Raw genomic sequence first — 67,458 nt, forward strand, 5'->3', positions numbered from 1 at the left:
TCGTCTATCTTTTTTGCTAGTTGCTTTACGTCGCATCGACACAGATAGGTCTTATGGCGACGATGGGACAGGAAAGGGCTAGGAGTGGGAAGGAAGCGGCCGTGGCCTTACTTAAGGTACAGCCCCAGCATTTGCCTGGTGTGAAAATGGGAAACCACGGAAAACCATCTTCAGGGCTGCCGACAGTGGGGTTCGACCCTACTATTTCCCGAATACTGGATACTGGCCGCACTTAAGCGACTGCAGCTATCGAGCTCGGTAATATCGTCTATCCATCCTGGCTTACCGCTCTTACAACTGTCAATGGCTGCCATGCAGAAGAGCCGCGTAAGATGACTAGACCCTAACTTCTGACCGTAAAATTTTGAAATCTGATGGTAAGGTTTACCATTTTCCACGACCTGGCGGGAAATCAGTTTAGCTGTTACATTCGCATGACCCTCTCTAACTGTCGGTTCACGACTCAGACGCTTACGAAATCTCCAGGCTTTCTGGCTACTCTTCCTTAGATCAGTCTCCTCCAACGCTCCTCCTATTTGATATAGTTTTTAAGAAATTTTCTCCAGCTTGGACGGTATCTGAGCTTAAATTAGCGTTGTCGAAGAGATCGCGATATTTTCTCAATTTTTCCCAGTTTCTGTATATAGTGTGCAGCCTCAGGGAACTGAGATACGAGAACAATGCTTCACGATATTTACAAAATCATCACATGATTCAGGAAAAGGCTCTATATTCAGCGTGTTCTCGTCCAGTGAAATGGTACATTTCTCCAAATCAGCGTTCTTAAAATGACATCTTTTTCGAAAAAGAACTCAAATTCTAAAGATTTAAAGGTACGACGTATAGAACTGAGACGATGCCACAGAACTAGTTGCAAATAGAGAATTGTGGTGGCGTTTAGTAAATTCAGAGGCGCTTGCAGACTGAACGCTGAAAGGCATAACAGTCTCTAATGAAGATGTACGTATGAAAATGAACTGTCCGCGGTCGGATATATCTAGCATATAACAGGACGGTGAGGGATTTCTTGCCCCACTGGTAACTGAGATATGTCTCACATACTGTAAGTTAATATCTGGATTACATCCATGCTTCCATCTCACAGTGTTGAATGATGCTGGAAGTTTGTTATCATACAGTAGAATTAGATCACACGAATCAGCCCGTTCTACCCCGGCCTCTCCGCTTTTGTTGGCAGCCATGTTATTATGACTGTTGAAATCACCAACCATAGATTTCACATTTTGATGCTGGAAGGCTCCGCAAATCTAAATACTCTACCTGATGGCTTATTAATTGAGCTCTACTAGAGTTTCAATGTCATCACGGGAGAGGATCTGGATGTTGGATAGCACCGAGGATGTTCACCACTAAGCGCATGCCCTTGATTTTTGGACGGCAAAGATTCTAGTCCCGGTGAGTTTCCTGAATGCATATTATTAGCGTTTGAAGAATATTTTCAGGGTATATATATATTTGTGTTCTCCTTCATATTCTTGGAATGAAGTTACTAATAGAAATAAAATATTTAAAATGAAAAAATTATGCAAACTTGCGTAAAATATACCAGTAAATCCATACATACAGGGGACGATGATGAGCAGAACATGGGAGCTGATAACAGTTAAATAATATCTGTGTATTACAGTAACTTCTACAACGAAGTCCTGTGTCTTTTGTTGTGTGTACGGCTGATTTGACCTATTATTTTAGTGGAAGTTTATTACTGTTTCAACTATTAATTTTTGTGCTGAGAAGACACGAGGCTTGCGTGTGTTAGAAGTGTCACTGTGTTATAGCAGAAATTTTATCATATTTTTCTTCATGATGGGACGATAAATTTAGTGCATTTCTTATCAAATTCGTTCAGACGTAATGAGAAACATATTTGCAGTAGTGCAGTGAAATTTAGAGGAATTTAAAGTACGTTAATTTGCGAGATTACATGTCTACAGACGTAGAATCAGTTGTGTATGCAAATTCGAAAGTTTTGGTCAACTTGTAATTTGTAAACGTCAATAATATTAAAATAATAATTATTTATTTGGCGTATGGCTACATCACTAAAAATAATTAATGTTTACAATAATTATCTCGTACTATTAACAATAATAATTGATTACATCGCGCTAGTAAGTTGAAGACAGGGGAGAGTTCGATATCAATCTACCTCAGCAGTATAAATAAGGTATTTAGCATTAGAGGTTGCCGCAAGAAATTTTCTGTAAAGCTAGATAATTATAAAATTCATATCAAATGTTTGGCCTTTGCAAATGGTCTAATTATTCTACCCAAAAATAGCAAGAATGAATTCAGAGCCTGGAAAAACTTCATGCAATTGCATCTTAAACGAATCCAAATATCATTTAAGAAAACCAGATATATGGAAGGATCTACTTGACACTTAAAAAACAAAATTTGGTAACACAGTTTGGCAAAATTCCTCAGGAAAATAATTTCAAATACTTGGGGCAAAGATCTAACAATCTTCACTAAATCACGAAATAAGCAGAGAGAGATTTCTATATTACAAGTAGGCCATAGAATCACATGGAAAAGATACAACAAAACATCAATATCCGGGGACGTTAAATTAAAACATTATAACACAGTAATAAAGCCTGAAGCATTACATGTGTCACACACCTTGATCACTGGAGAAAGATCACTATCTAAAACTATCGAACAACAAGAAAGAGAAGTCCTCAGGGTAATCTTTGGTGCAGTATGCATAAAAGGAGTGTGGATGAATTATACCAACATAGGGCCTACTGAGAAAATATCAAACACAATTGGAAAAAGGCGATTGAAATTTGATGGCCATATTCAAAGAATGGTTCATGAAAGACTCACTGAAAAGGTATTTAATTATGCCTCATCACTAAAAGTCAAGAATAATTGAATAATCGAAGTTGAAAAAGACCTTCCGAAAATCAGCATGCCAGGTGAAATTATATGGGACATGCCTAGCTATAGAACGTTGGTGAACAAGCATCGTTCTGCTAAAACCCAAAACAGAGCAAGGACGGAAGAACGGATGAAAAACACAGCGAGGGAAGAAGACAATCTGCGAGGAGAAGAAAGCACACTCATCTGCAAAGTAAGTATAGTTGTGCTCCTTAGTTGGGCACGATATGTAGAAATAATAAGTAATGGAATAAGTAATAATTACTATCCGTGTGGCATGCTTTGTTTTGTGTAATTTCAGTCTGCGATAAATTAGTCGGGAGGTGATAGCACGGGGTTCGGTCTAATGAGGTTTGGGGTCGATGTTGAAGTCAGTTTTATGCGTCTGGAGTATTTTATTTCCAAGTGAAGTGAGAAACTTAGTAATTGTCCATAACTGTCAGTGGTAGATATGTTCTATTGTCCATGTAGTTATGAAACCATTCAACTCAGTTAGTGAGACATGTTCATAGTAGATATTCCACAGGTAATACTGTAGATAATACCGAGATTTATTTGTAGAAAGGCCCGAGGTGAAATCGTCTGGACAGAATGTTTTGAAGTATGGTTAAGGTCCATGGTTTGAACATTGAATAGGATCCTATATCCAGAAGGATCCTTTGTTCATCTCATAACTCCATTAATACAAGCGAAACGCATTGTATGTTCCAGAGATCCCATTAGAATTGAGTTTATTCGTGATGGCAGTAATGTTAACATAAATTTTCTGATAATACAAGGATTTGGACGTAGTTTTGTGCTGTAGTAATAGGCCGTCCGTGGCGAGATTTGTTTTCTCACTTGTAAGCCAGTCGAGAGAGGCATATATAAACCTGTTTTAGATGAGAGGTGTTCACATTTATGTGAGGAAATAGAAGGGCGTGATACAAATTATTCATGTTAAAATGAATGGGGAGTTATTTGAATTTCAGTTCTATTGCATAGGCAAATGATAGAGTGGATTCTCAGTAACAGTTCCGAACATTTAACTTTGTAGTCCACGTTAAATGTTTCCATACCACAGTCATAGGTCGTATTCGCACCGAGCATTTAAATAATTACTTTAGTGTCAGTTAGAAGGATGTCCTTAGATATTTAGGATTTCCATTTCTTGATATGCTCGTAGTGCAGCTAGGTGTTAAAGATTGTCGATGGCATGTTCTCCAGTGGAAACGTAGCATGCTGGCTGAAGTGCACGGGAGGGATTCTTGGGATTGCTCGTCCATGCAGGGACCATGAAATGATCTAGCCAGCCAACTGCTCCCAGATGGGAGGTGAGTATTCTCGTTTGGCACAAAGTCTGTAGCACATGGTATTCCGTAAGATGTAGTAGCACACAGCCATTAGAATGGGATACCGATGATTTACCGCCATGTTGTTAATAAAGGAGTTGTAATATTTTGCATGTTTATATTTTAGTAGGATGTGGATGTAGTTCAACTCCGCGACGAATAATATTCAAATGTTACCCATGAGTCGAGTTTACTTTGGGGTTTGATTGAACGTTATAAGAAATGATAGCATGGGTAAAATTGCAGTAGCACAGGATTTCTTTCACAGGTTTTCATAGATTTATTCCAATCACCAACTCCAATCTGTTGTCTTGGTTCGTGAAATAACTCCATTCATTTAATATAAATAATATTATTTTCTTTTTTTGTGTGTGTAACATTACGCTATTCATTCACTGCCACTTGAAATCCTCTTCTTTTGGAGGGTCATTTTGGTCATCAGGCACGTTCAATAAACTTCAGAGAAGGGTCACTTTGGTCATCAGCCACGTTCATATAAGTTAACTTCAATGTGGGGTCACTTTGGTTATCAGGCACGTTTCCTTAACCTTAAACATTAATTTTATTCTATGACCATTATAGCTCAGTGCTGTGAATTGGAGGTTACTCAGATTTAATTGAGGGTTGAGGTAACTCATGCTAGGCTGATGGTGAGTTAATGGACAGCCTAAATTAAAAAGGTTTGCAGATCACTTCCTGATATTTAGACGTTCGAGAAATCGGAAGCATAACGCACAGCTGTTTATGGGGCCGAACAGATTGAATCTCCTGTTGTTGTGTTCTAGTTAACCACAATGTTGTTTTCTGTAAATAGCATTTCAGGCTTTCTTTTATGGTGGATATTAATTTCATCCTCAAATCGTCCAGTCGCAGTCTTTGACCGCAGACCACTGTTTATGGCCATATTTGTAAACACACCTGCCATTATTTTTAACTGTTTTTGATCGATTAAATATATTCAGATTATTTAAGCTTTTAATCTAAATACGTAAGCCTTTCTTGATACCCGCTAGTCACGTCTGGAAATGATAAAGAGCCATTGACATCCGCTGAGACACAAGAGTTAACAATTCATGCTGATGACCTTGAACAGGCAAATATCAGTTTGACATGACGAAAAATGTCCAGTACTCAGTAAGTCTCTTCAACACTTGCAACGTTGAGATATAAGAGATTTTTAGTGACTCAGTTGTGGTTTTATTAGAGAAAATCGAGTGGCCAATTCTCTGCCACCAGGTAAACAAAAATGGAGAAAAGTAAGCGCGAGTATACTGCAGCTGTCGACGTACGAATCCTCACTTACACACGCCTCCTGGAGAACTACGTGATCTTCATGAATAGCAACGGCCACAGAATTAGAACTTTAAATTTGCATTCAGAACAGGTTGACAGACACAATGTTATCGTACAAGAGCCGAGGGAGCAGGTACAGTTTCGAGCTACTGGTTTACTCACAATTAAAGGAAAGTGACATGTAGGAAGTACATTTGTGCTCAGTCTTCAGGACAATATCTTGAATTGCATACCTTATTTTGACTTGATTCGGCACGTATTTATTCCCTTGAAGTGTTTGTTCAAACGTTCAAATATATTTTCCTGCGTTTCTAGTCTTTTACCACTTGTCTTTGTCGTATGATTCTTCTGTGTTGATCCGTATTACTTCTTATCCTCGCATCTGCACGGCCCATCAATGAGTGCTACTGAGCACATTTCTACTGAAGCCCGAAAACAAAACGTGTCATCCAAGGTTGCGAACAAGCCGGTGTCATATATCTGTGATTGATGAGGAGATAACTCATGAAATGTCATTTGCTCCTTTCACACAGTGTACATCATGAGGTGGGCCGAGAAGGTGCCGCTCTGGCTGAAGAACTGACTGACCAGTTAACACATTCAACACCACTACTAAGCTAACGGCAGTCCAACCTCGAACCAACTGTTACACAAATGCGCTATTTCATTAACAACAAAACTGCCAGCACACACAGACACCATAATACACCACCCAAACAATCAGACTAAAAAACAAACAAGAACTTACCTGAACTGGTAGAGAGGTGTCATGACAAAACTCACGGATACTAAAATAGACATGTACCTGGTATCAAAATGCTTATACCATCAAAGGAAGCACACATACTTCAGAAAATAGAATTAATATTTATTCAAGAAATTTTCATAAAACACGTGAACAAATTAAGGTATTCGTCCTTCTGGGTTGAACTTCAGAAATAAACTGTTTAAAAGATATTTAATTAAATATGTAACATCAAATGCAGCCAGCTGACTTGCTTAAGAAGAAAATAAATTCAAAATCATAACGACAGATTGATTATACAACACTTTTTGTAGTAACCCTTTTCCAAAGTTAATCAGAGAGAGGTAACATGACTTTTTGTAGCGCCAGTAGTAACCGGACCGCCATCAGTTACTTGTCTTTTTGCGATACTGGAATGAAAGCAAAACCAAATTTTCTTATATAAATAAACAGTAAGCGGGCTTTTAACAATAATGAAACTGAGATATTGTGTAAAGTACTTCATTGTCATGCCAAGAAACAAATACAAAAACAATACCCTACAACACAGTTTGCTATCATTTTAATTTTTTTTACAATTCTGTTTCGTTGTAAGATTCATTCAGATTCACTTGTTATGTGTTATCCAGAATCTATGGAAGTTTTGCAAACATTTTTCATGTGGTTCATGAAAATATATCGTAATCACTTTCAACAGAATGGCCTAGTCATAAGTAAGTTAAAAGTTCCACAAACGGTGGCGTGAGGGTCCGCGGGCACCCCAGTCACATTAACTGGCTGTTTTCTTTCTCCAACGTAAAGAACACTGGGGATACATGTAACAGCTTTTTAAGAGAAAACCTGAATGAAGTTAGACAGGTTATTCACAGTAAAACCAACCAAACAAAGACGCAGTAGTTCCAGATTTCACCATGCGGCTCTGGCAACACCCCGCATTGCCTCTCCCGGGTTAATTAAAGGTATTTTACATATGTTTAAGTTTCTCCATTTTCTTCAGACCAGATTCTCTTCTTTGGGGTGAAGTTTTGCCTCGTTAACTTCCACAGCAACATAAATATGCTAACATGGCAAGAAGCAAGCATAGTTTACATCCACAAACAGGGCACAAAAATATACAAAAACACCAGAGGAAAATAGAATCAAATAAATATAATCAAAGACGAATATATAGAAAATAACAAACCAAATTTTTAAAACATTGAAAAAAGTCACGTGGTTGTTTTAATATCAACTTCACAGATTTCCTTCAGGCTAACAATATTATCATAACGTAACTTTTCCGAAATTAAGAATAACAATCATATTGCGGTAATAAACTGATGGAAAAGTACAAATTTAGAACACGATGACAATTACATAGGTCAAAGATATGTGATTTTTTAAAGTCTAAACCGAAAGAAGTAATTTCTAGTAGGCACCGCACACGAGAGATTAGGCTGAAAACTATGGTTTTCCACAAAGGCCATGTCCTTCATGGTGAGTTAATTCCAAGGTGAAAAGAATGTAGTAAAAGGAGTAAAAAGGAGCAACATTTAAAACACTTCTGTGGATGAAGACATCCTCACGCTAACATGGGTAGCCCGTAAACATTATCTCATCCCAATCCAGGACTGAACGCCGACCAAGAAAGCATCTTTCACTCACAGTAGTCTAACAGGATCTCACCAATGGATGCTACAGGCAAGCAAGAAGAAGGCGTGCCAACAATAAAGCTGAGCTCTCACTGGTCGGAGAGCGCCAGCAAGATCAGAAGCAAATTACACCACTTGCCGCCGAGAGGAGCACATCCCAGCCAGAATTGCTCTCTCTAGTGCCTAGAAGGCAAAATAGAACATTGAAGGTTTTTAAAACGTGCGAATTAGTCGCTCCAGCTGAGTAGGCTGTTGATTTTCAAAAACATGACGTTCAATCGCGTAGAGAAATAACTGGAGGAAGACAAGTTGGGAAATAAACAAACGTGACAGATATCTACGGCAGAGAGGCTACAACGAAAATATAATTGGGGAAGGCTTCCAAACTCGATTCGACTGTATCACTTCTCTGCTGCGTGCGATCGCACGTACCTGGCTACATCTCCAGAATTGGAGAAGGTCCTGTGGAACTCCGAACACTCGTGCAGTGGTTTGTTGGACATAAAGCAATATAACAATAATATTAAATCACGCGCGGCTTCATCCAAGCGTGACGTGACGCCCGTGCGTAACCTGGCCCGTGTGCACCAACAACGTGGTGCTGCGTACGAATGAATTGCCACAAAACAACGGTACCCCACCAGTGTGGTCCAAATGTGCATGGTATGGTTACATGATTCTCGGAACAAATTATAGCATTACTGAGCTTTCACGCGCCTTAACACCTGCGTGCGTTCGGATGTGAACTGCTAGGTTGACTTCCTGGTTGAAGATTTGCCACATACATTACACTAGCGTGGCTTCTAGTCTATATACGTCTGCATGTGTTCGAGAGTGCAGGGTCTTTCATCGACCTCTCAGAAGTGGTAAATAAGCAACACGCCTCGACATTTTTTCGGCTCGGTGGCCCTCACCTGTATTCGCAACTCAGTCAGCCCAATAGACAATAAATAGGCGGACGCCTCGTTGGAAGTCGCCTCTCCTACAACATGTTCTCTTGCATTATCTCAGGTGTGGACACCGCTCTTACTGAAAAGGACATTCTCAACGAACTGCGTATCACCGGCGCCCCAGTCCACGATGTCATCAGGCTCCTAGAACATTCCACCTACTCACCATCCACGCACGTCCTGGCATCTCTACACAGTCAAGAAGACGAGGTCAACATCGTAAACAATGGCGTGACCATCCAGAACAGACGCCACAAACTGGAGCCCACTCCGGAGTACATAGCGCATCAGCTCTTCGATGATCCTAGCACCACTCCCTATGTCAATGAACAACAGCCCCCACCACTTCCCAAATCCATCCTACCCACAACCACCACTACGACCACCATCACCACTTCGGCCTTTATTCCTTCTTATACGACTACCATTAGTACCACGTCTAGTCACCCTTCTCCTCTAATGTCATCCTACATCACTTCCCTCAGTTCCACACCACCCAGTACCCAGCAACCCCCTACCAAACTTCCAGATGCAACCAGCGCAACACAACCAGCCACACAAGGAAACGCAGCCACCACCGCAACTCCGACACCTCAGCAACTACCACCACCGAGCTGTGTTCTTCGAGGCATAGATCCAGCCATCACAACAAACAGAAATAATCCAAAAACTTCAAACAGCAGGAATACCAGCCCGCCGCGCTTATCGCATCCACAACGTCAAAGGACCAACATTCATGGTGCGGCTACAACTCCCCTCAGAAGTAGTGTGTCAGCTGATATCCACCGGCGTCCGAATTCGCAATAAGCACCATCGAGTGGAACACTCTCGCTCCCCACCCCATTACATGCGCCCCCTCCTACTCACTCGCAATGCCGCCCCCGGCCACCCACCCCACCCCCTGCTTCCCCAAACACCCCACCTTCCACCCCATCAGCCGATACTAGAACTATTCCGTCTTCTAGCAACCTCCATCGCTCACATCACAGCTTCCCTTCATTTCATATTTTCGCAACCTTACATTAACCGTCCCTACAATACCTTCCCACCGAACCTGTAAATTGTAACAGCGCCACAGATTTTTGTATATCTCTGCACAATAAAGACTCATCTCTTTTATTAAAAAAACACTTAAATAAGAGGCCCCTATTTGCCCCACTCCTTACTTACACATCTCCTTTCCCCTCTCCTTCGTCTATCAAATCTCCCCAACACCGCCCAAGCTCACGGCCAGAGGGAGGGCGTAACCCTTCAGGAATTAAAACGTTCTCGCACGCACGAGAGTGCAATACTCCAGCAGAAGAGCTTACTACAGATAATGTATTCGTGTAGCTACTCGCACGTGGGAGTCTCCATGTGACGTGCTAAGTGAAGGATTTGTCAGAGACATTGCCCCAGTATGGCCTCACCCCTGTGTGAGGTTATCTGTGAACTCTTGTCGCCTATGTGGGTCTTCATGTGCCGGATTAACCGGTCCCGTTGGCTAAAAGATTTGACACAAACGTTGCAACAGTATGGCTTCTCCCCTGTGCGAGTACGCTTGTGATTTGTTAGGTTGGCTTTCTGGCTGAAAGATTTTCCACAGTAACTACAAGTGAACGGTTTCACGCCTGTGTGAGTACGCAGGTGAACTTTTAAGTGACCTCTTTGGCTGAAGGATTTGCCACAGACATCGCAGCAGGATAGCTTCTGCCCTGTATGAGTTCGCATGTGATCTGCTAGACAACTTTTCAGTTTGAAAGTTTTGCCACAGACATTGCACCGATGTGGCTTCGCAGTTGCGTGGATACGCATATGATCTGCTAGGTAGCCTTTGAGGCTGAAGAATTTGCCGCATACATTGCAACAGTGTGGCTTGCCACCTGTGTGAGCCTGCGTGTGTCTTGATAAGCAACCTCTGTGGCTGAAGGATTTGCTACAGACATCACAGCTATAAGGCTTCTCTCCCGTGTGAGTTCTCATGTGATCCGTTAGATTTCCTCCCTGGCGAAAGGATTTCCCACAATAATCGCATACATATGGTCTCTCGCCTGTGTGAGTCCGCATGTGAACTTCCAAGAAACTACTCTGAGTGAAGAATTTGCCACATACATGGCAACAGAATTGCTTGTCGCTAGTGTGACTTCGCATGTGAGTAGTTAGACTGCCTTTCAGCCTGAAGAGATTGCCACATATATTGCAACAATGCGGCTTCTTGCCCGTGTGAGTTCCCATGTGGTTATTTAGAATGCCTTTCAACCTGAAGGTTTTGCCACAGACATTGCACCAAAATGGCTTCTCCCCTGTGTGAATCTTCAAATGACATGCTAACGGGCCACTCTGGCTGAAAGATTTGGAACATATTCTGCAAATGTATGGCCGCTCTCCTGTGTGAGATCGCATGTGATCTGTTAGATCTCCTTTCTGAGTGAAGAACTTCCCACAGTAATTGCATACGTACGGCTTCTCTCCTGTGTGACTCCGCACGTGAGCTTTGAAGTAGTAGCTTTGGCTAAAGGTTTTGCCACAGACATCGCAGCAGAATGGTTTTCCGTCCGTGTGAGTTCGCATGTGATTTGTTAGACTGCCTTTCAGCCTGAAGAGTTTGCCACATATATTGCAACAATGCGGCTTCTCTCCTGTGTGAATTCCCATGTGATTAGTTAGAATGCGTTTCAGGCTGAAGGTTTTGCCACAGACATTGCAACAGTGTGGCTTCTCGCATCGAGGTTGATGATCTGCAAAGCTTACGGCGGATCTCGATCTAGAGTAACAAATTAAACCCATGTGATCAATGTTTCAACAGTAAACACCACTACAACTCTCACACAAAGGAATTGCTACTGAACATTCTACTCAATGCTATCCTGTTCAGAGAACTCATTACTAATAAAAATCACATTCCTGAGGGTAAAAATCATCTGAGGTCTCAACTGTTACGAGGATGTACTGCGTCTTTTCTCTCGAATCACAATATCACGTGCAAGAAACTTCTGACGATTTAGGAATGTATGAGCTCACAGGCAAACTGATTTAAATAATGCATGAGAAGAAGAGGTTCAGCCTAAAAATATATACAATCTCTTTAAACGGCACATGCTTTTCAGTCTTGATCTTGTTTAACCACTCTACGCTTTGTGGCAGGCGAATCAAATTTTTGTGAAAGCCCTTGTTGTTCAGCTTGTTTTAGAGAATCTTAGTGTTGTAGATATTAATAAATTTGAGAACATTATTTGCCTAGAGTGAGCAAGATCTGCTGAACCACGGCTAATTTTTATGAAGGTTATTTACCGTCATGCAAACATACATATTGTATTTGTACATTGTTATCACAACAGTGTAGTATTTTATTACATCACAGAGTGGTTATATCTAATTACATAGCTTTGATGAGCAATCAAACAGAGCCGACCTACATACAGGATGGTAGGTGTATACATGGAAGGTCATACTAACTACAATCTATTACGTCAGTCTACGTCTTAATTGCTGTCTTTAACAGAGGCCATATGCAACATGGAAACCGGTAATCCTGATGAAATCCTCGAAGAGCTGATATATAACAAGCAGATGGCGGCTCTTTCCCTAACACTGACGCTTTCTTTCCTCGTCCAGATACTGCTGTCATAGACATTATGAAGGCGACAAAGAATATGGCTTTTGTAGCAGTGATTTATTACAATGTTCTGATATCGTCAATTTGAACCCAAATGCAAGCTGGTATGTCCCTGAATATTCTTACAAGTGTTCATTTAACACTATAGCTGGAAGGAACATGAAAATCAAGGCTTGAGCCAAAATTAGTTGACAGGACTTGAATTGCACCGTAGTGGATATTGCTGCTTTATAAAGGGAAGACTGAGATTCCTTTTATTTCAAATGTCATGGAAAAGGTGATTATTGTTAGTGGAATAATAACATCCTTGGATAGCATCCAAGTCTGTGCCTGTCTGCCCACCGCAGAGAGTTTCTACATATTCTAGGAAAGAAAGGTGAGAAATATTAATTTCTTCGTCAAAGGTGAGATCTGCTTACAGCAGGCATATGGGAAAAGTTGATCACGCAGGCCAAAATACAATGAATCATGATGTGGCACTTCCCAATTCATGCTGTATGTCATGCTGTATGCACTTAATTCACATGGCCGAGTCGAATGCATGACTTTCTCACAAGCAAAGTAGTGGGAGGCTTGACAAGGTATTGTTACTGCACTCTTAGAAGAAAATAAGTGGACAAATGAATGGCGGACTTTGATTCCAGATAGGACGAGATAGTCTTCCTGATCATCACACAAGATATTGATGGTGACACCACCAGACAACATGGTGCAGAAAATAAAACACTGGATTGTAAGTCATCCGTTTTGTCGCATATCACGCCCAGCAAAATGTTCAGAAATCTGTCCCCATTCTTCTTTACATGATTACATGATTTTTTGACAAGTGATTTATCAGGTGCACAGGTAGCTTTCAGTAAAATGGTACTTCATTGTGCATTGATAAATATTCACCACGAACCAGCTACATTGCTACATTGGCGATGGATATGGGTTTTACACTGGCCTGCCAGCAGACTTGAGCTAAATATAATAGCTCTCCAGGAACAAACATGCACAAAGTTTTTTAATGGCAATTTTGGCGGAGATGGAGGCGTTCGGTATGGAGCAGTTGACAGAAGAGGTACACTTCCTTCTTGAAATTTAATGCCGAAAGGAGCGTAGCATTCCTTGTCTAGAGGAGTGGCTGCAAAAGGTGTCTATTCCCCATGTCCAGAGCGGAATAACTACCTGCTGTCATCAGCTGTAAAAAGCTTCAAGACAAGCCAGCCGTAAAATTACACCGCCACATCATTATGGAAATATGTCTTATGGAATCGGAACCAAGGTTAGGCCGTCCTCTGGAAGGGTCGCACATTGGCAGGGCCCAGTAAGCATGAATAGTATACGCAACGGTTACCGTCGCATGGGCTGTGACAGCTAAGCAAGCGAGTAACCCCATTCTGTATTGCATCACTGAACTATCTGGATGAAGTAGCAATTTAGCCACAGTGCTTGAGAGAAGGCATATAGGCATCTGTGAGGTGGAGGAGAAAAGATGGAATGGAGAAAAGTTATGTGAAATGGGGTGCGGTTACTAAATGATGTTGAACGGAAACTGAAGAACAACTAAATGTGTTGGCATTGTTATATCAGAAAAATTTGACGGATCGGTCCCCAAGGTGCAAAAGTATGACAATCGCTTGATGTTACTCATCTACATTGGGGAGAGAAAGAAATTCAAAATTTTCAGTGGAACGCTCCATAAACTGGCCTGAGCATGTAAACCAAATATCCCTTGTGGGCACTGCCTGAAAAGAAAACCGCTGACTACTGTATTGTTGCTGGTGATCCGGATGGACATGTCGGACGGAAGAAAGAACACACAGTCCATGGCGGACATGGATATGGCCAGAAAAACGATGATGGCCAACAAATTGCCGATTAAGCAGAAACTGATCGTCGCGAACACACGGTTCAAAAAAGAATGATATTCATCTTGTCACGTGCTACAGTGCCTCCCATCCAACTTGCATTGACTACTGAGCCCTTATTGAAGTGCTAATTAATCATTTATTTGAATTTACGGAGAATATTTCATTTTATTAAGTACTAGTAACTGGCGGGAAACATCTACACTCAGCAGCACATGTCGCAATTTCTGCAGGGAGCTTGGAGATCGAGTTTGTTTGCTCGCCAGCTGAGTTAATAAGGTGGAATTTCGACATGACGTACACAAAGCAGAACAGGAAACAATAGAACTCCAATGGACAACATTTCGGAAGCCCGGCGAGAGGCAGGAGAAGCCTGCTAGAGACGTTTGAAATAAGAATCACGAGCGCGATGTGCTGGACCAGTGATATGATAGCGTCACGGTCATCTTGGCTAGGAACTGGTCTATGTACGTGATGGCCCCGATCAAGGATACAACGGTGTCTTAGAGGACGAGTTAATATAAACGATGACCGTGTCAGTTAGTTACCCAATTATTCGGCGAGATTCTGTGCAGGTAACATCGTGAGAAGAAGTTTACATTTACACGGTTGATCGTGGGTGGACTTGAAATTTTGTTGGAAGACGCTCAGTCTGCATTTAATCTATTCAAGTTTTCTAATAATGGGAGAATGGCATTTAACTTCCGATTTCCATTTAATCATTTCGAATGCATAGTAGCCTGCCTGCGTAAATAGTTTCCCGATGGCATAAACTTTACAATTTCCTGTCCAGCTTTTAAACAGGAAATATTTGACCTAGTTACCGGATTAGATAAGAGAAGTTGTTCAGTGAATGAATGGGAACTGGTTTCACGGTCAATGGAAATTACCGCGGCTATAGTATTCTAATAAGTGGCTGGTTCATATCGTGAAAGAGGGGATGTTTTAGACGACATTCAGAAGCAGAAGCAGCGACGGAAAATACGACATCACTTTTCGATCCCTGAATGGAGACTACAGGATTGATCGAAATCTTTTCTGAAGGCATCATCATCATCGATGTGGCTGGCTAAAACACGATGGGGCCAGCTGCCATGTAAAGGATGGCAGCCATAAGTCAATGAAATAGATCAGTACAGACTTTTCAATGTAACTGTGTGAGTGTGATCATGTGTTAATGTTGCAAAAGGGGATAGGTTAGTGTTAATATTTAATTACACTAAATTATGCTTTGTTTGGGAGGACTGCGTCCTATTGAAAGTAAATGTTACAAAGGTTGATAATGTAAATATAATTGTAACGTAAATGTGGACAATTTGCACAAGGTGGTAGCTTGCTTCCTTACATTTTATTTTGATTTATTTAGCTGAGTGGTTAGAGCCATTTCTTTTACGATTCATTTTCTTATTTTAGCCTCATATACTTTTTTGATTTGTTTTGATTTGATGTTTGAGACGCAGTGTATATCTCGGGGCTTAAATGTGAATTTAAATAAGGATTCAAATTAAAGTCAGGAACAAATAGATTAAAGTATTATTAATGGGAGCTCAAAGTGTACGGAAACATACCGTCACGTTTTCTGGGATTAATTGCAAGATGTGTGAATGAGAGTGTGTGAGACGGTGGAGTTTGGATCCACAAATTTTTATAGCGTCATCTTCACGACTATTTTGTTTAACAAGATTGTAAATTAGTAATGGATTCACGAGTTCCGTGAACGCAGTTTCGTACTTCGAGTTGCGAATATTAGAATAAATTTTCTGTGAAATTTGTTATTATTATTATTATTATTATTATTATTATTATTATTATTATTATTATTCCGGGGTTAACTGTGGAACGCAGAGGTGAAAGAAGAATTTTAAATTTTAAAATAAAGGCTATATTTCTTTTCAGATTTTAAATTTCAACAAATAACAGCTTTCAGATACATAGGTACTTGGTACAAAAATAGAAAAACCAAGAATTGGTAATTTACAATTTTTTTGAGCTTCAAGTTCCTAATTTACAAAATCCCAACATCAAAAATGTTGCGTTTAGACAGACCGATAAGGAGGGATATCTCCCATAACACAATTTCCAAGAGCACTTTGCTCCAACGGTTATAATATATGGCCTTCCAAGGACACCACTCAATAGTACACAAATATCTATTACCTAACCACAAAAGAGCTTACCAATACAACCAAGGAGACAGCGCTCTGGAACTTTTATAGCCTACTCAAGGCAACCATTAACTATTACAAGTCTGAAAAGAGTGTCTCTGCTCAATACAATCACGCCTTCAGGCCCCTCTAGGCCCAACCTACAATTTACAATTTACACAGTGGTATCTAGTACCCATTCTACTGGGCATTCGTGAAAAAACATGTTAAATTACTGGCCCAAACTTAAACGTGTATGGAGGCATAAACTTGCGCTCCTTGAAAACCAAGATTGAAACCCTACTTGGGCTTGGAGCCCGACAATGCAGAGGCTAAACCCACACTACTGAGGTGACTAGAAGGACAAGATAATTTATGATTTGCAAGAGAAAAACCGTTACAAAATCGTAGTCACCTCAAGATTAATTGAATGTGAATTCGAGAGGGTAACCCATTATCTATCCCCAATTCACAGTTTAAGTCCTTACGACTTACATGAAATTTTGCATGAAGAAGAAGATATTTTACATTTTGGAAAATTGACAGTTACATAGTTAAAGATTGGAACCTTCCCCTCGGGTCAGCTTGCGGAGATAACTACTTCGATGGAAAAACTGTTGGCCAATACCTTAGCTGATGTTCTGCCTGCCGAAGAATGAGGCCCCCGCCTATTGTATTAACACACACACTCAATGAGACGGCGATCAGAAAGACAAGTTAACTCGAAAAAGCGACAGCTTTTATACCCGAGGGGAAGCTTCGAGAAGGCTCTGGACTAAATCCGGACACCCCCTCATATTATTGGACAGACCAAAAGTTACAAGAAGCCCCTGATTGGCTGAAAAATAAATACAAAAAAATTCTGTTTGGTCAAAAACCAAAGCTGGCAGGATGAAAAGGAAGTCTTGCAAACCCTTAAAGTATCAAAAATAATGCAAGTCAATTCAGTTCAGAAAACCTATAAACACAAAACTTCTTTAAATTTGTAGTAATTTTACCTTGTACAAGAGTGCATGACAGCAGTTCTTTAGAAAATTGCAAACTTTCTGTGATCCACCAAAACAAAACAAGGAAATCCAGTCAGTTTAGGAAACTTTAAAATAACATACTACTACATCATTCAGTAGTGTCATCTTTTGATCAACATCCTAACTTCTTGTACTAGATGTTTCAATGATAGCGTTCTTCAAGGCGCTTTGTTTAAATGTGCGAGTTTGAGGTGTACCCCCAGTAAAATTATTATCAATGAGTTTTCCGAGTTGTAGGATTGAGATATTTCAGTAACTTTCCGATGTTCACGCATGATCGATTGTCAATGAGGCAATTCCTTCGTTTCAGGTTATCATATTTATTACAGGGTTGGCCACTTTATTATTCACATTTAACTTTGAGCGCGAGTGCTCTGATTTGTGACCAGCACGGTCTCGTTTCATTTCATGCGAGGGTATGTTATACGAGGTCATTTTATATATTTTTCCAGATTCGGCATCATTAGGACATGACATATTATTTAGTGTGGTTTTGAGTAAAGGCCTGCATTTTTCATGATTTTGTGACTTGCCTTGGGTAGACTGTTGAGCAGCGTGTGTAAAGGGCTGGACTCTGTGCTTTTGGTATTTGCTCCTTTATTTTTGGGAGACGTGAATCTCCAATTTGAGTCATTCTGCATAGTGTTGGCGAGGGTGTTATGTTTGTCTCCCAAGGAAAATTTACATTTGAGCGGCCTACACTTCGTGAAGATTTTGTTGGGTTTTGTCCATGTCACTATGTGTTGACGTAGACGAGTTATATATCACAAAGTTTATTTCGGATTTTCTTTCAGGATATAACCGCACTGAGGGATGTGTCATGTGATTTATTTCAGGATACAATGTTCAATTATGTGCTGAAAGTTAAAGCCTACTCTTATTTTTTTAATTGTGCCAAGTAATTTATTTCAGGAACCTGCGCTGAATATGAAGTGTTACTTAAAGTGTAATTTGTATCCTTATATTTTCCTTCGAGGCTTTGAGTGAATGGGAGTTGCATGAATGTCCTATGCTGTTCTTGGTAAGCCCTGGAAAATATGATGACATGTTTTTGTTTCTTTGAATGTGTATATTTGCCATTTATGTGATTTTGATTTTGTGTGGTACCGATCCACATACTTTGTTTGTTGTGTTCATGAGTTTGTTCATGATTCGGGTTGTATATATTTGTGCATAGGATGTTTTACCACTCAGTGTGTTATATTTCGTACAGTTAGATAAGATTTTGCCCCCTTTTCTGCGCATTAAATCACGTATTTTCTTAAGGTTAGGGACTCCCACTGTAATGTCAAGTGTGCAGGAAAGGGGAATGTACTCATCTACAGTTGAAAGTGTTAACAAAAAGTAAAGCCAGGAGCGCGGTGCGAGTGGGTAAGCCCAATGATTAGAATTAATCAAACTTATAGATTTGATTGGATATGTTAAGTATGTGTGTCGACATACATTGTACATTTGTAATATATTTTTGTTTTTATTTTGGACTTTATCAAGCTGAAAGAAAAAATTCTGAGTCATGTTAAAAAATTTGGATCATGTGATACGTTTGCTATTATTTTCATATTTAGCTTGTTTATTTTAATAAACAAATTTTCCTCCAAAACTGACAATGTTTCGCCGTGCTTTTCTTGCAGTTCTTAGTTGACCTCACCGTGTCCATATACAGTTATGTGTTCCCATCAGATCCAGGGTGTACATATTTTTAGAGCATTATTTTTATAATAGTTTGAACTAAGCATGCCTGGGATCAGCTGACTAGTCTGGGGCAAATTACCTTGATGGTAGAAACGGAGACACTACATCCTTGTGAGACAAAGGAATCTCAAAGATGTTCTTCAGACAACAGTTGTTCCTTACGAAACCGTTGCAATGCAACATCGAGCAGTCATCTGTAAGCTGCGGATAAAGTCACCAACACTCCAATATTTTGCAGGAAATGGACCAAATGGTAGCACCTGAAGAAAGAGGCCAACGTTGTTGCAAAAGTTACAGTGTCACAAATTACCATATTTGACGTGAGCCCGACTAAACTGAAAGACGCCGCAAGCTCTATACTTGGAACAGCTAAGTCAGGGCGACGACGACGAAGGATTAACTATGACGCATGGCTTCGGAATGACGATGTTAAATATGCAGTAAGGTTGAAGAAACAGCTGTACCACAAGTTTCTTGCTCGTTGGAATGCCTACCAAGCAGCCACTAGTAAAGTGAAGGAGGTCATTGCTGTAACAAAAGCAAACACGCGCAAAACCGAGCGGGGTATTTAATGGCTAGTCAAATCAAGACATCGCAAAATGGAAGAAATTGAACTTTTTTACGGTATCAATGAGGATACAGACGATTTGCTACTCGACTGGCGGGAAGCGCGAGTACAGTGGCGGAACTAATTTTTAGAAATTCAATCTAGGAATTTCCGTACCTACAAATCGCACACCTCTGCTCTTGAAGGTCCAACGAAGAAAATTGGACATCACCGAAGCCAAGGCTACGCTGAAACCAGGGAAAGCCATCGGTCCCAATGATCTTCCAGAAGAGTTAAGTTTCTCTCAATCGTAGGCTGCAGTACTGTGGCTAAAGCAAGCTTGTCAACCAGATCATCAAAGAACATCAATAATCAACAGACTGGTGACGGAGCTTCCATTCAAAAATAAGGAAATCCCTGCACATTTTTCTTATCACCGACCGATCAGACTTGTGAGCCACGCAATGACAGATTTCGAACAAATCTTCAACAAAAGGATTAGCGATTTAGCCAAACATACAACAAGCCAAGTTGGATTTGTGTAAAATTGTGGCACAACAGGAACAAACATCGCTGCACACCTGTCACTTGAGAGACACTGTGAAAAGAATAAGGGGCTTCATCATGACTTTCTGGACCTTGAGAAGACCTTCCATTGGGTACCTCTTAACTTAATCAGTCAGTGCTACAAGAACATGGCATTCCAGAGCACCTTGCTGAGAGGGAATAATTACTCTATGAAGAACCAAGGAGTTATGTTCAAGCTGCCGCACGAACGTCTAATGACTGTAGGAGTCCACCAAGGCCCTGACTTATCACCACTGCTGTTTATTATTGTGATGGACACCATTACATCAGACCTGCACAAGTCAATACCATGCAAATGATGTCATTTTGGCTGCAGAGAATAAACTTGACATGCAGCGCCAAACAGATGATTAGAACAATCGAATAGCGCAATATGGGCCAGGCCTCAACAAAAAGGAGACAAAATACATTATATTACACCGTTGAAAAGATGGAACTATGCATGTTGACAGTGAAGGTATAGCACGAATAGAGAAATTTAAGTACCTTTGCTCCACAATCTCTCATGCTGACTTACAGGTGATGTCAACTTAAGGATATACAAAGCCTCGATGAAGTGAAGAATGACAATGGGTGCCCTTGCGACCGTCAGATTGTGGCGGTATAATTTAAAGGAGATGGGTATAGCTACTGCCATCTACGACTGTTAGTATGTGTGGAATTTAAAATGTATCATTTAACAATGCTCCATGAACAGCAATTGGCTGCAATTTGTTAACAGTGGTACATCTAATATCTTGACTGGACGACGTGGAGTGATTTCTACGGCTTTTATTCCTTGACTCCGCTGGGCGTTAGTCAATTATCGCACTATTGAATCAGCCATCATTATACTGATTAATGAACCTAATTATGTTTAGTTTGAAATTATTATATTGTTTACAATGTACATAAAACTTAACAATTTTGATTTTGTAGATGTAGTTTATAATCTACAAACATGACTTTTTCTGTGTGTCACTTTGGTACAAACTTACAAAATTACTGAGAATATCTGGAGGTAACAGTTGCAGATGGCATTACAGATGATAAGAATGTGATGAACAAATAATGCAGGGACAGTAAAAGAAAGAACACATTTTTCATGGATGCTTAAAGGTATTGTAAACAAATACACTTCAGAAATTTCTAGTTTTACTAGAGATGCCTTTTTGTAAATATATATTCATACATTAAGGAACATTAAATATGATCATAAAGTTCCAAAATATTTTAGATAAGTTTAACCAATTGAATTTTAGAATTTTAAAATATTAGTATTTAAATGTAACCTTGTAAGGAAAGGATTAAACTGATGAAAACGGCCAGTTTTTGGAGATAAACCAACCACTACTGAACACAACTGTCAATATTCCATATTGTATAGGGTTTGTAGTTACGTACTTTGTTTCTTCTTTGATGTACGCTAACAGCTGATCATCAGTATGTTCTTCTATGAATATTTCCTCCTTAATATCTTCGGAAGGCTATAAGTAAGAAATAAGAAAAGTAAGATATAAATATAATAATAATAATAATAATAATAATAATAATAATAATAATAATAATAATAATAATAATAATAATATGTTTTGTTTATTCTGGCGAAGTTAGGGATGTACTCCGTTCCTTACACTTAACCAGTCTCAACCCAGAACATTTAATTATAACTACTGATAACAATAATATAATATTAACAATAATAACAGTAATAGTATTAATAAAAGTAATCACACTTTTAAAAAATCATATCTATATAATACACATCGTACGTAGAGTACATTAAAAATATATGAATAATGAGTACTATAACTACTACTTAAGAGAAAGTTTACAAAATCTGTCCATAATAAGATGTGCAATGCCTCACATTCCCATAAACAATATTACAGACCAAGGGACTGCTTCCAAAGCCCAATCCTGAATCAATGATGCTTGTCTACATGGGTCAATATCTATGTCAACGATCCCGGATAATGACACTTATCGCTAGTAAAGGAGAACCATGGTATTTCTCAAAATGCGGCACTTTTTTTTTTTTTTTTTTTTGCTATTTGCTTTACGTCGCACCGACACAGATATGTCTTCTGGCGACGATGGGATGGGAAAGGCCTAGGAATGGGAAGGAAGAGGCCGTGGCCTTAATTAAAGTACAGCCCCAGCATATGCCTAGTGTGAAAATGGGAAACCACGGAAAACCATCTTCAGGGCTGCCGACAGTAGGGTTCGAACCCATTATCTCCTCACTGTAATATAAAATAAGCCTGCATTATTCCTACCACTTTCCCAACAAGTGGACAATGCTTACATTATAACCATAGAAATATCCAACATCCCTCTCTGTACATGACATTAAGACCAACAAGCAAAAATCAATCAATCAATCAATCAATCTGATGCTTGTTGTTTTAAGGGGCCTAACATCGAAGGCCATCGGCCCCAATCAATCAATTAATCAATCAATCCATCAAACAACACTGAACAGGATTTAGGGCAATCACCCAGGAGGCAGCATGTTCATCAATCATTTATCTACAGAAATAATTTGGAAATTCATGAAACAACCCCTTGGTAAATTATTTCAATCACTAAATCATCTTCTTATAAGTGAACATTTGCCAAAATTTGTCCCCTTGTATTCCAACTTATCCTACATTTAAAGAACATGACATAAATTTATTCATCAACTAATGTCATTCCAAGCCATCTCTCCAATGACATCACAGAATATACTGCTTAGTTGAACAGCTTGTCTCCTTTCTCCAAGTCTTCCCAGCTGAAACTTTGCAACATCTGTGTAACACAACTCTTTTGTCAGAAATCACCCACAAGGTATGGAGCTGTTTCTGTAGATTATTTCCCGTTTTCTAATCAAGTAACAATGGTGATGGTCTCATACTCTTATTGTGGCCTTGCTGGGGATTTATTTGCCTCTCCTTTACAACCCCTAAATAACCTCATAATCACATTAAGAGATCTATACATTTTATTTTCAATCCTGTTTATGTGATTACAATAATGAAGATCAAAACTTATTATGATTGCCGAGGTACTTAGAGAGATCCCCATGAGGAACATTCACCCCCATCAGCACAATAATTAAAACAGAGAGGACTCTTTCTCTTTGTGAAACACACAACCTGACTTTTCAGCCTGTTTACCATAATAACATTGTCTGATGTCCATCTTACAATATTGTTAAGGTCTTTTTGCAGTCACTCACAATCCTGAAACTTATTTATTACAAAGAGCCTTATCTCTGATTCCAGTTCATTATTCATATTGTTTATATACATCAGAAAATATAGGTCTCAAAAATACAGTCCTGTGGCACCCAATCCCGTAATTGTTACAGGATTAAGTAAAGCTTCACCTGCTCCAACAATCTGAATTCTATTTTCTAGAAATACATCTTAGCCAGCTATTTAGTCATTACTTTATCTAGCTCAATTGCACTAAATTTTGTCAGTAGTCTCCCAAGATCCACCCAATCACAAGGCTTAGATATGTCAATCATGATACATTTGACCTGCTGTATCTAATATATCTGCTACGTCTTGCTGGAATCTACAAGATGAGCTTCAGTAGAATAATGTTTCCTAAACCTGGACTACCTTCTGTCGAACCAGTTGGTAATTTTGTAAATGTGTATAATATAATCAGAAAGAATGCATTCCAAGAGCTTGCATGCAACAAAAGTCAAGATGAGTACTGTGTAATTATTGACTTAATGTTTATCACATTTTCTTTATTCACTGGGTTCTACTATATTAATTCTTCATTCATCTGGTATACCTGCTTCATACATACACCAGTCAATTAAGCAGTAAACAATTGACTTTTGTATATGCCCAGAAATTTTACCAGTCCCAACAGCATTTCTGGTGTTAAATTTATGTATCTCATTTTCAATTCTTTTTAATCGTAGGCCCATGTGGTCATTGCAAAGCGATTTCAAAGGACTGGATAAAATTGTCAACTGCGTCAGGTACTGCAAAAGGACATGACCATACCATTGGTGACACGTCCTATGCCTCACGAGTGATGGGTGCGATGCCCACCTGCTGGTGAATGGTGTCTTTTTTACGTGATGCAGGACTGCGATGCCCATCGACTATTTTGTATAATGCTACTCCATGCCTTTCATAGTCTGTCGACATTCAACACCGTGCACAGCAAGAAGACGTAGTACCATGCAGTATATTCTGGACTTCAGATGTAGTGGCAGTTTCAGTCAAAGTGTATGCCTGCGAGTTCCCTTTATCTCGTCCATGCTGCCTTTATCATAAATTGCAATTCAACACCTATCTCACTATCAGTCTGTAGGCGAGATCCTAGATACCTGAATCAAGTTAGGTCGAGCCATTAGATGGTTCGGACCACTCCAAGTATTCTCTCTTCTTTTTGTTCATTCTAAGGTTGCATTGTGAGAAAAAGGTATTCCAATCTTCACCTTGATGCCGCAGTCCCATCTTGGTCTATTAGCAAGTGCAACATCATCTGCATATAAGAGAGTCCTAGGAATACTCCATTGCAGGTCCCATGTGGTGGTGTCCATGCTGAGGACAAAGGGCAATGACGACAGAGCGGAACAATGGTGTACACACCAACATTCACTGAGAAGCTCTCCAAGACGTTGACAGTGCAACGTACACAACCTCTGGCGTTCGTGTATAGCATCTTGATCCTAATTCTAAGCATTTCTGGTACACTATAGCCACGAGTGCAGACCAGACCAGACGGTGTGGAACACGGTCGAAAGTCATATCAAGGTCAAGGAAAGCAATATACACTGGCTGCTGACTCTTTCAGTGCTTTTCAATTAACATTCTGGCAGCGAAAATTGCATGAGTTGTTCCAGCACCCTTAACGAAGATGCACTGTTTAGCAATAATGCCGACTGTTTCAGCCAGTCAATAATGACGGATTGTCTCAAAGATCATCTTGTGTGCAATTGAGGGCAAATTGGATGGTAATTTACACATTTAAGTGGATCGTCATTCTACTTAAAGGTACGCACAAGGATGTTTGTTGCCCAATGACTGGGAACAGAGCCAGAGTCAACTCTGGCAGTGAACAAGCTGTTCAGCCAGTTGATAATGAGTTCTTTAAATTGCTACAAGTTTGCTGGAAGGTAATCTTGTCCTAGTGCTTCTTGGTTCCCCATACTCATAATGGCCCTGTTGACTTCCTTTGATGTGATGCAAACGATAGGCCTTACCATCTGGAGTACGGTGGTGTGGGAACTCAATGCAGGAAATCTCTACAAATGTTGTTACCAACGTTTGAGGATGTCCTATCTTACCTGTAATCACTGGTCATCTTCGCCTTTAATGCACAGTGTGTTCAATATTGCATCAATTTTGGTCTGCTGGAAAATAGTTCTTTTCTCTTTCCTTTGAGTACAGTGGTGTACACTGTTTTTTAGAACAATACCAACAAAACAATCAAGGATGCTCTTCGTGTTTAGTTAAGAACAATTCTTTTTAGAAAATGAGGTTAAATTGTTACTTCCGGGTGCGCAGCTCGAATTCACGAGCTGCCGCCATGTTTCAGGGAAGACAAGGGAAGGGAGGGGTGGTGGGTTGTATGATGCAGGCAGAGGTAATGCTTCACGCGTATGAAAAATGTTCTCATACGACTTTGATAGGATTGCATCTAACAGGCAATATCCACAGTTCATTTATTAAATAGCCGTAACTGGACACACAGTGCAAAAACAATGTATTTAAGAAACACTTCTCAGACAAAGAAAGCACCACGCTGTTTCTCCTCTCGTCTGCTTGTCGCAGTAACATTGTGTATTATTTAACGTGCCCAAAGATGCAGTGCTGCCACGTGGCAATTGTGTATTCCTTCACTCACAACATTGCAAATTCAATGATATAATGAACGAAGGAATCAATACGCCCAATGGTTTGATTACAATACATGTTCAATATGGCCCCCTCCTACTCTGGTGCATAGTTCACACTGGTGTAGTGGTGACTGACCTTCAGACTCTGTTCAGGATGTGTGGTGTGTCGCGAACGACTTGGAAAGCTGCCTGTACTCTTGGTACAAGTATGTCTTCCCTTTCTATGGGGTTCACATAGTATTCAATTTCTGTAGAACAAACCGTACACTACCTACCAGAGCTTGGAAGCGACTATGCGAAATGAACGAGAAACTTTTGCATTCGCACCGTGCATTTTCTCACACTTTCCACGCCCACTCCCTTCACTCCTCTGATACACAGCAACAAGCAGCGGCTGACTCTCTGGCGTAGCAAATACAGCAAGTTTGTCAATTTGAATCGCGTGCCCAGAAGTAAAAAGGTCATTCAATTTCCCCAAAAAGAAAATTTCCCCGGGAATCTGCGTACACCACCATTCTGAACATCACACAAAGAGCATGCATGATTTATTTGTCGGTACAGTTCTGATACACTGTGTACACAGGTCATTACAGTGAGTGCGCCTCGATTCAGTGACAGATTTCTTAGCCACACGTTTAGCAATGACAATTCTTTCCCTGTGTTCTGAAGTCTTTTGTGAAACCCAGTTTATATATAGTATGTCTCAGTATTTTCCTACACCTCTTCTTGGACTTGAATCATCCTTAAGAATGTTTGATCTTCAATCTGGTAGGAACTAGGTTTTGTTGTACCCAAATTTAAAGTGATGGTAGCAGTGAAAGATCTGTAGGATGTGTTCACATGTTGTCAGCTGCATTCAGGTAAGCGAGAAGAAGATTTATGCTGCATGCTAGGATCTCCTTCTGGTCTTTAAGCTTCCTCCACTTGATCTTCTCAGGAGCATTTATCCCTCCACATCTACAATGCATAGAGGTCTTTAAATCCGCTATGACTACCTTATGCTGAGGTAGTCCACATTCACACCCTTTGCTAGTCGGAGATCAAGGTGCCGAACAACGATAAGGTCAATTTGGTTGCTGCTGTCACCACTGGTATTGGTGATGAAGTGATTGATGCACTTCCAAAGAATGTATTACCAGAAATCAAGTCATTTCCCTCGGTGAAATCCAAAATATGAGTTCCATCATCGTATCAGATACTGTTGGTATTAACAGCACGGCAGCTATAACAATCTTAGTGTGACCAACATGCACATTAAGATCACCACAGAGAAGTGGGAACTCATCTTCAGGACATACTGGAACATGATCTCGTAGCTCCTGCCAATGCTGTTCCTTATCTAGTTCATCACAGTCAGATTGTGACAGAAAAGACACAAGTTCGAGAGGGTGCAATGTCGATTGTAATTGACATAAGGCTGTCTGAATGGCACTGAACTTCAGCAACTCAATCTTGCAGGCTTGCACACACAATGAGGTCAACACTATTCCTGCTCGATGAACCCTGGTAAATAAGGTTATAGACATCTCTGATGTCATGAGATTTCTGGCTTTTCCAAAGCAAGCAACTTACAATCTAATTAACATAGCTTCTCTTCAATGGTAAACCAGATATAATTATCCTAATTACAACAGGTTAACTGAAACACAGAATTTTAGTTAGAACTAAATTTTCAGGGTGATATCTCCCCTAAAAAAGAAAAGATTATGTAATAATAAAGAAGGCATGATATTTACTAATAAAATAAATACACTACAATAATTTTAAGCTACATTTAGATGTATCCTAATTACAATAGTTTGACTGAAACAACAAATATTTTTAAACAATGAATCTATGGAACTTATGAGCCTTTAAATTTTCATTGACTATGTGCATAACATTTAGTTTCCTTGGTTTATGAAAGAGACAAAAAGGTGAAAAGTTTGAATGTAATTATCAAAGAACAGTGGCCAGTTGAAATCATAAATTTAAGCCTTTTTTAATGCTATTTGTTCGGGGCGTGGACCCCTGGATCTGTTGCTCCCTACTGGCACCATACTGTATGATCCTGCATGTAATTGGAATGGTGGTAGTGTGGAATGTGGTATGTGAGGAAAGGAAGATTAAGGACGTCACAAACACCCAGTCCTCAGGCCAGGGATATTCATCATTACAACTGAAAACCCCTGGCCCGGCGGGGAATCAAACCCGGGGGCAACGGATGACAGGCGGACGCGTTACCCCCTACGCCGCGGGGCTGGACAATTTAAGCCTTACCAATGAAAGTTAATTAAGCATAACCTACGGCATATTGGCTTTTTATTACTTCTGCCATTTCTCTTTCAACAAAAAACTGTTTATTACTATTTGTTTTACATCACACCGACAGAGATAAATCGTATGCCAACGATGAGCTAGAAAATGGCTAGGAGTGAGAAGGAAGCAAGTGTGACCTTAATTAAGGTACAGAAGCACCATTTGCTTGCTGTGAAAGTGTGAAACCCCAGAACACCTGCCCTTCAGGGCTGTCGACAGTGGGTTCGAACCCACCATCTCCAAAATGCTGTCCGATAGCTACGCAGAGAGTTGTTCAGTACCACAAGTAGCAATTGCAATTGCTTGAATCCCCCCCTCATCCAGTACTTATAGTGAGAGTTTCAAACAATATGTTAAAAGTAAGTTATTATTTTAAAAATTGGGTGTTCACAGTTAGCCAGGTTTACATGCACATTCGGACATAAGTTTTCTTATTCATGTCCAAAATGTTACGATAAATGGGGCTACTTTGGAAAAGTAAAGAGTATAATAGAACTCCAACGCATAGCTTTCAAAATTCCATGCAGAGCATGCTTTCCTCCCTTGAAGTCGAGATGGGCTGCTTAACTACACTCTTTGTATCTAGGATTGAGGTAGCCCTTACTTCTTCGCAGCTCCTCCGTATGACTTTCACCAAGAATCGCTTTAAGAGATTTATCAAACATATCGGCACTGTAATTACAATAGACCATACTTCCAAGTTTATGCTTATATTCCTGCAGCACTGTCCGAAGTACCCCACGAATGCACCCTACTCAGAAAAACTGCCAAAGACATGATTCTTGAGGTGATCAAGCTAATGCAAGTTGATCCTAACAGAACTTGAGTTGGTGTAAAACACTCAAAACAATTAACTTCAAGTAACATTCATTGACAATGTGAACATTCAGTACCACACAAAGCAACAAACAAATTCTCCCACTGAAGGACAGAGAAAAGGAGACAAGAATCAAGAAATAGTTTTATCCCAGTATTTCTATGAATTTTGACTGCCGAATATCAACACAGATCTATCCGTATTAAGAAATGAAGTGTACACTTGTTTGAAGTTAAACCATCACCCCACTAAATACACTGACTGACAGAGCAAATGCAACACCAAGAAGGAGTGGTTCGAAAGGGATGAAAGTTGGGGAAAAAACAGAGACGGCACGGACGAATAATTGATGTTTATTTCAAACCGATATGCAGGTTACACAATGCGCACGGCATCGACTCAGTAGGATGTAGGACCACCGCGAGCGGCGATGCACGCAGAAACACGTCGAGGTACAGAGTCAATAAGAGTGCGGATGGTGTCCTGAGGGATGGTTCTCCATTCTCTGTCAGCCATTTGCCACAGTTGGTCGTCCGTACGAGGCTGGGGCAGAGTTTGCAAACGGCGTCCAATGAGATCCCACACGTGTTCGATTGGTGAGAGATCCGGAGAGTACGCTGGCCACGGAAGCATCTGTACACCTCGTAGAGCCTGTTGGGAGATGCGAACAGTGTGTGGGCGGGCATTATCCTGCTGAAACAGAGCATTGGGCAGCCCCTGAAGGTACGGGAGTGCCACCGGCCGCAGCACATGCTGCACGTAGCGGTAGGCATTTAACGTGCCTTGAATACGCACTAGAGGTGACGTGGAATCATACGCAATAGCGCCCCAAACCATGATGCCGCGTTGTCTAGCGGTAGGGCGCTCCACAGTTACTGCCGGATTTGACCTTTCTCCACGCCGACGCCACACTCGTCTGCGGTGACTATCACTGACAGAACAGAAGCGTGACTTATCGGAGAACACGACGTTCCGCCATTCCCTCATCCAAGTCGCTCTAGCCCGGCACCATGCCAGGCGTGCACGTCTATGCTGTGGAGTCAATGGTAGTCTTCTGAGCGGAAGCCGGGAGTGCAGGCCTCCTTCAACCAATCGACGGGAAATTGTTCTGGTCGATATTGGAACAGCCAGGGTGTCTTGCACATGCTGAAGAATGGCGGTTGACGTGGCGTGCGGGGCTGCCACCGCTTGGCGGCGGATGCGCCGATCCTCGCGTGCTGACGTCACTCAGGCTGCGCCTGGACCCCTCGCACGTGCCACATGTCCCTGCGCCAACCATGTTCGCCACAGGCGCTGCACCGTGGACACATCCCTATGGGTATCGGCTGCGATTTGACGAAGCGACCAACCTGCCCTTCTCAGCCCGATCACCATACCCCTCGTAAAGTCATCTGTCTGCTGGAAATGCCTCCGTTGACGGCGGCCTGGCATTCTTAGCTATACACGTGTCCTGTGGCACACGACAACACGTTCTACAATGACTGTCGGCTGAGAAATCACGGTACGAAGTGGGCCATTCGCCAACGCCGTGTCCCATTTATCGTTCGCTACGTGCGCAGCACAGCGGCGCATTTCACATCATGAGCATACCTCAGTGACGTCAGTCTACCCTGCAATTGGCATAAAGTTCTGACCACTCCTTCTTGGTGTTGCATTTGCTCTGTCAGTCAGTGTATTTTGAAGCTAATACTCAGAGGAGTGTAAGAAAACAATCGTAAATTGCAGGGTATATGCTGTAAAGGGAATCACGTATCAAAGATACCTGGGCGTAGAGAAATGCTCATGGCTCAATTTATCTCCAAAGGGAAGAGATTGGGTTGGATCAAACACATTCAGTGACAATTCGGTGAATGATCAATTAACAAATCCTAAAGTAATTGATCATCATTATTTTACTGCAAAACCAATTATAGTTTTAAATTAACAGCTAAAAGAGAGCTGGGCAGCTCAGGAAAGTTAACTGTTAATAATGTAGAATGACCCTGCATAAGCAATGTACAAATCTACAGATAGTCTCGCCTTAAAAGTTCTACGCAACGATTTATACTGAAAATGAGATATTCACACCAGAAATAGAATTTCTACAAATCAAACTTACTAATTTAACAACATATCAATATAACAAAATATTACATTTTCAATACTTCTGTATCATTTATACAGTACTATATACTATAAATGCACCTATCTATAAACAAGGAAACAGGAAAAATTGCAACAACTATCGACGTATCTCACTGATTAGTATACCAAGCAAAGTATTCACTGGCATCTTGGAAGCGAGGGTGCAATCAGTTATTCAGAGGAAGTTGGATGAAAACCAGTGTGGCTTCAAAGGGTCAGATTTTCAGTATGCGCCAGGTAACTGAAAAGTGTTACGAGAGGAATAGGCATTTGTGTTTATGCTTCATGGATCTAGAGAAAGCATATGACAGGGTACCGAGGGAAAAGACGTTCACCATACTGGGGGACTATGGAATTCAAGGTAGATTTTTAAAATTCACGTTGACAATTGGGCTTCAGGGAGAATTTATGGTAGAATGAGTTCCTGGTTCAGGGTACTTAGAGGGGTTAGCCAAGGCTGTAATCTTTCACCTTTGCTGGTCGTAGTTTACATGGATCATCTGCTGAAAGGTATAAAATGCCAGGGAGAGATTCAGTTAGGTGGAAATGTAGTAAGTAGTCTGGCCTATGCTGACTACTTGGTCTTAATGGCAGATTGTGCCGAAAGCCTGGAGTGTAATAGCCTGGAACTTCAAAAGAGCTGCAATGAGTATGGTATGAAAATTAGCCATTCGAAGACAAAATTAATGTCCGTAGGTAAGAAATTCAACAGAATTGTATGTTAGACTGGTGATACAAAGCTAGAACACGTCAATAATTTCAAGTATTTAGGTTGTGTGTTCTCCCAGGATGGTAATATAGTGAGATGGAATCAAGGTGTACTAAAGCTAATGCAGTGAGCTCGCAGTTGCGATCAACAGTATTCTGTAAGAAGAAAGTCAGCTCCCATATGAAGCTATCTTTACATCGGTCTGTTTTCAGACCAACTTTGCTGGGTATTTATGACGCAGTTGGTCATCCATATGTTTCTTTGTGAATGTCAGAATATGACGAATAGGTCATTTGTTTTATTTTCTGCTTGGATACATTTTTGAAGTATTGCGAGCTCCGTGTAATGTTGTAAAACGTTATTAATGAGGGTTTTGATGTGATATCACGTCTTAGTTTATTTTTCTGGGAATATTTAAATGTTAAAGTAACGATTAAGAGGGACATATCCGATGGTATTGGATTTCACTGCCACAAAGTATTGTGAGCGTTGCTGTTGTTTCATTATTTGACTTTAATTGATAGAGCAGTAAATGTCCTGGGGTTAGTAAAGTGGAAACTTTGGTCATCAACCGATGTAATTTAATTGTGTTTAGCCTTCAGATTAGAAACTTGGATGGTCATGGGATCATCAACCTCAGTGACTTAGATTAGGTCCATCTGCCACTGTAGCATCATTTTCTTTGTGGTCATCATCCACAATGACTCTAAAGTAACTTAGAAATTTAGATGTCGGTCCATGACATAGTCGCAGGTCGCATCGATTCAATTAAGGGTCCATGCCGTATAACCACTGTGTGGCACACACCGATTGGACTGCCTTAATTATACCCAGAGTCCAGAGTTCATGTTACGAGGGCCGGACTATCAAGAATCATTATGATGGTACATGTAGTCTCACATGGAAGCCGAATTTAAGGGTTTCCAGACTTTCCTTTCTTTATTTAATAATTGAGGCAATGGTTTCTAGTAAGGATGCACATCAGACAGTTAAGTCAAAGGCTCAAACTAGTGTTCGGCTCCTCTGTGAAAAATAATTGTGGTGTTAAGTGGACAAGAGAGTCCGAATTATACATGAATTTCAAATTATTAGTTTCTTCAATAAATGTTTCCAAAATAAATAGGAATATTTTTAACGTTTGGTGTCATGTGCCGACATATGGCATCACAGTGGTCTTCAAATTTGAGATGGCGTGACGCCATATGGCGGCACACCGATCTTGAAATCAGAGTTGGCCATACAACGGCACAGAAGAGTTTCAGGCGATGTGCCGTAGATAATCAGCTGTGACATCTATGCGCATAAAATTGGTACTACATGAAGGGCAAACTTCAGGGTCTATTCCAGCTATGTATTTTTACTGTGTGCCACCATGTGGCGCCACAGTAATCTTCCGAAGTCACTGACTGGCCAGTGGCCATTGTCACAGGTGAAACCGCGCCAGGCATTGTTTATTCCTCGTTTGCGTACATATTATCACTCACTTTGTGTAGTTGTGCAAAAATATAAAAAATGGAATATATTTTAGTAGAAATGGTAAGCGACTTGCAAAGAAAAGAATTAGTGAAGTGGATATTTGTGAATTACTGATGGATTCTGATGGAGAGGAAGATGTAAGTGTTGATGGCAGTGAATATAACGCTAGTGATGATGAGTGCAGTGACAGTATGACGGATGTATGGAGTGATGAAGAAGATGATGGCGATACTGGGGACGGTGCTGGTGCAAATGGTGTAGACAATCATGTGAACAATGATGCCTGGGGTCCTTGTATAGGGGCACAGAAAGATATTCCATTTACAAGCCAGGAGTATCTAAATCTTCAAATTGAATTTTCTAGAGCCACACCATATGAGTTTTACCAACTGTTCCCAACAGACGAAGTTCTTTATTTGATGGTACACAAACTATTATCAATGCAAATCAAACACTAGCGTCTATGCATATTAAGAGGTGTAGTCGTTTGAAGGAGTGGGTAGATACTACAAAAAGGGAAATTAAAGTTTTTACAGGTTTGAGATTGTGGATGGGTCTTGTAAGAATGCCTTCATTATCAAATCACTGGAGCCAGTTTTCTGTATATGGAAATAGCGTAGCTGTTAAGGCAATGCCAAGAAATCATTTTCAGTTACTACTTCGATTCTAGCACTTTGGTCCCAACAATGCTTCAGCTGGAAAGTTGCACAAGATTCAGCCACTGTTAGATACAATGCATATGAACTTCAAGAGTGTCAAAACTCCAGGTGAAAACCTTGTAGTTGATGAATCAATTATTCTGTGGAGGGGTTGCTTATCATCCCCGCAATTTATGCCTGGTAAGGCACACAGGTACGGTGTTAAACAATTTAAGCTGTGCGACGACACGGGCTACACCTACAAAACTAAACTATACGCTGGTAAATGTACATTGAATGCTCAGAATACACTGAGCATAGCTACTCAACTTGTAAAGCAACTTCTGGACCCATATCTGGACAGTGGTCGCTTTCTCTGCACCGATAATTATTACTCATCAATTGAGTTAGCTGAGGTGCTACTGGATCGTAAGACACATTTTACGTGCACACTTAGGAAAAATAGAAAAGGTTTACCAAAGGATGTTTTAAATGCAAAGCTTAAGAAGGGAGAACTCATTACAACGGAGAATGGAAATGGATTGACAGTGATGAAGTGGAGAGATCAGACGGACGTGCTGATTATGTCAACAAAATGTTCTAATGATGTAATAGCTATGGGCAAAAAGAACAGGAAACACAAAGATGTGGTTAAACCCAAAAAGGTAATAACGTACAAAAAAATGAAAGGAGGAATAGATATTGCAGACACATTTTCTTCATATCACACTGCAATGAGGAAAACCATCCAATGGTACCACAAAATTGCAGATGACATTCTTTTTGGTACTGCCATTGTAAATGCACTGCTTCTGTACAATAAGACGTGGGTTACTGGACATCAGAAAATGTCTCTTGCGGAGTTTCGAAGGAACGTGGTCAGCACTCTACTCTGTCTAACTAACAACCCTGTTAGATGTACTCCTAAAAGAGAGAACCACGACCTTGTGGAAGCCATCAAGACGGAAGGACAGAAAAGTACCAGGTAAGTGTAATCAAGTGCAACATTATTGCACTTCCGAAGGATGTCAATACTAATTATAAAATTATTTTTTATTTCTTCCTTTCAATATTGCATGAAAGCTCGAGGTCGGTGTTGAAGCTGCTATCAGCAACTATGCAAGGTCATGGGCAGAAAGGCTGCTGCTTCTGGTGCAAAAAGAGTGTCAACTGTCTGCACAACCTGTCCTGACCCACCTTTCCTTTCTCTGAAGTACTTTGAATCATTTCACAACAAAGAGGTACTGAAGGTTAATTGTTGTTTTTAAAGTCTAAAGCTTATGTTGCAATGTGAGTGTCACTGCCTGCCAATCGTGCCGAGACTCATATTTTCATTGTTTAGAGTTATCAGAAAACTGTTCACAACAATATGTAATGTAATATAAGTAGTTGTTTTGCATTTCACTAGGTTTTCATAAATATTGCATTAATTTGAATTATCTAATAAATCTCCCATATTTGAAATTCATATCGCACATACCATGTCAAATTCTGTGACATCATATCATGTCACGCATTATTTATCTTTCCTAAAAATAGATGTGACACAATATGGCATCACACATGATCTTGGTATGGTGAGATGAAATTTACTTAGTACACCATATAAATACATCCCAACATTATATAAACAGCCTACAACACGTACAATTGCTTTGGAACCAGCAGAATGCAATTCAAAAACCTGCCTGGCACCAGTGCAATAGTGTGCTAAAATCAGCTCGGCACTCAACGAGTTAAATAGACCTTTCATTTGAGTACATAGATTAGAATTACTGAACCCTAACTTTACCTCAGCAAATGACGAAGAAATCGACCCAAGAGACAGATCTCATGAAATTCTGCTGATAGGTAAGGAAGGTAGGTATCCTTCTGAGTGGACCAAAGGGTTCTGTGTATATATATATATATATATATATATATATATATATATATATAGATACTGTAGTAAGAAATCTCTCATCTAGAGCATATTATTCCCGTACATTTCGGTATAATTGCAGTTAAAAATTCAGACTGTCAAAGGAGCCTAATTTAATTCGAACAGTGGGTCATTTGTAACATCTATTGTTAAGGCAAAGATCAGATAACCTTAGAGCAAGTCACCTTTAAACTCATGGCAGAGTAAATTGACATTGTTAAAAAGTAATCAGTTGTAGCTATCTACAATCAACAAAGAAAGATAAAAACTGCGCTTCATCAATCTCTATTCCTATGCAACCTAAAAAACAAAATTCAACTCTTTTGGATAATATGAGACGACAACACCAACGGAAAAAAGTGTGAAGCAGACGGCCAGCAACACACGATGACAGATACATCAGGCAGATATACTGTCAAAATGCCTATTAACAAATACATTAAAACTTCGTAGATCTAAACAAATGGCAATTCAGCATTTCCTGTCCTTCGAAAGAAAAACTGAAATGAAATAAGAAGTTTTGCCGAGAATACATTGAATTCATGTGTGAACTCAAATCACTAGACCACATAAAAGGAAATGAATGTGAAACCCTTGCAGGAAGAAGATCACTATTAAATTCCACATGATATTGCCATATATCAGTGAAGTTCAACAAAAAACACTTGTTAATTTCAAAGCTTTGGTCCAAACTAGCAGTGGCATAAGTCTCAACTACAACCACCATGTAGGGCCATCTATTCAAAACATTTTTTCTATATAATCACCTGATTATGGGCTGAAAAAATAGCATTTACAGCAGATATAGGTACTGTATCATGAGGTGAACATCAAATCTAACATTTACAATTCATTAAGTATACTCTGGCAAGATAAGGCACAACAGCCAATTAAAATATATGGACTCACAATGGCAACCTACAGAATAACATTCCTTTCCACAAGATGCACAAAGAAATTCAACTAAGGTACAAGCTCCCCTCATGCAAGAATCATCATAAATCAAGACTTCTGTGTAGATGACTTTATTTCTGGCATGGGTGAAGTACAGGAAACAATCAAGATTTGTGATGAACTACTAAACCTTCTCATGAGTAAAGGTTTCAACTTACGGATGTGGAACTCTACCTGCCCAGTGTAGTTGAACTGCAATCCAGCACATCCCCTTGTTAATTTCAATGCTTCGGTGTCAAGACAGACAATAGCATAACTCTCAACTACATCCCCATGTAGAGCCATCTATTCAAGAACATCTCTTCTCCATTACCACCTCATGGCAGGCTCAACTAATAGCATTTACGTGTGTATGTCACATCATTTAGAAATGAAATTCAAGTGACAAAAATGTTGCTCTGTGTAAAATGCAAGGCGCACAGCTAAAAACCTCTCCTTTCAACGTCTGAGTTTTGCAGAGCCTTTCTCTTGACAAGACTACTCAAGAAAACATTAAAGGCTCTGAGTTTGAACTTGGTAAAGATACAAATGAGTAGCACCATGTGCCGTCTGAGGAGAAACACGCTGACTTAGTGTCCACACGACTACAAATGAACATAATCGTCAATAATTCAGCTCATTTGCATGGTCCTAGATGGTTGAATCAAGATCTCTTGAGTAGGCCAAAATGAAAATATGATGTTCAAATTTATCTCTGAGCTCAACAAAAGCCACTAATGCTTTTTACAGCCATGCATGAATATCTATTCATAAGCAAAGTCTCAAGATTAAGACAATGAGTCCCATGCAAAACCATTTGGGCATGTGAGACTGGTCAAGTTTTGAACTTCTCATCCCTCTATGGGGTTGCACGTTCATTTGAAATCCTGAACTGTGCAAACCCATTTGGGTGCGCAGTAACTGTGTGTTTCAAAGTTGTATAAAGTATCTTCCTGCAATCTGTTGACCGTCTATTTATGTACGTGCATAGTCCAACTTTCATTCGTCAATTACTGTTTTGGTGCGACCCCATATGCTTTGTAGGGCAACAAAGTCATTGTTTATCACATGCATGGATTGTTTATGTAAGTGTGCAACACTGTGAGTTTCCCTTTTCTTTAAGTCACTATGAGTAAATCGAGCAGTAGAAGTCTTAGTGCAGATAGAGTGGACGATATATTGAGGAAGTCGGACAATGATGATGTAGACAAAGTATATAGTTAGAGTGATTTTGCAACTAGTATAAAGCAAACAGCGATCTTGCAAATCCATCCACTTTGATGAATTACTATCTTCAGCATACACTTCCCCACTGGACACTGGGTTTCCAAGCCACCTGTTGCAACACTTGATCAACTTGACCAACTTCAACCATCCTCATTGACATTGTCACTGGTTTCCCATGTTGCACAATAATCACTGGTTGGTTTTTTTACCCAAATTAAAAGCTATAGAAACATAATTATATACATATTCAATCGGGAGATCGTCATTCACAAACATATCCTGATCTAAAATCGGGGATCGTACATTTGGACGCCTCCAGTATGAACAAGCTAACATGTCTCTCATAATCAACATCACTGCAAAGGAAAAGGTGCCAGGCTGAGTGGCTCAGATGGTTAAGGCGCTGGCCTTCTAACCCCAACTTGGCAGGTTCGATCCTGGCTCAGTCCGGTGGTATTTGAAGGTGCTCAAATACGACAGCCTCGTGTCGGTAGATTTACTGGCACGTAAAAGAACTCCCGCGGGACTAAATTCCGGCACCTCGGCGTCTCCAAAGACCGTAAAAGTAGTTAGTGGGACGTAAAGCAAATAACATTATTATTATTATTATTAAGGAAAAGGTAAGTATGGCTGAGTGTTGGGACATTAACTACTGTATAAGTGCTATTCCATATGGGGGAGCATGTATGTATACAATTCATAATGACCAATATGACCTCATACGTGTTTGCAATATTAAGGCCTAATGTACATAAGAAGTTAACTGAATATATCATAAATATATCCTCATTTCAGCGATCACTTGCTTGGTTAAGCCTGTGAAAATTTTGGCAGCAGGGAGTAACTCAATGTTGTTACCCCATGGCACTAGATGGAAATCCCATGAATTTCAGTCAACTGGTTAAACAAGGTACAGAGAGTAGCTGCATGTTGTTTGTGATTTATCTCAAATTACTGTAAACTCCCCACGGAGTGAAATTCAAATCCACTGTGCATATTGGAGTTGAACCCTGCACTCAAAAGTTGTGTTAATATTATGTAGGAAACTATAACTCATATTAAGACTATAAACCCATTCATAGATCAAGAAGGCAATCTTCATGTCGGTGGACGACTGCTTAATATCCTAATTCTAGTAAAGTGGAAACATTAGATCAATCAGTATCTATATCATCATCTCATAAATCTAATTATGATACTGGAACACCTTCACCTGCTTCTTCCTGGCACTCAACTCTTCATCACAACTCTAAGAGACAAGTTTTGGATCCAATCAGCAAGGGGGATGGTAAAAAAGCCAGATTCATGCACATCTTAAGTGCAGATACTTCTAAACAATTAATGCGAAATTCAACAAGAGTGCATGTATCCCTGATGTATCCATTCCATAAAACTAGAATAGACTATACTGGCCCAATTCTCATAAAAATTGGTGTCAGATCGAACAAGGCCAAACCGCGTAGGTACCTAGTCCCTCTACATGGACATGATATCTGACCTGAACACAACTACATTTCTTAATGGAAATTCTAAGTTCCCAAGGATGGAATTAGATATTTTTCCACCAATAGAGCATGTCAAATTACAGATCAGATGTAAGGCTTTTCAGGCGTTTGCTCTATTAACCAGCGTTTCATTATCAGGGTGTGCCTCTTATACAGGGCTTCTGATAAGTTCACCTGCATACACCCCAGCGTCAGTGAGTAGAGTCTAACACATCCCACTCTGATGAATGTAGTGTCAGACCTAAGATGAAACACTGGTTAATAGAGCAAACGCCTGAAAAGCCTTACATCTGATCTGTTTATTTGTTTACTACATTTCTTGCCGCTCTTTGTTGACTTAGTTCTCATACAGGTCAACTCCTGAAAATTTACAGTGATAACGGCATTAACTTCTTTGGAGCAGCTAAATAAATCAAGGCCTTTCTGCAAAACAACCCTCAAAAAACCAACTCTTCACTGAAACTGCAGACATGGGACTGACAGGGCATTTCACCACTCCTGCAACACCACACTATGGTGCAATCTGCCATGAAGCAGTCAAGAGTCTGATATATCTCCTCAGAAGAGTGATGGATTCTTATTGCTTCACCAACAGAGAATAGACCACTCTTACAACACATACTCATGCCCTCACTAAAGTTAAATAATGACCATTTTGACACAACTTACATAACTATATCCTATTTACTTATAGGAGAGCCATTTACTACACTCCCTGATCACGACTGTATTTCCTTTCCCATTACCCAGATGACTATATATTCAGCAGGTAACCCAGAATTTCTGAAACAGATCATCAATTGAATATCTCAATAAATGGGCAATGAAATACCCCATAGGCACATAGTCACACTGAAGGAAGACGATACACATGCTATGCAGTGGACGATGGTAATGATGAAATGTGTATACTAGTGGTGGCGGATTAATTCATGTAACAAAAGTTCAGGTGAGTAACAGTGAACATACGAGGCCTTTTCACAAACATTGTCCCTTACGAAGTATGAAACAGAAAGACAAGATCACTTTTGAAGGGCCTGCTAATGCATTGCAAGTTTAAGTAATATTATAAGTCACAACAGACTAATAAGACAACAGACCACATTAGGAAGAATAAGAATGTTTTTCACTTCGCAAAAGATGCAACAATGTGTGTAGTATATAAGTGAACACTCACAGTAAGCAAGCATAATATCTGCAACTTGTATACACAAACAATTGTATTATCTAGAAATAAATAATTAATATAATCAATAAGATTACAAAGGTGTTTCATTTGGAAACAACGAGTAAAATACCCACGAACAGTAACAAGAGAATGCATCTTATAGCAACTCTGTGTTCGAAAATATTTACGAAGTCAAAATTATTAGTAGCAGTGATACCAGCCCCCAAATGATATACAGTAGAGGTCTCTGGAGCAATCTTAACTGCTACACAATACATAACACAAGATTGCAGAACAACTTGAAGGAAAAGTGAAAATTAGGTAAAAAACAGTGAATCGCAGGAAAAGCTGTATTTTCTGTAGGACTATCAATTGTTCTGTATGCATGAAAATGAAGGGTCAACAACTGATATCTGTTGAGGCATTTTATAACTATTCTCATTACCTGATGATGACTTATCAAAATATGTACATTACCTGAAGCGAGTCTTCGTGTGTTGGTCCTGGCTCTGTTAACTCTGATTTAACTTCTTCTTTCAGGGGTATCACTTCTGATGAGGTTTCAGTATCTTCCTGTGGAAAATAAGATATATTAAGAATGCAGATAAAACACATCTTCAAATATTGTCATCAACAAAAGAGCATGATAATATGTTACTTCCCAATATTGCAGTTACTTTTGAAATTTCACTATTGTATAAGGAAGATTTCTACCAGCAGAGGACTGTTAAAACCAAAGGTTGTACTGAGAATGGTGTTACTATCCTCCTTCACACCTAATGTCACAGAAAGGATGAGACTGAGAACCAAATATAAAGTGAGAAACATTTTCTAGCTATATCAGAAGATAACCTACCAGAGATGGAATTGGCACCATCTCGCACAGAATTTTGGAAGGAAGCTGCCTAGACATAAACACTAAATCTTACTAACTGTTTCATATGTCCAATTATATCAAACAAATCATAGAGGTTGTTTGAACACTTCCAATTATTAAGACTGTTGTAAATCTTTTGCCATATAATGAGAAATATGAATAAAGTTTGTTTAAAGACATTAAAATCTCTTGAAATATTTTAATCACATTCTCTACTCTGCTTTTGTAGAGCTCGCAGGGGCTACATACTGCACTGTGACAGTTCTGTTTCAAACAGAATATTTCAATGCTTCCAAATATAAAAATTAATAAATGAACATGAATGAAGCAAGCTTATCACAGTCATATATGAGGGAAGGGTGTGATGTACGTCAAACACACAGCAACTATAAATGAACAGTTTTACTACTACAAGGATGTTATGTGGTGTGCTGTAATGAACTCTGGGGATGAGAACACTATCAGTGGTAAACCATCAGTGTTGGAAAGTACATCTGCAGTTTCAGAAGCTTTTTCGTGATCTACTACAAGGCCTTAAAATTTCTCACCTGGACTCATAAAACCTCATAGGCACTAAAGGGGTGCGAGAGGGACTGCGATCAAAAGCTTACAAACTAACAGAAGTTAATTTACCAATAAAAATATAGAAGAAAGTGAAGGGTAGCCAAACTAAGGAAAGGAAGAAAGAAAGATGCACAAAACGGAGAGCTGGTTAAGAATGAAGCCATACTTTCCGTTGTAGACTTAGTTAAATCTAACATAAAAACTTTGAAGTCTGTCAAGCACACAAACTTTATAACATAAATTGTAACACTATAAATACACTTGTTAAAAATACACACTCTTACACATAGAATGACGTGTATTGTTCTACAGGAACATCCTCAGATTCTATCAAATCACTTAAGACATGTACATATATGTACAGCATTGTTTAATTTGCACATAATGTCAGTGATAGAGAGGTTAGTGATAATATGAACCAGTATTAACAAATAATATTTTTACAAATACTAATATAACAAAAAACTTCTGTATTATCTAGATTGCCAATGCTAAGTCACTTGTCACCAAATACTCTGTCAGGACTGTGACCCTTTAGAGGCAAATGCAAAGTTTTGGGTATAGCATACTGCTAGCAGGGAGGGGAGGGGAAGCTTAGGAGGGGTGTGTGGAGCATTGTGGATGCCTCATGTTGGATATTAAAATCTAGTATTGTCTCCATCAAATTTGGTCAATAAAAAGCTTAAAGTTCCAAGCCAGCCTTAAGAAATTTTATTATTTGTGAAGGGCTGGATTCTGTCATCAGCGAGCTGTTTTCCATGTGCATAAGCTGGATTTTACCAGTTCTGAGCATTGCAAGTATTGATCTGATGTTCGATCAAGAGAAAGGGGGAGGCCTCCTGACCAACAGGTTTCCCGAGGCCAGCAGCGCGCATACAGAGCGAGCACGTACATTCTACAGAATTCTAGAATAGACACAGCCAATAAAAGGAGATACTGGTGAAACAATAATCGTCATTCAAAGCGACACAACCCCGAGCCAGAAATTATATGACTTCGTGTGCACATTAAATCACTCTCTTACATACTTACTTTTTTGTCGCCTGGCCAGGTGAATGCATCATGCACTACATCGTACTTGTCTGAAATTTTATGACAGCAGTCTACTCTCATACTTGAGACATTAGTTATTGAGAATTGAACATTACCGGATGGTAATCCGAATTTAAAGACACAAGTTAAGTGCGCTAATAGAATTTCAACTGGATTGTGCACATTTTAATGCCCGTTGTATTAGTTACAGCTTAACTCACAAGTGATGAAGACCCAGCTCAACGGATATCGTCGCCAACCACAAGATGGATCCTGTGTTATCAAGAAATACATCATTCTCACCATGGGACGTCAACTGCCGTGTCACCATGAATTGCTAAGTATGTAAGGTGATACTGGCATGGAGAAGTTGAACGAGATGGAGGTGTCAAAATGGTGAAGACATCAACCAGGAATTGAACAGCATCTAACGTTTAAGTATCCATTTATTGTACAATATCTTTCTTATCTGCGTAGAACTAAATGATCTTTCTTCTCTAGTTAGTAGTTCTGTTAGTATTTGCTGTATTTAGAGTTATAATTTCCATTCTTAAAGGTGGCGAGGTAGACAAGTTACCTGAGTGATGAAAGGTTTTGAACTCTATTAGAGTAGCTTACTGTAGTTGTTCTTTTGAATGGATTCTGAATTGCAGGTCTACATCTAAAAATAATTGACCTCACATTAAAATTTGTCTTGAATTACATGTGATACTTGAGATACTGTGAAATGGAACTGTTTGTGATTTCAATGATTAGCGTTCGTTTTGAGTTTCATCTATATATCACCCTATAATTCTTTAGGATTGTGTCATCCATTTTCAAGATAATTTCAAGATTGCTGATAGATTTAATAAATCATTGATAATAATCATAATAATGAAATTTAAGTATGAGATCTGGTTAAACAGTGACTTAATGCTCGTGAGCCATAAATAGTGTTAGATTTTTTTTTTTGCTAGGGGCTTTACGTCGCACCGACACAGATAGGTCTTATGGCGACGATGGGATAGGAAAGGCCTAGGAGTTGGAAGGAAGCGGCCGTGGCCTTAATTAAGGTACAGCCCCAGCATTTGCCTGGTGTGAAAATGGGAAACCACGGAAAACCATCTTCAGGGCTGCCGATAGTGGGATTCGAACCTACTATCTCCCGGATGCAAGCTCACAGCCGCGCGCCTCTACGAGCACGGCCAACTCGCCCGGTAATAGTGTTAGATTATTCTGCAATGAGATGTTTAATGTGCTCTATCAGTGAATGTGCCCGGAATATTGGTGATCCCAAGGGATATAATTATTATAATTCTGTAGCTTGTGTCTTTGGAACACGGTGAGTTAGTATAATTTGGAGCATGTGTTGGATACATGTCTTATGTGTAGGAATTAAGAATAATTAATTGAGGCTCATGGACCCTGTGTTGGTAACCTGACATGACCCACTTGTTGGTGATGATTACTTATTTCTATCAAATCTTCAAATAATATTCTGAAACTAGGATAGATTGTCGTCGTTCTTAAATAATTTACTCAATAAAAGGGATAACTCTAATTCGTTCAGAGATCATAGGCTAAGTCGAGTGTGTTAACAGACTTGACTCTACTGACCCATCCATATGTAAAAATAATGAACTGATAAAATTACGCCCAGGATTTGCATGTAATAATGTACATAAAAATTTGTGTTGCCCTTATGTGAATGATATGAATGAATGGAGTAGTTAGCAATATTTTCAGATGTTCATTTTTCACAATGTTTTAATCTAGTCATGAGTTTACCGCGATGACTCAGGTTATTCCTGCATTGTTTTTGTCAAAGTGTTGGTTCAATGGAAGTGCTTACGGAAATATTACTGAGATTATAACAACGTAAAGACTAGATTTAGATTTATTTTCTTTTAAATTTGATTCACATGAGAGATCATGCAGTCAAAAAAAAGCAAAGGCAAACATTTCAAATACTGAGCGGATAAAAATTTATTTGTACCAGATTGCATATCTAAAAAGTAAATCAAGGGGAAAATAATTAATAATAATGAATTAATTAATTTGATTACCAGATGAGTCATGACTGAATTAAGAATTTAATAGGTGGAATACATTAGCTTATGTGAACACGATCATGTTATTATTGAATGGAAACTGTAATGAAATAATTTGATGGCAGTTAACAGCAATGTTAATAATATAATAATGCTATTTGTTTTACGTCCCATTAACTACTCTTTTATGGTTTCTGGAGCCGCCGAGGTGCTGGAATTTAGTCCCACAGGAGTTCTTTTACGTGCCAGTAAATCTATCAACACGAAGGTTGACGTATTTGAGCACCTTCAAATACCACCGGACTGAGCCAGGATCGAACCTGAAAAGTTGAGGTCAGAAGGCCAGCGCCTCAACCGTCTGAGCCACTCAGCCTGGCAACAGCGATGTTAATTAATTGTGCCATTGAAATAAGACTCATGATTGATAGGAGGATTTTCATAAATTGCACAAACTAGTGTTACCTACCTTGGAATAATGTAAAAAATTATTAATTTAGATTTCAATCAGAGAGTTACCACGTGGACAAGTGGGATTTTTGTGTTAATTTTTGCTATTGGGATAATGGGAGAAGGTTAGATGCCAGTTGATTTGCAAATGTTACTGTAAATTAGGAGAGGCTGTCACATTTTTTAAATCAATTTTGAAGCTGATGAAGACCTAATTGGAATTTGTTATTTTTCAGAGCCCAACCTTTGTCTACATCAATGAAGAGTAATTAAATTTTGTACACTCACTCCTGGAGGAAATTCAACAACATGAAGTAACAATTTAAATTTTGTCACAGCTAGAATATTGTTGTGTTCTTCCGCAAATGCTTATATTGAACAAATATCAGAAATGTGGTTTTAATTTTTTTTTTTTTTTTGCCTGGTCCCCAATCCTATTCCCTTCAATGCCTCTAAACTTCGGTCAGCCTTTGAACGAATGCTCCCACGTGGGATCTCTCATTCAGTGGGTGGGTTATCCAGGTAAAAAGGGGGCAGTTGAGGGTACCATGGAGAGGAGAGGGGGAAATAGGGTGGAGCGAGTGAAGTGTTATAGAACCTTCTTTCAACACTGGAGAGGGGAGAGAAAGTGATTAACCTACTTCATGTTATAATGTACTTTTACGTAATATGGATAAGTGCAAGTTAATTATTTTACGTAAATAAAGTACGGAATTGAAGTGGAGAATTTAATGAATAAGTGTTGTCCAGATAGTATGTGAGTAGGGCGGAGAATGGGGAATTCTTTAAGTGTGTATGGTCATTTAGGCTGGTTACATTAGCATGTTTTGCAATGTAGGTTATGATTGCTTGCTTTATGTTCAAAGATTTACTGTTATCCTTATGTGTAAAATTTTTAGATCTGTGTTGATGTCTGTGAAATGATTTGAACTGTCATGTATATGCTCCCCTAAGGCTGAATGCCGATTATACCTGATCATGTTTTTTGAGTTCTTTACATCTTGTCTGGATATTATGTTAGTTTTACTTACATATGTGGCATTGCAGTTCAGAGATTCCTAACATTGAGAAAGGGCTTTCTTTGTTTAGGTTGCACTTGTCTCTGCAGTGTGCTGTTTTTTTTCTAAAGGCTACTTGTTTCCTAAAAATATCAGCTACTTTTTGTGTGTTCTTATTAACGTACCTGAGAACCACACACACAAAGTAGCTAATATTTTCAAGAAACTATGACTAAAAGTAGCCTTTAGAATGAACAACACACAACGGAGACATGTCAGCAAGTGCAACCTAAACAAAAAAGACCCTTTCTCAAAGTCAGGATTCTATGAACTCAAGTGCCCTGAACCTAACTGCAATGCCACGTATACAGATAGGTCAAGCGAAAAGTAACTTCCACACAAGCTACAATGAACACAAAAACACAATCAGATATAATCGGCATTCAGCCTTCGGGGAGCACATATACGACACTTCACACCATTTCCCAGACAGCAACACAGATCTGAAAATTTAACACATCGAAAAAAAAAAAATCTTTAAATAAAAAGGAAGACATCAAAATTTACATCGCAAAAAATGCTAATGTAACTAACATAAATGAACGTACACACTGAAAAAATTCTGCCCTCTTCAGTCAGCTCACACAATATCCGGACAAAACTTACTCATTAAATTTTTATTTTTATATATTTTTTTTTTGCTTGGGGCTTCACGTCGCACCGAACTCATTAAATTAGCAATGATCATAATAATATCCAATAGATATTCACCATTTCAATTCCATACTTTATTTACCTAAAATTATTCATTCGTATTCATCCATATTATATAAAGGTACATTATATCATGAAGGAGGTTATTAGCATTCTCTCCACTCTCCAGTGTTGATAGAATGTTCCACATCACTCCACTCCCTCTGCCCTATTTCACCCTCCCAAATCCAGAGTACAATATATTAGATTTTAACATCCAATAGGAGGCATCCGTTTACGATATTGGTGCACATTTCTATGACATAACTTAGATATCCATATAAGTTTGACACAGAAATATCAAACCTACAGTTCTTGATCAGGAGTGTGTTCACAGGTCAGGTTCAAGGTTGACACAGAACAAAATAAGAAATATCAAAGGTAGAGATCTTGAATAGAAGTGTGCTTGCATCTTTGATATGTTCAGACACCATTCTTTTCTGTATTGCCTGTAACTCAGAACTCGACAAGCACACATTTATTATTAGCAAGGTTTTCAATGACTCTCAAGTGCCAGATTGATGTTCAGGAATTCACTTTCATGCCAGTATAAATACAGATATGTGTTTGGATAATTCAGCTTCTTCAAATACCTCTAGACCTAATGTGAACACCATCATGTCACCCTCTAATCTATCAGCCACACATTCAGAAGATTGCAATGGACTGTGTTTACAGTAGCAACAGACGGAGCAAGGAGAGATGATGAAAATATCTTGCTTCTTCTCAAAAATCTTTCACTGCTTCTCCCCCTTCATACGAGTGTTTGCTTTAGACATGCTATACTGACAGTAAACTGCCAAGGCAGAATTTTGCTACGTGCACACCTAACATAAGTAACACTGTAAGTAAGTTAAAATGATGTTAATCTCACCTGGTTTTTCTTTTGGAGGAAAAATATGTTCACTATGAGAGCCAGGGAACAACCAGCCATAACTTAATTCAATCTGGTGCCTACAATTATCCTTGAGTTCAGCATCTACTAGCACTGCAATTGGCTTACATATGATAGGAAATGTTGTCAATTTCACAATAATACCATTATCAAACCATACAGAATAAAAACATAACTACACACTCTCCATAAATTCATTTCAATAACCAACAGAGGTAATCAATAAACAATAGACAGTCATTTGATGAGTACTTAGCACACAAAATGCCCTGATGTCTTGATCTTGAATTACTGCCTGTTACATCTTCTTCACTATCTGTACCTAAGCAAGGTTCCCTTATTATCATGCCCACACCATTAATTCAGCTTTTTTCCACTATCAAACATAGAATGCACTGCTGTCTCCCTAGTAAATGCTAGAGGCCAATTGTCCGTTCGGTGGCCATATTTCAGGGCTTAAGCCTCCAGAAACCCTTTGCTTGTCCCATGAACAACGCTTTTGTCCCTAGATGGACCCTTAGATGCACATCAATTCTGTTGTTTGTAGTTCCAAAGAGTTGGCAGCTTTGTGTAGAACGCTATGGTGTACCATTCCCAGACAAAGACACAAAACAGAGGCATACCACGCCTCGATGCCCATGCAGCAAATGCTAACTGCTGGTGTTAATATTGGGGAAGCACATAGTATTTTACACCCTGCAAAACTTATTCAGCTACTAAGGGTTAAATTCTCATCTCTATACAGGTATCTGGAATGAGACTTACAAGTGATAAATTTGTTGTTCCTTCATGCCAGGCTGGTTCCTCCTTGATGTTCACTTCCAGGTCCATTTCACACTGCAACTGAAGCAGTTATAAGGTACTGGGGTTGTTGATTACTTGTAATGACCTTACACTGAAACACAGGCCAGAAAAATATATTACCTTATTGCTGTCATTGCTACTTGGGTTATTTGTCAACAGACTAAGCAGCAAGCTCATAATTTTACATGACCGTCAATATTATGATACATACATTATCATTATAGACTGTTATGCATTTCAGCGTTCAGTCTGCAAGCCTCTGTGAATTTACTAAACATCGTCACAATTCTCTACTGTATTTGCAACTAGTGCTGTGGCCACAATTCATTCTATAGCTCTTATCTTTAAATCATTAGAAAATGAGTCTAACCATCATCGTCTTGGTCTCCCTCTACTTCTCTTACCCTCCATAACAGAGTCCATTATTCTCCTAGGTAACCTATCCTCCTCCATTCACCTCACACGACCCCACCACCGAAGCCGGTTTATACGTACACCTTCATCCATCAAGTTCATTCCTCAATTAGCCTTTATCTCCTCATTCTGAGTACCCTCCTGCCATTGTTCCCACCTGTTTGTACCAGCAATCATTCTTGCTACTTTCATGTCTGTTAATTCTAACTTATGAATAAGATATCCTGAGTCCACCCAGCTTTCACTCCCATAAAGCAACGTTGGTCTGAAAACAGACCGATGTAAAGATAGTTTCGTCTGGGAACTGACTTCCTTATTACAGAATCCTGTTGATTGCAACTGCGAGCTCTCTGCATTAGCTTAACGACACCTTGATTCAATCTCACTTAGTACATTACCATTCTCGTAGAACACACAACCTAAATACTTAAAACTATCGACCTATTCTAGCTTTGTGTCACCAATCTGACATGAGGATACTGTAAAGACACAAAATTTTGCATGACTGTTATCGTGATCTTACTTATAGGACCTCATCTTTTCTATGACATACTACAATAATAGCTAAGGACCTCCAGTTTTACATGACTTCTAATACAGTGATCACGTCCAGAAGAAATCTAATTTAACATCTTTTGATATCGAGATCATAGTCAAAGGAACCCTAGTTATACATGACTCCTTCTGTCATATTCACAGCTATATAACATATAGTTTTATATGAAACTGAAGCCACAGCAAGATGACTTGACTTTTTAATAATCCAACGTTAATTGATCATGATTGAAATGCACCGTTCTTTCTGAAAATACAGTGATTACTCCATTTGCATATCACTCTGATCACCCAGGTCCATATCTTGGAATATTCCCACCATTTTTTCCTTTGCACTGCACTTCAGTGGCTTGAGATTTGTTCTATCAAAATTTTCCTTCTTAGGATCAAATTCTGACAAACCATTCTCCTCTCATCAAGCTAATTCACTATCTCTTTATTGGAGACATGTTATATTCACCTGATCTTCAACAACTTCCGATAACACGGCATTTAAAACGCTTCAACTCTGTTTTTATCTGCACCAGTTATTATCCATGTATCACTTCCATACGGTGCCGTACTCCACACTCAGTGTAAACATAATTTTTAAAGTTTTCGGTCTGTTGATTCAAGGAACATAATGGAGAAAAGATGAGAGTTTGGGCAGGATTTAGTGATGATATTTATAGATAATGAGAAGGCATATAACTGGTTACCACGGCAAGTGGTCTTGTGGACATTGACATAAAGAAGGCAGGGAGGGAGAAGAACCAATTATAAAAGCCATAAAGCCATGGGTAAGTAGTAGGAAGACTTCGATAGGAAGAACAAACTGGTTCATAGTAGAAACTGGACGTCAACTAAGACATATTACTGGTTTTACATGAAATTAACAACCTTTTACATTTTCCAGAGCCAGAATTTATTCCAGAAGACTTTTCTTCCATTCCTGCTAATAGTTTAATGTTGCACTAACAAATTGAAGGGAAAGGGCTAGGATTAGGAAAGTAGATGCATTAATTAACGTTAATTAATGAGAAAACATGGAAACCATGGAAACGATTTTCAGGACTGCCAATCCTGGGATTTACAACCATGCAAACTTACCACCACTCATCGCTGAAGAAGATCTTTTACACACCAATAAATCAGGAAATATGTTATGGAAGAGAGGTAGCCTACTGTTAACTAAAACATCAGAAGCAAATACCAGATAGAGCTGTTGTGGGGTAATGACATGATACAGAAGAATCTCCATAATACAACACTGATATACGTACCAAGAATTGTACAAATGATAACCTTACAGATCAACCTAACAGGAACAACTCTCAAGATTTCGAAACCTACTACCATCTTTCACAGCCGACAGTGTAAGGAACATTCACAGCGTTGCTTTTAAATCCCACACAGAGGTAAATAACTCATCAACACAATAATTAAAATTATGCATTGCTGCATGTAGTTTCTTTCTGAAACTATCATCCGCATTTCTTCACCTGCGTAGCTCTTCAGGAAAAATCCTCATTTCACTAAATTTCACTATACAATATATTGTTACAACACACGACTTGCTGGCACTTGCAACGCAAAGGCTACAAGTTTTCAAGAAAGCTTAGTTATTTGCGTGCTCATTTTGCATTTTTAATTAAAAGTAAAATGTAAGAAAATTGAACATATTAAATATTAAAAATATGACCAATGCTGAAACTGAGAAAGATTAGAACCGGTATTAACTTCTTACGGTTCTCAATTGAGATCTGTAAGTTTGGCAAAAGTAAATTATTGAAACTTCAACATTACCGACAATATGTCAGAGGTTGTGGACTCAGTGTAAAATGATAGAAATCACACCACTACTCAGTGAAGAGAATCTGCAACACAATTAAGGAAATAAGCTGTACAACTGGCTAACATGCGTCTAATATTACCACATACCCGACACTTCGAAACAAAACCTGATATTTTAGTGTAGTTTAATCACTTTAAACAAACTCTTCGAGGACAAATTCGATTTGTACCAGGCAGTACAACGGGCTGAATTTCGGAAACGATGTATTACCAGTGACAACTACAGAGTATACGATGCTTATTGTTGTTGTTGTTGTCGGAGAGGTTATGGGCTCTATTATTTCACCCAGCCACTACACTTATTATTGCGATATTACACTTATAATGCGAAATCACACGCAATTAGTCCACTACGAAGATCACACGCAATGAATTTCACTACGAAGGTCTCAAGAATAGTTGAGCATCGGGTCTATGTACACACCTTAAGTAACGCGAAACATAACAAAGGAAGTGCGTAGAAGCAAAAAACAGTGGAAGCAGGAGTATGTAACGGTGCGAACAATAAACAGACAGTAAATTACAAATGAAGATGAGAGTCATCCAAATATTGATTGATAGCATATATTAGAGCAGGAGACATATCGGTAAGCAAGCAGGAGACATTGGTGGGGAGAGCTTTCTGAAGACTGAGAAGACGAGAAATAAAAGCCGGACGAAAAGAATCATACACAGGGCATTGGAATAATAAATGATTTACATCAGCACTCAGAGTACCACATATACAAGAGGAGTGGGGGGAGAGGTTAAAACGATGTTTATACAGAGGAGTAAGAGCATGGTTAAAGCGAAGACGAATAATGTTGGTAATGTGACGGCGAGAATAGTGACCCTTCAAATACCAAGGATAGGGAGGAATACAAGGCTGAATATTGTAATAATAGCGACCTTTATAAGAAGCTGATCTAGTCCAATCTTCTTGCCACTGACCATAAGCATAATGTTTAAGAACTGGATAAAAATCGGGTAGAGGAACTGCAAGGTTAAGTAGGGATTTGCCATCACGAACAGCTCGCTTCGCGAATAAATCCGCCTGTTCATTCCCATAGATACCTATATGACTAGGGACTCAGACAAAAGTGAGAACCATCCCAGATTGATGCAAAGTATAAATGAGACTTTTAACATGATACAAATACCAGTTAAAAGAAAGATGAGATGACTTGAGCGACTGAACTGCACTGAGGGAATCCGTATAAATAGCTGCGTTAGGTATAGAATGATGCTTAATATACATAAGAGCTTGACGAATAGCAAAAATTTCCGCAGTGTAGATAGAAAAGTCACTGGGTAAACGATAGAGTTCAGCAACATTGGTATTGACAATATAGAACGCTGCTCCAACGCCAGAAGAGTTTTTTGAGCCGTCTGTATATATCTGGACGCCAGAATCACTTAGAGCAAAACGTAGCTTCTTAAAAGGTGGGCCAGTCAACAAAGAACCAGGAATAGAAGAAGAAAAAGAAGATGTAGGGGAAATAATGATAGAAGGGACAAAAAATAAACAATCAAAATTTACTGAATAAACGGGGGAAGAAGCAGTGCGTAAGATAGTGTTTTTATAGGAAAGAAGAAATTGATATGCATACAACAAAGCAGGCATCTTACGACGGCGGGCCTGTGAAAGAAGAGAATATTCATCTAATAACTGCAATTTAGGAAGCAATGGGTGTTGAGCCAGAGCAAATCTTTTAAGTAGATATTTAGATGTTATCATTTTACGGCGAATGGGAAGAGGGAACTCACCGGTCTCGACAAGGAGAGCATTAGTAGGGGTAGACAACAATGCTCCAACACAAGTTCTCAGGGCTTTAAATTGTAAAGTATTTAAGTGGTTAAGAACAGAATCCGACGCAGTATCTATAACATGCGCACAGTAGTCGAGTCTAGAGCGAATAGTAGCGGAATATAACAACTGAGCTGTGCCAGGGTCAGCACCCCATGCTCGTCTAGTTACCACTTGGAGAATTTTAATATACATATCAGAAGAATTACGTAACTGAGTAATATGATGTTTCCAAGATAACGAGCGATCTAGCATAACACCAAGGTATTTATGGGAGGAACAAAAAGGAATGACATGAGAATCGAAAACAAGTGGCTCAGAGTTAAACCTACGCTTAGAGGTAAAAAACATTGCACAGCATTTGGAGGTAGAAAGTTGAAGACCATGGAAAGTAAGCCATGTAATGACTTGCTCCATTAACTGATATATATGGTGACGACACACATCGACATTACTATGAGAGTAATAAAGAACTATATCATCAGCATAAAAAAGAATGCGAGCTTTTTGGGTGACCAATTGTTCAAGATTACTCATATACAGGGCGAAAAGCAGACCACTTAAAATGTCTCCCTGAGGAACTCCGACAGATGACAGACGACAAGGAAGAGAAGAATAAGCGGATTTAAGTAAAAGTTTCCGATACGTAAACAAATTACGCAAGATGTGGAGAAAATGAGCAGGAAAACCTTTCTGTGCAAGATTAGTCCAGAGAAGATGCAGTGGTATGGAGTCAAAAGCTCCTCGTATGTCCAAAAAAATAGCAATAAGACAATCCTTACGAATCTGCGCTAATAAAATATCGATAAGTAAAATATTAATAGCATCTTGAGCACAACGACCTTTAAAGTAGGCGAATTGATATTTGGGAACCAAATTATAATATTCAAGAGACCACAGGAGTCGTTGAAGGAGAATTTTTAAAAACGTCTTGCGGATACACGAACCAAGGACAATCCCTCGAAAGCCAGTAGCGTCAGTTTGAAGTTGACCAGGTTTGGGGATAGGTACTAAAAAAAAATCATTCCAAGAGGTAGGAACAGAAGTAGTGAGAAGTATATTGTTATAGAGAGCTAATAAAGCTTGTTTAGCACGGAGAGGGAGAATCCGGAGCATATCGTATGATATATAATCAGGGCCCGGAGACGAACTCTTTGCATTACACAAGGTGGCCTCAAGTTCAGAAAGGTGTATAGGTTGGAGTAATACAGAAAAGCGGGAAGAGCATGGAGACAGGGGGATAGTAAAGTCGGGCACGACATAATCAGGAGTGAGGGAGTTGAGAAAGATAGATAGAATCTGTGGAGGGGTGACAGAGGGTGGAATGTATTGAGAAGCTCGGGTAAGGGAACGAATTGCACTCCATAAGTGAGAAGACGAAGTATGAGCGTTTAGGGAAGAAATAAAGGATCGCCATGCAGCACGGCGTTTAGAAAGAAAAATTCGTCTAGTATAAGCAATATGCTGTTTAAGACGGAAATAATGGTGGGGGGCTAATGTTTTCCTATATATCCGGAATAAACGGCGTCGTTTAAGAACCAGATTATGGCACTCTGAGTCCCACCATCGTATAAAGGAAGAGGGGCGAGCAGAGTGGGACGAAATAGGTTTATAGGGATGATAAAGATCGAGATAATCTTGTATAAATTGAAAGAGAGTAGAAAAGGGCAAAATATTATCCGAAATAAGCTCAATACGATGGGTAACATAAGTAATAAAAGAGACTCTATCAAAGTGACGGAGGGAGCGAACATTACTGGTACATGTAAGAGCAGAAGAAGAACTAGGAAACCTACCAAGACCATACGTAAGAATAATAGGGAAATGGTCGCTAGAATGTGTATCAGTAAGACGGTGCCAAGTTACAATCGAAGCCATTGCAGGACGACATAATGATAAATCCACAGCACTGGGAGGAGAGCCGGGGGGAGTGAGGCGCGTGGGAGAACCATCGTTTAAAATGACAAAGTCATGCGATTGGGAGGCAGTGAGGAAATAAGAACCCAGAGAAGTATCACTACTGCTTCCCCACATAGAATGATGAAGATTAAAGTCCCCTAAGAGGAGAAGCTCGTTATGAGAAGAAAATTGCTGCAAGAATCGACACCATTGAATGTGAGAAATAGAAAGATCTGGAGGGCAATAAAGGTTAATAATGGAAAGGCGATTATATGAGATACCAAGAACAAATGTATGGGGTAGACAATACGAGATATCAAGACGTTGATTGGATAAACTATGGTGAATAAATAAAGCAACACCACCGTAACCAACACCATCACAGCGTTCAACATTAAAGCCATTTAAATAAAAATCAGAGGATGGGGAAAACCAAGTCTCCTGTAATGCTATAATGAATGGGGAAATTTCATTTATCAAAAATTGTAACTCATACCGTTTAGAAGGAATACTCCTAGCATTCCACTGCAGGATACGTAGCATCTAAAGAGAACATAGTGTGCACACAGTCACGAAGCTTATAAAGTGTATGTGCGACATGTGGCTGGTCCCCTAATAATTGAATAAGTTGCAGAAATAGTTGATGAATACCACTTTGGAGATACGCCTTTTGGCGTAGTACAGGGGAACTAGATGATTGAGAAGGAGCTGAAGGTAAACACTGAGAATTACGGGACGTAGACGGAATCGGGGACGGGGAGGATGAAGATGAAGTGGATGGAAGGACCGAGATATGTGAAGACACTGGAGGGGGTCGGATGAGATTAAGATACCCAGACTTATCAAAACCAGGTGTTGGAATGGGACGGGGCTCATTCATAACCACCTGAGTAAATTTACGTTTCCTCGGGGTTTCCACAGGTGAAGTGGAACTAGTAGAAGGAAGAGGTGGAAAAAGATGGGTATTATTGGACGTGTCAAATTGGGTCGAGGGTATTCTAGCAGACGCCTCGGAAAAGGATAGATTTTCTGTACACATAAGCTTTTTAAGGGCAGTTTGCTGTTGATGAGTAGGGCAGTTTGATGAGCCAGTATAATGTGCCTGATGACAGTGAACACAGCGGCGAATATTTTCCTGACACTCTGATGTAAGGTGATGTAACGCACAATGCCCACATCGGGGTGACTTAGCTTGACAGTTTTTAATCGTGTGTCCATATCGCTGACATTTTGAACAGATAATCGGGGAAAAAATGAAAGGGGAAACTTCTAAATGCACTTGAAACAAAGAGACATATTGAGGAAGAGTTTGAGAGCGAAAAACAATCTTAACTGTGCCAGTTGGAACGTAGGTCACTCCACTGGGCTCCACAACCTTACGGTTAAGCCGCTTGACCGATTTGACCCGAACATCAGATTTAAGGTATTTAAGAATGTCAGAATCAGAAACATTCTTTTCCACACCGCGTATAAGTCCAACACGAAAGATATTGGAACTGGGAATATATGCTTTCAATGAGTGAGTTGCAAGTATTGAATGACGTAGAAAGGAATTAGCTTGGATCGCGGAACTAAATTCCACCAGTAATCTATTGCGTCCTTTGGGCGTTATACCTTTCACAAAAATGTCATTATCGTAAAACAAGCGCCCAAGCGCCATAGGATGTAGCCCACCAATATTTTTCGACTTAGTTGATTCAACAAATACAATAAATGGACCAAAATGAGCCTGTTGATAAACCTCCAACTCTTCAGGAGGTGGGGGAGGTGGAGGAGGCGGCTGAGCGGCATTAGACTGTTGAGGTTGTAAAGGCTGCTGTAATGAATTCATATTTGAAGTGATATTAATCAAATCGGTTTGCATCGGCACAGTTTCTTCACGACCAACATTGGCATTAGATGAGGGATCCGGTGCCTCATCTCCTCCACTATCAGTATCCATCACCAAAGCGTACACAGACACACACTCGCCAAACAGTCACACACTACTTGTCACCGCAGGCAAACACCAGACTGCAACCAAAGAACGATCCACACCGTACGAGACACACGAACGGACTAAGTACGATGCTTATTGAAAAGAGCACTGGGAGCAATGTCCCGCTATGCCTGGCCAAAGAGGATTGTTGTTGTTGGGTGTTGTTGGAGAGGTTATGGGCTCTATTATTTCACCCAGCCACTACACTTATTATCGTGATATTACACTCATAATGCGAAATCACTCGCAATTAGTCGCACTACGAAGGTCACACGCAATGAATCTCACTACGAAGGTCACAAGAACAGAGTTGAGCATCAGTTCTATGTACACATCTTAAGTAGCGCGTAACATAACAAAGGAAGTGCGTAGAAGCAAAAAACAGTGGAAGCAGGAGTATGTAACCGTGCGAACAATAAAAAAGACAGTAATTTACAAATGAATACGAGAGTCATCCAAGTATTGATTGATAGCATGTATTATAGCAGGAGACATATCGGTAAGCAAACAGGAGACATTGGTGGGGAGAGCTTTCTGAAGACTGAGAAGACGAGAAATAAAAGCCGGACGAAAAGAATCATACACAGGGCATTGGAATAATAAATGATTTACATCAGCACTCAGAGTACCACATAGACAGGAGGAGTGGGGGGAGAGGTTAAAACGATTTTTATACAGAGGAGTAAGATCATGATTAAAGCGAAGACGAATAATGTTGGTAATGTGACGGCGAGAATAGTTACCCTTCAAATACCAAGGATAGGGAGGAATACAAGGCTGGATATTGTAATAACAGCGACCTTTATAAGAAGCTGATCGAGTCCAATCTTCTTGCCACTGACGATAAGCGTAATGTTTAAGAACAGGGTAAAATTCGGGTAGAGGAACTGCAAGTTTAAGTAGGGATTTTCCATCACGAGCAGCTCGCTTAGTGAATAAATCCGCCTGTTCATTCTCATAGATACCTATATGACTAGGGACACAGACAAAAGTGAGCACCACCCCAGATTGATGCAAAGTATAAATGAGACTTTTAACATGATACAAATACCAGTTAAAAGAAAGATGAGATGACATGAGCGACTGAACTGCACTGAGAGAATCCGTATAAATAGCTGCTTTAGGTATAGAATGATGCTTAATGTAGCTACATGAGAGCTTGACGAATAGCAAAAATTTCCGCAGTGTAGTCGCTGGGTAAACGATAGAGTTCAGCAACATTGGTATTGACAATAGAACGCTGCTCCAACGCCAGAAGAGTTTTTTGAGCCGTCTGTATATATGTGTACGCCAGAATCACTTAGAGCAAAACGTAGCTTCTTAAAAGGAGGGCCAGTCAACGAAGAACCAGGAATAGAAGAGGAAAAAGAAGATGTAGGGAAGATAATGATAGAAGGGACAAAAAATAAACAATCAAAATTTACTGAATAAACGGGGGAAGAAGCAGTGCGTAAGATAGTATTTTTATAGGAGAGAAGAAATTGATATGCAAACAACAAAGCAGGCATCTTACGACGGCGGGCCTGTGAAAGAAGAGAATATTCATCTAATAACTGCAATTTAGGAAGCAATGGGTGTTGAGCCATAGCAAATCTTTTAAGTAGCCTAAATATTTAGATGTTATCATTTTACGGCGAATTGGAAGAGGGAGCTCACCGGTCTCGACAAGGAGAGCTTTAGTAGGGGTAGACAACAATGCTCCAACACAAGTTCTCAGGGCTTTAAATCGTAAAGTATTTAAGTGGTTAAGAACAGAATCCGGCGCAGTATCTATAACATGCGCACAGTAGTCGAGTCTAGAGCGAATAGTAGCGGAAAATAACAACTGAGCTGTGCCAGGGTCAGCACCCCATGATCGTCTAGTAACCACTTGGAGAATTTTAATATACGTATCAGAAGAATTACGTAACTGAGTAATATGATGTTTCCAAGATAACGAGCGGTCTAGCATAACACCAAGGTATTTATGGAAGGAACAAAAAGGAATGACATGAGAATCGAAAACAAGTGGTTCAGAGTTAAACCTACGCTTAGAGGTAAGAAACATTGCACAACATTTGGAAGTAGAAAGTTGAAGACCATGGAATGTAAGCCATGTAATGACTTGCTCCATTAGCTGATATATATGGTGACGGCACACATCGACATTACTATGAGAGTAATAAAGAACTATATCATCAGCATAAAAGAGAATGCGAGCTTTTTGGGTAACCAGTTGTTCAAGATTACTCATACACAGGGCGAAAAGCAGACCACTTAAAATGTCTCGCTGAGGAACACCGACAGATGACAGACGACAAGGAAGAGAAGAATAAGCGGATTTAAGTGAAAATTTCCGATACGTAAACAAATTACGCAAGATGTGGAGAAAATGAGCAGGAAAACCTTTCTGTGCGAGATTAGTCCAGAGAAGATGAAGTGGTATGGAGTCAAAAGCTCCTCGTATGTCCAAAAAAATAGCAATAAGACAATCCTTACGAATTTGCGCTAATAAAATATCTATAAGTAAAATGTTAATAGCATCTTGAGCACAACGACCTTTAAAGTAGGCGAATTGATATTTGTGAACCAAATTATAATATTCAAGAGACCACAGGATTCGTTGAAGGAGAATTTTTAAAAACGTCTTGCGGATACACGAACCAAGGACAATCCCTCGAAAGCTGTTAGCGTCAGTGTGAAGTTGACCAGGTTTGGGGAGAGGCACTAAAAAAAATCATTCCAAGAGGTAGGAACAGAAGTAGTGAGAAGTATATCATTATAGAGAGCTAATAAAGCTTGTTTAGCACGTAGAGGGAGAATCTGGAGCATATCATATGATATATAATCAGGGCTTGGAGACGAACTCTTTGCGTTACACAAGGTGGCCTCAAGTTCAGAAAGGTGTATAGGTTGGAGTAATACAGAAAAGCGGGAAGAGCATGGAGACAGGGGGATAGTAAAGTCGGGCACAACATAATCAGGAGTGAGGGAGTTGAGAAAGATAGATAGAATCTGTGGAGGGGTGACAGAGGGTGGAATGTATCGAGAAGCTCGGATAAGTGAGCGAATTGCACTCCATAAATGAGAAGACGAAGTACGAGCGTTTAGGGAGGAAATAAAGGATCGCCAGGCAGCACGGCGTTTAGAAAGAAAAACTCGTCTAGCGTAAGCAATATGTTGTTTAAGACGGAAATAATGATGCGGGGGCTAGTGTTTTCCTATATATCCGGAATAAGCGACGTCGTTTAAGAACCAGATTATGGCACTCTGAGTCCCACCATCGTAAAAAGGAAGAGGGGCGAGCAGAGTGAGAAGAAATGGGTTTATAGGGATGGTAAAGATCGAGATAATCTTGTATAAATTGAAAGAGAGTAGAAAAGGACAAAATAGTATCCGAAATAAGCTCAATACGATGGGTAACATAAGAAATAAAAGATACTCTATCAAAGTGACGGAGGGAGCGAACATTACTGATACATGTAGGAGCGGAAGAAGAACTAGGAAACCTACCAAGACCATACGTAAGAATAATAGGGAAATGGTCGCTAGAATGTGTATCAGTAAGACGGTGCCAAGTTACAATCGAAGCCATTGCAGGACGACATAATGGTAAATCCACAGCACTGGGAGTAGACCCGGGGGAAGTGAGGCGCGTGGGAGAACCATCGTTTAAAATGACAAAGTCATGCGATTGGGAAGCAGTGAGGAAATAAGAACCCAGGGAAGTATCACTACTGCTTCCCCACATAGAATGATGAAGATTGAAGTCTCCTAAGAGGAGAAGCTCGTTATGAGAAGAAAATTGCTGCAAGAATCGACACCATTGAATATGAGGAATAGAAAGATCTGGAGGGCAATAAAGGTTAATAATGGAAAGGCGATTATAGGAGATACCAATAACAAACGTATGGGGTAGACAATACGAGATATGAAGACGTTGATAGGATAAACTGTGGTGAATAAATAAAGCAACACCACCGTAACCAACACCATCACAGCGTTCAACATTAAAGCCATTTAAATAAAACTCAGAGGATGGGGAAAACCACGTTTTCGTTTATCAAAAATTGTAACTCATACCGTTTAGAAGGAATACTCCTAGCATTCCACTGCAGGATACGTAGCATCTAAAGAGAACATAGTCTGCACACAGTCACGAAGCTTATAAAGCGTATGTGCGACATGTGGCTGGTCCCATAATAATTGAATAATTTGTAGAAATAGTTGATGAATACCACTTTGGAGATACGCCTTTTGGCGTAGCACAGGGGAACTAGATGATTGAGAAGGAGCTGAAGGTAAACACTGAGAATTACGGGACGTAGACGGAATCGGGGACGGGGACGATGAAGATGAAGTGGATGGATATACCGAGGTATGTGAAAACACTGGAGTGGGTCTGATGAGATTAAAATACCCAGACTTATCGAAACCAGGTGTTGGAATGGGACGGGGCTCTTTCATAACCACCTGTAAATTTACGTTTCCTCGGGGTTTCCACAGGTGAAGAGGAACTAGTAAAAGGAAGAAGTGGAAAATGATGGGTATTATTGGACATGTCAAATTGGGTCGAGGGTATTCTAGCAGACGCCTCGGAAAAGGATAGATTTTCTGTACACATAAGCTTTTTAAGGGCAGTTTGCTGTTGATGAGTAGGGCAGTTTGATGAGCCAGTATAATGTTCTTGATGACAGTGAACACAGCGGCGAATATTTTCCTGACACTCTGATGTAAGGTGATGTAACGCACAATGCCCACATCGGGGTGACTTAGCCTGACAGTTTTTAATCGTGTGTCCATATCGCTGACATTTTGAACATATAATCGGAGAAAATATGAAAGGGTAAACCTCTAAATGCACTTGAAACAAAGAGACGTATTGAGGAAGAGTCTGAGAGCGAAAAACAATCTTAACTGTTCCAGTAGGAACATAGGTCACTCCACTGGGCTCCACAACCTTACGGTTAAGCTGCTTGACCGATTTGACCCGAACATCAGATTTGAGGTATTTAAGAATGTCAGAATCAGAAACATTCTTTTCCACACCGCGTATAAGTCCAACAAGAAAGATATTGGAACTGGGAATATATGCTTTCAATGAGTGAGTTGCCAGTATTGAATGACGTAGAAAGGAATTAGCTTGGATCGCGGAACTAAATTTATTTCGTCCTTTGGGCGTTATACCTTTCACAAAAATATCATTATCGTAAAACAAGCGCTCAAGCGCCATGGGATGTAGCCCACCAATATTTTTCGACTTAGTTGATTCAACAAAGACAATAAATGGACCAAAATGAGCCTGTTGATAAACCTCCAACTCTTCAGGAGGTGGGGGAGGTGGAGGAGGCGGCTGAGCGTCATTAGACTGTTGAGGTTGTAAAGGCTGCTGTAATGAATTCATATTTGAAGTGAGACTAATCAAATCGGTTTGCATCGGCACAGTTTCTTCACGACCAACATTGGCATTATATGAGGGATCCGGTGCCTCATCTCCTCCACTATCAGTATCCATCAACAAAGCGTACACAGACACACACTCGCCAAACGTTCACACACTACTTGTCACCGCAGGCAAACAGCAGACTGCAACCAAAGAACCATCCGCACCGTACGAGACACACGAACGGACTGTGGCCAAAGAGGATATATAAGAGAGAAGGGATCTCTCCTGCTATAAACAGACGGGAATACAAAAATTGGGTACGCATTGGAAAAGCAAGAAGTGTATTCCAGAAAATGAGTAATGTGTTTAAAAGCCACAATCTAACTTTAGGGACTAAAATCAGACTTCTGCACTGTTATGTATTTTCTGTTCTTTTATATGGTGTAGAGACATGGACCTTCAATAAAAACACAGAGAAGAAGCTGGAGGCCTTTGAGACATGGCTTTATAGGCGGATCCTGAGAATATCTTGGACCCAGAGAATTACAAACGTGGAAGTAATGAGAAGGATGAACACAATACCTCAGTTGATCAAGATAGTGAAATGCCGAAAGCTGCAGTATCTGGGACATACAATGCGCAACACAGGTAGATACAACCTACTCCAAACTCCAGGGGAAAATCAACAGCAAAAGAGGTCCTGGAAGAAGAATATCTTGGCTTGACAATAGAGGCTGGTGCAATATGTCATCAGTTGAACTGTTCCGCGCTGCCACAAACAAGACGAAAATAGCCATCATGATCGCCAACATCCGAAACGGATAGGCACCGAGAGAAGAAGAAGAAGAAGGGTGTCGGTTACTTTAGGGGAAAAAAGAATACAACAGGTCCATAATTCGTAACGTATGTGGACACAGCCATGAAAGGAGGGTGCAAGTGACTTTACTTTACAGTTCAATTCTTCGTATAATGGAAATAAAATCGTACAGTTTATTATTATTATTATTATTATTATTATTATTATTATTATTATTATTATTATTATTATTATTATTATTATTATTATTATTATTATTATTATTATTATTGCGTTCCGGCCTTCTAAGGACCATGTTACAATTTCAAATCTTCCTCCTTAGTTGTTCTTTCCTTTTCTTCCAGTATTCTTTCATTGTTTCACTGTGCTTCTTTTTCCTGTCTTCAGTTCACTTTGTGCCTGTTTTCTTTTCCTTCCTCCCTTGGAATTCTTCCATTTGTAAGACTTTCTTCCTAAAAGTCTTTCTTTCCAATAATTCTCCTTCTCGTATGTTCTTCCTTTTCAGGTCTTTCTTGACTTCTTGAATTCAGGTGGTGGTTGATTGCTTTTCCCAAAGGTACTCGAAGATTCGATTAAATGTGTCCAAGAAATAGGAATCTCATTTTTCTTATTGTTTCTGATATGGTTTCTATGTTCTGGTAAATTTCACTGTTACTTCTTAATTTCCAAAACTCTGTTATTTTTAGAGGACATAATACATTCCTTATAATTCATCTCAGTAGTAGTAGTAGTAGTAGTAGTAGTAGTAGTAGTAGTAGTAGTAGTAGTAGTCATTACCTTAGTGGCCTAGCTGCTGGCTTCCCTCCTGGAAAAGCTGAGGATCGGATCCTCGGCGATACTGGATTGGGATTTTCATCTCAAGTATCACGCGGCATCCAGCCCTTTGCCCCCGGCCTTAGTGGCTCCAGCGACCTCAGATATAGCCGGGTTAAGCTGAAGAAATTACACAATGTCGGTAATGTTCAAGTCTGAATCATTTACTCAATAAAGTGCCTTCTTCCTGATTCCCGTAACGGACACTCCCGGATTGGCTCTTCCGATATTCAGAGAGAAGGTAGGTAGGCAAAAGGGGAGGAAAGAGAGGAGAGAAAATGTCTTAAGGTCAAGGACAAAGACGGCTAAGGGTTATCTTTAGGGAGTGGACCCAGGAGATGTTGAAGTCACTGCACGAAAATCAGCAGAGGGAAGATGGAGATCAGGGAAGTGTTGCAGAGGTTGGGCGGCGCAGGAGAAAAGGGAAACGTAGAGTAGTGAATGGGAAGAAGGAGATGGGAGTGAGAAGGGAGGAAGAAGTGACCGGGAGAGGAGGGTCTCAAAGACAGTGGGGTTGAGGCTCTGGTCGTAATCGTGAAGGAAAGGGAACTGGAGTGAAGAATTATGGCAGATGTTGAGGAAAGTGGAAGTGTGGGAGGAGGATAAGCAGAAAGTGGTCATTTTCAACTTAAGGCGAGTAGGAGATTTGTGGGATCTGGTTACTGCAGAACAGAAGAATTTTAAGGAAGCGGAGATAGTTATCAGTGGTATAACCTGTAGGAGGGATAATGAAAGGAATATGATTGGGGATATGAATGAGACTATGGAATGGGTATGAGGCGAATTGGAAGTGAGATTTGGAGATCATAAGGGGTGGGTAGGAGATAGGATTTGCACTCAGATGGCCTTCACTTGAACCGCAATGGTAGACCTACGTGAAAATTATGGGGGGGGGGGGGTGTTCAGGACAGTTGTAGGGAGGTACATTCAGGTAAATGCGGTGGACTAGGGAGTGGTGATCAAAGGCGTATGCATGATTTCCTTAGGGGGAGAGGAACATATTCTTTAAAAATTACGCGACAAGGAACACAACGAATTTACATTGTGCAGTAAAGCGAGAAGTGAGAACCGCACTAAGATTTACAGTTTCATACATTTTCATGAATATTAAAGTGTTCAGAATTCTCATTGTTATACGGCTATCAACATTCCACTAAACATTCCTAATTAAATATTTTCATAGATAAATAATTCGAAAGAAAACTCTTTAAACATTTACGAGTTCCCGTTACATTATATAATTATATGGCTCTAAACGTGCCTTAGCTTAGTGTTTACAGTTCACTATGTCTTCTGGTATGGGCTAGAGCAATTTTGTTACTTTCATTAATCTGTCTCAGCTTTATCCTTGGCTTTGACAAAATGAAAGTGACTGAGGTATGAGTGATGGTAGTAATGCCATTCCTTCTGCAGCCAGTCCCTGTTATGAATGGTGTAAAAATAATGCTCATGGGGTCAGCTGGTGCATGCATTTCAGTGGGCTTGGCAGACTGATATGTAATAGCAACTTCTGGCTCAATGAGTAAAGTAACGGAAACTACCTCACTCCTCATTTCCCTAGTATGCCTCTTCAGTGATGCCTAGGCCATCTATGAGAGCTGATGGCGGAACTGTTGAGGATCAAACCAGCCTTAGGGCTGAGGACTAAACATACATACATGACTCTAAACATGGATGATCTACTAAGCAATCAAAGTCTCGCAAGCCACCACTAGCAACGACGTATTCTCATGTTTGGGTCATGTGTGCAGTTCATTTTGAATTAATGATAATGATAATGATAATGATAATAATAACTCTAACGGGTTTTTCCTTGATGCGGAGAGCGAAGAAAATGTTACGGCTGAATGGTTGGAAAAATTAGGAACCAAGGTTTAAAGTTTGAAAATTGGTTTATTGAACATTTTCTTTTCTTTACCGAAGAAAAATATGTCGAGAAACAACAGGAAGAACAATGATAGATATTTAATAACAGATAAAAAATGGACAAGCTTCGTTAATTCGCAATCGGGAGAGAAGGTACTCCCGTTTTCACCCCTAGTTTCAGTCGAAACCAGACCTATAAGTCTTATAAATTTACAAATAGTGATTCACTATTCTTTACAAATGAAGTCCCCGTCAGAGGGAGTGTAGAATCTTATTTTGTTCAAAAATGAAGACGCAGAGGGTTCTAGAATAAAGTTACCAAAAGGGGAATCGAATCTTTAAATTTAAAGTTACATATCAGATGGGTCTCCAACCCTGAATCACAATTCACAATTAATATTTTAAAATGGCGTAATGGCCCTCGAATTCACTTAACGTCATAACACTTCTAGTAATATTTAGCTGAATTCTGCTCTTAAACGCTACCCTAATTTCATAGGGGAGCCTGAAAATACAGGAGCCACGCGGCCAAGAAGAGCCGAGAACCAAAATGAAATGGAGGCTCTCCTAGTACAAGGCCCGGTCACAATAAGATAAGAAAAGTTCAAGTCAGAGAAGAAGGGAAGAAAATTTAGAATTTAAAAACTCAGACACCAAACAATGAAGTGGTTTAAGGAAACGAGTGTACACACTCGTGTGTCAGTTTTATGAGTATTACATTTAGTCCGTAGAAAACTTACATTTTAAGTCCCAACGTAAATGGGAGAAACCCT

At 39.7% G+C, this 67,458-nt stretch overlaps 1 protein-coding gene across 3 annotated transcripts; it reads right to left on the reverse strand.

The window, feature by feature from the left end:
* Positions 1 to 9,799: 9,799 nt before the first annotated feature.
* Positions 9,800 to 52,387, reverse strand: LOC136885342 (zinc finger protein 33B-like). 3 transcript variants are annotated; one of them, XM_068230444.1, is made up of 5 exons: positions 52,249 to 52,387; positions 49,321 to 49,450; positions 41,434 to 41,529; positions 21,688 to 21,770; positions 9,800 to 11,600 (listed from the first exon to the last, which is right to left on the reverse strand). In XM_068230444.1, exons 2-5 carry the CDS (start codon positions 49,384 to 49,386, stop codon positions 10,238 to 10,240), a joined length of 1,608 nt encoding a protein of 535 aa, XP_068086545.1. In that variant the 5' UTR covers positions 49,387 to 49,450; positions 52,249 to 52,387; the 3' UTR covers positions 9,800 to 10,237. The 3 variants fall into 3 exon arrangements, with proteins under 3 accessions (XP_068086545.1, XP_068086546.1, XP_068086544.1); XM_068230445.1 differs by lacking the exon at positions 52,249 to 52,387 and adding an exon at positions 52,114 to 52,184; XM_068230443.1 differs by lacking the exon at positions 52,249 to 52,387 and adding an exon at positions 49,571 to 49,743.
* Positions 52,388 to 67,458: the final 15,071 nt, after the last annotated feature.

The sequence above is a fragment of the Anabrus simplex genome, chromosome 14 (assembly GCF_040414725.1).
Source record: "Anabrus simplex isolate iqAnaSimp1 chromosome 14, ASM4041472v1, whole genome shotgun sequence".
NCBI lineage: Eukaryota > Metazoa > Arthropoda > Insecta > Orthoptera > Tettigoniidae > Anabrus > Anabrus simplex.

Coding starts and splice junctions, on each gene's coding strand:
- LOC136885342 (XM_068230444.1), bottom strand. CDS start 49,386: ATGGACCTGGAAGTGAACATCAAGGAGGAACCAGCCTGGCATGAAGGA. Junction 41,530..49,320: donor GAACAACAAATTTATCACTT/GTAAGTCTCATT, acceptor TATTTTCCACAG/GAAGATACTGAAACCTCATC. Junction 11,601..21,687: donor TACATCAAAGAAGAAACAAA/GTACGTAACTAC, acceptor TTGTTACTCTAG/ATCGAGATCCGCCGTAAGCT.